At 39.7% G+C, this 72,089-nt stretch overlaps 1 protein-coding gene across 1 annotated transcript; it reads left to right on the forward strand.

Moving 5' to 3' along the window:
- Window positions 1-27,010: 27,010 nt before the first annotated feature.
- Window positions 27,011-28,992, forward strand: LOC111900699 (uncharacterized). The gene is made up of 2 exons (XM_023896580.2): window positions 27,011-27,270; window positions 28,216-28,992. Exons 1-2 carry the CDS (start codon window positions 27,109-27,111, stop codon window positions 28,789-28,791), a joined length of 738 nt encoding a protein of 245 aa, XP_023752348.1. The 5' UTR covers window positions 27,011-27,108; the 3' UTR covers window positions 28,792-28,992.
- Window positions 28,993-72,089: the final 43,097 nt, after the last annotated feature.

Raw genomic sequence — 72,089 nt, forward strand, 5'->3', positions numbered from 1 at the left:
ATCTGTCAGCCAGCAGCCAAGAATTTTATGTATGATTCAACAGTGCGAGGTGAGTCTCCTCACTATATCCATGCATTGAAAGCACCAATGCCAGCCCATTATGTGTTATGTGGTATACTAGTTATTTCTATGATATGTGTTATGTTAGTTGACTCTGTGTTGCTTGCATAGAAGTCCCTGGGGGGAGCCCGAGGCACTTGGATGTTAGATCAAGTGGGGGAGCCTATGGCATTCCACGTCAAGACCATGAGGAGAGCCCATGACAGCGGGTTAAGACCATTTAGAGGTTCCCATGGCACCCGGAGTAATACCATGGAGGGTTTCCATGGCATTCTTATATGTTTGAATGCATGGCTTGTGTGGTTTTATGTTTGGTATGTGATATTTTGGCGAACTCACTAAGCTTTGTGCTTACGGTTTTCAGTTTATCTTTCAAGTACTCCGGTTTTCAAATGGAAGGGCTCAGGAAGATTGTAGGGCACACACTGCATGTTTCTGTTTCTGTGAAATACTCTGATTTGTCAATGTTTTGTTAAATGTTAATTACTCTGGTTTTTACTGGGAAGTCATGTATTAATGGTTTATCAATCTAAAAAGAAAACTTTTTATGTCATGACTTTCGAGTCGTTATAGAAACTTGTAGATCTCTTTGATATATTTTTGGAATATAAAGAACATCGATAACGGAGCTAGTATGAAGAAGTTACGATATTTTGAAAATCAGGAAATCACGCAAGCACAAAGTGTGCCGCGTGCACTGATGACGTGACACCTTGAGAGGGCGCCACATGGAATGGTCAGGAGACACTAACTCCGAGATACTTGTCTATGACACATTTCACGTTCTAGAAGGGGACGAGGTGGGCGAACGACAACGTGACACATGGCAGAAGCCCAATGGACCCACCTAGGCCCTAGTATGTGGCGTGTATACCTAGAGTACGCGGTGCGCAAGGTTCTTCTTTCCTATAAATAGCCACCTGCATATATGCTTTCACTTCCACACCCCTAAGCACTTTCTCTCTCGAGCAATCTTACCTTTTAAGCCATTTTTCTCTCGTTTATAACCTGCGGTGAATCCCTTCGACACCCCTAAGTACTCATCCAGGTAATAGCCTTCGACTAGGATATCTCGAGTTAGTATTCTACTAGCTTAGATTCTGGTATTCTTCAAGAACCTCTGTAAGTTAATCTACACTTAGTTCATGTTAAGTGTAACTTGTAATTATATTCATAGTCGTTATTATGAATCTATAATTAAGGTTTATCAGTAATTCAAGTTGTTATACTTATTGATCTACTTTTGGGAGTGATGTCTTGGCTGGATTTAATGAGGTGTTTAAAATGGGATTTTCAAACAGTATACTATGTATACCAAACGGAACCTACCTCTGATATGATCCTACCTGGTTCTTCCTTATTTAGACCTTGAAGTAGACTTTGAGATTGTTGAGAAATCTGAACCCTTAGGCTAATAGTTCCATGAAGTATGAAATTAGACTAAGACTTAATGTTATGTACATCTAGGTCTTTTGGAAAAAGGTGTAAGGCGAAGTTCTGCCCAATTCACCAATCACTAGACACTTTGTCAAGTGAGTGCATAGTCCCTTTCATGAACATGATTTAATATAAGTATTAATGAAAAATATTAAATATCTACTGGAAGTCGTATGTGAATTATGTGCTTATTAGTTGGATTATATGTTAGGATATATATATATATATATATATATATATATATATATATATATATATATATATATATATATATATATAATTATTATACTATGTGCGAACTAGATATGATTCTATTTTATGTTAGGATTATATAGCTAATATCATGTAAATAAATTAAAAGTAACATCATTGAGAAGGTAAATGATTACTAATATCTAATACTCGGTAAGGAATATAAATACACAAAAGATAGGATAGTGTCGCCCAAGAATAGAGTTGGTATTAAAAAGTTGGTTTCAGGCACTGTAATCTAGTCCAAGGATAAACATAGACTTATGGAAGATACCTAGTTCAATTAAGTTGATATTAGGTAGTCTCATTAGGAGAATGCGTGTAACCTAGGAATGGAGAGTAAAGTCCTGTTTCATGACACTATTAGGTGTCAATGTATAGTAGCTCTGTACGGTTTAACGACCCAAAAATCAAGGGTAAAAATTTCATTTTTCCATACAGTCAAACACATATATCTTTTAAATCCAAGCTTTCCAAAAACATTGCTAATTAAAAACATTTATCAGAGTTCACCCCAAAATCAAATATTAAGGAAAACACGGGTGTGTGCGTTGCGATCAAGTTGGGCCCTTCCTTTCCAAACCAATGATACCTAAAACCATAAACAAATCTGTAAGCACGAAACTTAGTGAGTTCCCCAGAGAATACCCCACATAATCCACATAACCGCATAAACCATATCAATCACATAGGCCATATCAATCACTTAGGCCATTTCAATCACATAAGTCACATCAATCGCATAAGCCATGCATATAAACATATAAGGATGCCATGGAAACCCTCCAAGGTCTTATATTCATAATCACATAAATCATATCAACTACACAAGTCATGCATATTAACTTATAGGGATGCCATGGAAACCCTCCAAGGTCTTACACTGAGTGCCACTGGAACCCCCTCATAGTCTTAACTACCTACCATGGGAACCCCCAAATGGTCTTAACCAAATACCATGGGAACCCCCACATGGTCTTCACTAACTAACTTGGGAACCCACACATGGTCTTCACTGACTGCCATGGGAACCCTCACATGGTCTTAGTTAACCAAAGAATTATCATGCAAACTAAACATACAAGCATAATAAGATGCCATGGAAACCCTCAAGGTCTTACAGCGAGTGCCACTGGAACCCCCCACGTAGTCGCAACCAAATGCCATGGGAACCCTCACATGGTGTTAGACTGGAATGCCATGGGTACCCCTAATGGTTTGACATCTAATTGCCTCAGGAACCCCTTGGGGTCTTCCATGTAAGTATCACAGAGACTGCTAACATATCATATATCACATAATCAACTAGTATACCACATATCACATAACAGGCCATGGGAACCCCTATATGGTCTTCGCATAAATACATAACACATTGACAGCACATTCCCAAATATCCACTACATGCAAGAGTCACGAAGACAACTGGCATAATACATATAACTAATTGCCATGGGAACCCCCACATGGTCTTCACATAAATACACAATATATCGATAACATGTTTTCAATAATCACCACAACTAAATAAATGAGCCAGCGTTAGTGCCTTCAACCCATTGGTATGGTGAGGAGACTCACCTCACACTGCCGAAGTCCCACGGATAAAACTCTAGTTGTGGGTTGACAGATTCCTGAACTGTCAACATCAAAATGACACCCAATTAATAATTGGATTCCAATACATAACCATAAGTCCATGCTTGGGGTAAAATACCACCTTACCCCCAAACTAGCTTGATCTAAGGCCAATGCCCAAACTCAAACTTTGGAGGCCCAAAAGCCAAATAATAAATCAAGGCCCAACATACAGCCCAATTTTTCAAATTGGGACCTAACCTCATGTCTTACCTTAGGGCCCAACCATTTATTCTAATTCAAACATTTGGGATTTCGATGGTACAATATCTCATAATCATTAAGGCCCAATTATGGCTCATCTATGGCCTAATTTTGCAAATTGGGCCCAACCCCTCACATGGGCCTTACCCTAAATCCCAACCAAATATTCTTGTCCATATACTTGTTCTTGGATGGCCTATCAATAGCCCGATCACCAAAGCCCAACAGAAAGGTCCAACTCAAGGCCCAAACAAAATTAGGGTTTCCACATAAAATGACGATTAGGGTTAAGTGTTCCTACTTAACCCATTAAGGACTTAATTAATTAAGTCGATCAGTCTACTAGGTCCACCATACAATGTGGTCGGGATTAATTCATAATTCCAATCCAATGGTCAAAACATGCGGGTCCCGACAATTCCAAATTAACATATCCAAAATTAGAGTTTTCTAAACTATAATTAGGGTTTCCAACCCAATCACCTGCCAATTAGTTAAATAGTTAGGTTCTTAGGTCAATTAGGGCTTCATTAGGTCAATTAGGGTTAAATAAGTCAGGCACCACCCACTACCTCCTTAGGTAGTGGTGGTTAACTGCGACTTACGGTGGCGGCCACCACCTCGTGGTGGTGGTGGTTACGATTCTAGTCCAAAACATGTCCAAGCAACTCAATTAACAACCCAATCACACATAAATGCACACTGCCACCCAACATGGCGGCTAGTGGCGGAAGAAAGCAGCAACCACCACCTCACGGTGGTAGTGGTGGTGATTTCCTTGATTATTCCGTCCAAAACCATGATTATGCAACATAATGTCCAAAGTAAACACACATAATATAACACAGACACAACCATCCTTGTGGCGGTAGGCGGTGGTCGTTGGTGCTAGCCAGCACCTCACGGTGGTGGTAATGGCTTTTATTTGGTGTTCCGGCCACCCATCACTTACTCTCAACATACAAAACCGACAACAACATCATACACGTATACATATGCTAATACGAGGGAAACCACCCACCTGGTGGTGTGCAGCGGTCGAAGAGCACTGACAATACTGAGCAGCCGTATGGCGGCGACAATGCAACTGTGGAAGAAAGGTGGTGGCGGTGGTCCCGACTGAAGCGACGTCCTCATGTAGGTCTTCATCCTCATCCAAAGCAGGAACGACGACAACGGAGTGGCAGAAAAGGAGGACGAGGTGTATCTGGGAATGGCAGCACACCTCCCCGATGTCATCTTCAGTATCCTTGGTTTCGTTTTAGGTGGTTCTCCCGTCCGTTCACAACGTCATCGGCAGCAAGGGTTGCGATGGCATTTCAATGGCGAGGTAACAAGCGGCGGTGGCTAGAGGGGGCTTCACATGGTGGCGGTTGCAGAAGAATATGGTAGGGTTAGGGTTCGGGAACACAAAGGTGACGGGTTTTATGCCACATGTCCAGATTCAAACTTTTGGCCAGTTAACACTTTCAGCCCCTCATCCTCTTGTTCTTTTCAAATAAGCTCCATAAATTACCATTCAGCCCCTTAGCCTTCAAAGTCTATTCAATATAAGACCAATATTTTACCAAACACCCCCTGACTTCTAAAAGTCTTTACAAAATAAATCCTAGAATTACACTTTAACCCCCGAAAATCTAAATTATATCATTTGGCTCCTCGAAACTAACACCCCGCTAAATATTATTAATTTTTGCCTACAATAATATAAAATAATAATAATAAATCACATCTCGAGGGTTTAGAGTTTATTATTTATTTAATTTCAAACGGAATGTTACATACAGGATGCCCATAAATGGTGGGTCTCGATCAGGCAACTATTAGCGGTATGTATGGTCATCTCTCAGAGTAGGATGACAACACCTGACCATTCTAGGAGGTCTTGAGAATTACGTTGTTAGTGTAGGATCATAACGTACAAATCTAGATGAAAGATAATACCCTATTCTTCAAATTACTTTGAAGGCTTCGGTGCCTTAAGACTTACACCGGCCAAGGGAGCCCCTAGCTGTGTAGTCAAACCCTTACTTTAGACGGTTCATCGGAGAGATAATTCTCTCTGATAATCTTGGACTAGGATCTGTGAGGATCGGTAGAAACAAATATGTAGGAATTTAAGCCTATTTGGATTTAGTAAGGTAATGGATGGTTTTGCGGGTCTGATAATTAAGGAATATTATCATATCAATATTGTTGGATTGAAATCCCTATGTATCGCACCATGTTTCCCCAACTTGACCCACTCATTTTATATGCATCGTAGGTATCAAGACATAAGCTACTGGAACTTGATTAGAATGCTAAGTGATTTAGAGATAGCCTGCAATAGTATTCAGGACCATCATGTCTTTACGTTGTAACTTAAGTATATGTATTGATTATGAAATCCTTGGGGTTTTAACATTTTGGAAACAAACATTTGTAATCAAAATGATCTTTTGTACTAGGATTCAACAAATATAAATAAATGATTTTTAAAATGTAAAGAAAAGTTTTAATTTCTCCTGAAAATTAGAGGATGTCACACACATGTACCAGTAGTGACGTCATCACATGACCCCACTAAAGGTCCTTGAATGAGCATCGATTCTCCTTCTTAGTTCAAGTTCTCAAAAATGTAAGCAAAAACATTTCCCATGAAAATGAACTAGGTCGCAGTGGATTTGGGGTCGTTTACAAGGGCTAATTACATGATGGAATAAAAACTATAGTAAAAAGCATAGAAGCGGGAGCTATAAGAACCAAGGCGTTGAAGATACAGATGAAAGAGAGATGCTTTGGATGAAGATACAAATGAAAGAGAGAAAGAGAGATAAATTGTGTAACTAACCATATAGATGTAACAGAGAGAAATCTATGAGTTTTGTGAGGATTTGGGTTTGGAGATGTTGGATAGGAGCAGCTCTAGCTGAATATTTGATGTACTGTGAACGACACGCTTCAATCATTTATGATGATCCCTCTTAACAACCCCATGCTTATTTCCAAATGTCTCTTCTATTATGAATACCGTCTGGGCGTGAAACTTATCAAGTAGTCTTCGATCGATTAGGTATTAATAAATATTCGATTGATTGGTCCGAGTTTATCGACATTTATTCCTTCAGATGTGTCAATTGGGAAAATACGTCCATAGTGATTGATAGTTTATTTTATTTACTTCTTTTTGTAGTTTATTATTTAGTCCATTTTATTGTTATTTCATTGTATATTCTTTCTCATGCTTCATCTTGGATCGTTTCAGGCACTTGCATGAGGTGTTTTGCAGGCTTTTGGAGTCTCGATTCGGTTGCAGTTTAGCTTGGAGATGGGCTTTCTAGGCATTATTGGGCTTTCCAAATCCATCAAAGAAGAATTGGGCTTAAAATGATGAAGACTTGGATGAAGTGGGCTTATGAAGATGAGTCTTGGACTCTTATTATTGAGATTTCACTATCTATTTTTGAAGCTTGAAGATGATTGGTCAAATTTGAAGCATGTGAGATTTGAAAGGGACCCAGGGAATCTACAGTAGTGTGGTGGAGTAGTGGAGAAAAAAAAATCCAATAGTGTTTCAGCACCATTTGCCAGGGTGGGGGTTTTAGTCGTGCAAACTTGTGAGGGTACCCCCACAAATGTACACTTTGGGGTATTTTTGTAACACCCGATTCCCGGTATGTATTTAAATTTAATAAATTGTATGATTTTACCATGGGACTCACCGAGTTGGAGGCCCAACTCGTCAAGTAGACTAGACTCATGGACGCGGGTTTTAAGTAACCTACTCGACAAGTTGGAGAGCTTGGTTCGGCGAGTAGGACTGTCAAACACCTTATCTTATCCTAACCCAGCCTCCATGGTCCCTCCCAGTCTAGAAAATCCATAACTCAAAACCCTAATCAATTATTGAGTGTTCTTGAGCTTTTTGGTGTCATTTGTGTGTATTTGAAGTTTGAGAACAAGAAGGAAGCTTGAGAGATCAAGAGAAAGCAAGAAGATCCAGAGGTTTTGGCACATTTCCAGCTTATTTGAGGTATAAAGCTGAAACCTTGACCATCTATCTCTAAGATCTCTAGTTAGGGTTCATTTCTACATTTTCTAAGCCTTAGAAGTGCCATATTCGGGATTTTGTGGTTATAAAGGGGTATGACTTCAAATCTGGAACCATTGAGGGTACCTATAGCATAAATGTGCCAACTTTATTGCCATAAGAGCCCCATGCATCTTGTAGACTCCATTTTAGGGCCATTTGAGCTAAATACCCCATGCATGAACATCAAGTTTGTAACTTTACGTGTATTATGGACACTAGGAGGCTAGATCTATGTTATGGATGTGTTGAAACCGACTGGAATCAACTGTATGGACATGGACTTTGGAAGGAGCTGGCACGGTAGCAGCACATCACACATATATGATTTCGGCATTTTAAGATCCATGGGATTATACTTTTACATTATTATTATTCCACGACATGTTTTTGATATTTTACTTATGCGATTATGGGTTGATATGATATTGATAATGTTTTTCAATAAACAATTTTATAAGTTCCTTAATTAAAAATGAAATTTTTGGTTGTGAAATTTAGGATGTTACAAGTTGGTATTAGAGCCTTGGTTTGAGGGATTCGGGCGCACTCTCGGGTGTGTCTGAACTCAAACTAAGGACTTGGTAAAATATTTTCAAAAGTAAAATCATTTTTGTAAAAGGAGTTTGAAAATAAATTGAAAAGAGAAAAGAACTTTGAAAAGAACAAGGTGTGTGATGCATGCGATCGACCGAGCTCAAGTAAGTTTTCCCCAAGATACCCATACATTTTATGTTATGATATGATATGATTATAAGAACTGCAGGCTAGATTAGGGCTAAGGATCTAAGAAGGAAGCCTTAAATGCCTATTATATATGTATGAGAACTTCATGTTAGATTAGGGCTAAGGATCTAGGAAGATGCCTTACGAACGAGATGGAACCAGGGAACTTGTAGAGTGTGTGAGACCCCTCGAGATTATGTATGACCCTGATGATTATGTGTTTTGTTTCAGAATGCTAATGATTACGCATTACGAAGCAGGAGGATCGGGATCAGGATCCGGTTCAGGATCAGGATCTAAATTAGGTGTTGAGCCAATTGATGAGGGACTACGTGAGTTCATTGCTTCTGAGATCATGTAACACCCGTAGATTCGAGCCAGTCAATTTAGAGACAATGAGCGTCAAAAATGACTTTTTGATGGAAGATTATTTAGAAGGAGTAATCTTAACCAAGTTATAGTATATGTCACAAGGGTTCCATACATATAAAGAACGCCGAAATCCAAGTTATAACGAAGAGGTTATGGCCTGTCGAAGTTTCGCGATAAAACCGACACGACACAGTGTGACGTAAAAAGTAATTTTTTGATAAAATACTTTTTAGCCTTAGGTATCTAAATGAAAGTTGTAGTATACATTAAACCGAAAGCGTGCATAAAAATAACGCCCAAATCTGACTTCATATGAGGAAGTTACGATTTTTTTAAGATTTGGCATAACAGTGCACTGCCCGAAATTCGAATTTTAGATCGATCCATTTTATTCCAATGTTACCTAAATGAGAATTTAAGATCTCATTAATAGGAACTCAAAGATAAAAAGACAGACGAAAACAGAGTCAGTATGTAGAAGTTATGAATTTTACACGGTCGTTTAACAGTGTAATCTTCTCATACTGTTACATTTAAAATCGGTCGAGAATTAGCCGATAGAGTCAAAATGAAAGTAATAGATATTTTCTTTACCTACGCGTGGATATAAAGAATGTCAAAAACAGAGTTCTTATGCGAAAGTTATGAATTTTTAAAGATTGGTAGTTTCACCTGCGTCTGGCGCCACGTGTCAGCACCAGACTTCGCTTTGGAGCCTATACAAGGCTCACGATGTGAGCAGCCTTGTTCACGACATGAATCGGCCCAGAAAGCCTATAAATAAGGGCGTAAATCATCCCCAAAACTCACACCTTTCATACTCTTTCTCTCCCATTACCCCCAAACCCTCTTCCCCTTCCCTAGCAACTTCTTAGTGCTAGAGGCGAGTCCCGGAGCGCCGGAAGGCTCCGAGAAGAAGAGCTTTCGACTTGGAAGTTCTGCCCCTGTAGAGCCCGGCTCCTAGACAAACCCCCTCGTAGGTAAGATACGCCTATCATATTTTAAATATAGCTTATATTTAAATATAATATCGTTACTATGCACCTATGAATAAGATTTATTAGTGATTCAAAGTCGTTATACTGATTGATCACCTTTTGGGGATGATGTGAGGTGTTTAAAATGGGATTTCCAAAAAGTATACTTAGTATACCAAACGGACCCTACATTCGATATTGTAATGCCTCGATTCTCGAGTGTCAATTTATGGTTATAAATTCTCATGATTTCAAGGTCTACTCGACAAGTTGGTTGCCTGACTCGTCAAGTAGCAGCGGGTTGGTCCACGTGTTTAAGTGAGCTACTCGCCGAGTCCAAGTAGAGACTCGACGAGTAGGAGCTGGAGGGTGAAACCCTAAATTTCGGATTTTTGCACCCTATTTAAAGGATCATTGGTCTCCTCAGCCTCCCCTTACAGCCTCTTGATAGCCCATAAACCCTAATTTGTGTGAGTGTGCTCCATTTGTGTATTTTAAGCTTTGGTAGAGGATTCTTGGTGAGAAGAGCTTGGAGAGCAAGTGTCAAGAAGCAAGGAACATGTGGGATCTGGAATCTACCTCATTTGGCATCCTTTGGAAGGTATCAAGTCGTTATCTTGACCTCATTTCATTCTAGATCTCTTTTGGGTGAATTTTAGGGATTTTCTAGCATATTATGAAGCTATTCTTGAGTATGAGCTCAGATATGAAGTTGTAACTTCAGATCTGAACTCTCTTTGGTCTCTAAGTCCATAAAGCTTTTAGCTTTGGCAGTTATGAGCCTCTCCTTATGTGTAAAACTCCATTACAAGCTTGGTTATGTCATTATAAGACTTTAGAGCCTTGCATGCACGTAAAGTTTGCAACTTTATGTGATAAACATGCCTAAGGAAGCTGGATCTGCAATATGGAACCTTAGGATGGCTTAAAAAGCATCTGAATGCTAATGGATTGAAGGGACTCGGCGAGTTGCATGGTCAACTCGGCGAGTCTGATGAAGATTGTCGTGGACTCGGCGAGTCAGTTAGGGTTTTCCCGGTTTTTGGCACGCATGAAGTTGGCGAGTTGCAAGGGAACTCAATGATTTGGCCTAGGATTTTACGGTCACAAACATTAGGAACTCGACGAGTTACTCAAGTGACTTGGCGAGTTGAAGATTTATTCAAGGAACTCGACGAGTGGATAGTTGTACTCGACGAGTTGAGGTCAACATGGACTGTTGACCTTGACCATTGACTTGGGATTTGACCAAGGGTTCACTAGTTGTCTTCTGAGGGCATTTTGGAAAATTGGAAATTTACAGATATGGTTTTATGGTGAATATAAGTGGTGGAGTTGTGACAGTGATCCGAGAGTGGAGCTTATCACTTCAGCGCATCAGTTCTGAGGTGAGTTATCCTCAGTATATCAATAGGGTCTAAGGCACCAAGGCTGGCCCTTTATGGATTTGTATCCTGATTATGGCATGATATGTTTATTGATTACATCCTGGTAGTTCGTATGGTGATATGCTTATGCTTACGCTTAGTGACCTGGTTAGGTCGGTGTCTTGGTTATAGGATGATGCTATGTTAGTGAGTGGTTAGGTCTGTCTCTCGGTTTTTGGGATGTTGCTATGATTATCGGGCTGTTGGATCGATTTAACTCTTATATGATACGAGTTAGCATATGATATTTATGTGCACATGTTTGTTTGGATGGGGGTTGAGTTGAGGCGGTCCTGCTTCGTGCTATAGGCTAACATACCCAGCAAGCGGTCCGGATAGGCTGTAGGCTTTGTGAGGCAGTCCAATCATGTCGAAGGCTTGGGAGCGGTCCAGATAGGTTGTACACCCTGTGACGCGGTCCAGTCATGCCGAAGGCTTGGGGCAGTTTCGACGGAAATGCCCAGCCCTTCCACATCCGTAGCAAGTGTGGCTTGGTCCTGCATTGTTGCCGCCATTGTCGGTGTTGTTGTTGTTGCGGTTATTGTTGTTGTTGTTTCCCTGTTGTTGGTTCTGAGGAGGGTAGGTCCCGCAATACTTCGCCGTGTGCCCCTTCCGATTGCAACTGGTGCACTTCATCTCTCTGCATTCTCCATTGTGATGGAGACCGCACTTGTTGCACTTAGGAAGATTACCGGAATAAGGCCTAGGAGCACTTGGAGCAGCAGAGGCTGGAGCATGTGGTGTGGGTGGAACTTGAGTGGTTGCAGCATTAACTGCCACTGTTTGCTGCTTCTTGGATGATTTGGAGCCTTGACGTCCCTTCCTCGTATTGTTCTTTCCCTTTTTGTTGTCATTTTCCTTCTTACCTTCAGCTTCCACTGGCTTCTCACCGTTCTTGTTGTTATGGTCATACAGCTTCTTGGCACTGTCGAAAGTTTCGGGATTTGCAGCTATCACGTTTCCTTGGATTAGGGAGGTTAGTCCCCAAATGAATCGCTCGATCTTCTTTCCTTCTGAGGTGATCATGCCAGGGCATAGCAGAGACAATTCACTAAACCTTGAAATGTATGCATCTATATCAGCATTTCGGACGGTGAGATTCCACAGCAATTGTTCCATTTTCTGAATTTTGCCACGAGGGCAGTACTCGGCCATCAACATTTCTTTCATCTCTGCCCATGGCATGGAATTGGCTACGGGGAGTGTCATGGCTTCCACGTGTCCGTTCCACCAAGTGATCGCTTGGTCAACGAAAGTGCATGCGGCAAACTTCACCTTCATCTCCTCAGTTCATTCACATATCTCGAACACCGATTCCACCTTCTCGATCCATCATTTCAGGGTAATCATTCCTCCAATGTCGTTAAAGGTTCGTGGTTTGGCGTTGGAGAAATCTTTGTAGGAGCATGTTTTGGTAGGTCCTTGATTCATCTCGTTGTTTGAACTTCCAGCCCCTTGTCCATTGACTCCTCCATTGTTCCCCTGGTGAATTTGTGCCATCGCTGCGGTGACCACAACAGATACAGCTGCTTGGAATGCAGCCGATTCGACTTCGGGTGGGGTTGGCCCAGGGTTTCTGTGGGTGGGTCGTTGAGGCATCTTTCTGTCATGGAATGGAAAGATGTTGAGTGTTTGTGGTTTTTGTGAGGTTGTGATCCTATAAACTAGGTGTGTGGCACAAACTTAAGTAATTTCACAAATTAGCACACAATCATGGATATGTAACACATAACAGATTAAAACATCACAATAAACATATAAGATTTTTCATTACTATTATCTGCACTTTGATACATGAAAATTTTGCTCAAAAGAGCATACATAAGCGGTGCAAGTTCGGCAGCATAACGGCTCTATGAGTTGTAATCACTTAAACATAGAGTCGGGGTACATAGCATAGATCATAGTACTAGTACTAAGGACTGTTACGACTAACCCTAGTCATGGTGGGATGTGCTAGGGGGTGGTGCTGAGGAAGTGGATGCTCCCTGAAGACGAGCCACCTGTCGTTCTACATCCTGGATTCGGGACTCCCACCTTACCTGCCTCATGTGAACTCTCGGAGGACGTCTCACGTCTCCTGCTCTGCACGCTCAACCATAGTCCACATCTGGCATACCTGATCAGCGGTACTCTGAGCTAGGTTGCCTGTGTTCCGTAATCGTCTCACCATGACTGGAAGGGAACGATCGGCCGGTCCTCCATCCCTCAGGTCAAAGAACTCGCGTCACATGCCGAACGGGGGTCGCTGTCCATGCTGTCTGCTCCACCTCCAAAGATCGATACCCCAGGAAGGGTGTAGGACTAGTGGGGCCCACCCGTTAAGCAGACACTCTAATCGGATAAGGGGGGTTGATGACTTCGGACTTTGTGTCCGAATCACCCTCTTCGTTATCGCTGGGTTCCTCCTCGAGACCTCCTTCGGCTTCCTCCTCCTCCTGTTCCTCTACTGGCTCAGCAGGTCCGCCCTCGACTTCTGCTTCAGGTTCCCCGTCGGATTCCTCCTTGGGGTCTTCCTCGGGCTCTTCTTCAGGTTCTTCGTCCAACCATCCGTTATTCCCCTAGTTTGGGAAATAAGGATATCCGGGGTGGTGGAAACCAGCCATGCTGTCTGCGAGAGTGTGTAAATATGCTAACGTTATTCCTAAGACGCTACAATTATAGTATAGATTGAGCTGATGTTCTCTTCTTGGTGATAAAGGGGTATGTTTTTAGGTTCCCTAGCCATCACGATTTCCTAGGGACATGTGATAGTTGTACCTTGGAGGAAATGTAGTTGATCAGGCTACATCCACTCCTTGATTATGACTATGAACAGTCCTGGCTTAACCGAGATGCTAGCATTATCTTGTTTGGTTCGGTATTATGTTCTTTTTCCTAATTCACACAAGCAAAGATGTTTTATCGTTATGTTTTACTTGTTTTGTTCAGAGTTGTGTTAGTCCCACTTTTTGGTTTATAGTTGCATATCAATGTGTGGTTAGATATGCTAGTTCACTATAAACAAAGCTCTGATACCAACCTGTCACACCCCCGAACCAGACGGCGGAAACGTCCGAGGGCTCTTGTGACTTAAATTGAATACCATCACAATGAATATACATGAATCATAACATAAATCATCACCATGCATTAAATAATACAACTGATATTGTTTACATCCAGTACTTTGTTTTTAAACATTACAAATTCATAACACAATTGTCTGATAGATACCATAAGCAAAACACACTGACATTACTTGGTACTTATTCTTCGGTTTACCTGTTACCTGAGAATACAAGTTAATTTTGAAAAACGTCAACATATGAAATGTTGGTGAGTTCATAAGCAATGTTGTTATAAAATGATGTTGTGTAGTTTGTAAAACCCAGAAAATCCGATATTTTCTGAAAAGATCATTGTTTATAAAAAGTGTGGAGATCCGTAAATATATGTTTGTTGATTTTTAAAACATGTATAAATGTTGAACCTTAGTATTAATCACGCAAGTGAAAATGTTGAACTTCCTAGGAAAACCTGATGTTTTCCCAATACATAAAATACAATGAATTATCAATTTGTTATACCGTCACGACGAATGATTTTGATTTCTCACGTGGCGTTGGATTAATTAGGGTTTGTGAGTCGTTATAATCATGCATTAGAAATGACTAGTTTATAACTACATGTTTCGAACGATCCTTAAAGGTGTCGCCCGTTACTACTCACTTAATCGAACAACCATGATTACTTTTGATTAACGTCCTAAATCTGTTTACCTTGATTTCTCGTAAGCCTAACAAACGAGGAAAAAGGGGAGTACGAAGTCCCGTTATTTCCGTGAGTTATTTAGGCTGTCAGGAATGCGAAAGGCACGCTGGCCCAACTCGCATTTGATTTCTTGACCTCACTAGCAATACTAATGGGCCACTAGGGACCAATAGCACATCAGAGCCATTGAAAGTCCTTTTACATGAAATCGGGTCATAGGAGGCCCAATAGCACATAATCATATTCCCTTTGGGCCCAAAGATCATGTTAATGGGCTAGCAAGGCCCAACAAGCATGGTTTGAAACTTCCAAGCCCAAAGTTTGTAAGTTTGTTCATCGTAGTTATCGCGTATTTATTTAGATAGTTTGTTTTAACGCTTGTTGTTTTATATTGATTCGAGATCGAATCGCTTCGTTTGTAACGATATTTATTGTTGAAACTGTATTTGTTTTCCGTTTCGTCGGTAGTCGTGGATCTTGCATTTTGTATTAATGAATTAATTTGTTTAAAAGTGGAATTTGACATTTTCACTACCCTTCTTTTATAAAAATAACACTTTTGGTCCTTTTATATAAAAGAATTTCATTTATAGTCCTTAAAACATTTTCTTGACACTTTTGTATCATTTATTAGATGAAAACACAGTTTTAACCCAAAATTTATTTTGTTGAAAGCTTCAGCCCTTCCAGAATGGTGTTTCTCGGTTAGAACCCCATTTTCACAACTTTTACAGTTTTGGCCCAAAATCTAAAAACTTTACATTTTTTGTCCTTTTTGATAGCGAAAAGCATTTTTGACTCTTAAAATGATTTTGTTATGCTAATTACCCCCTGTTTTATAGAAAGTTTCATTTCAGCCCCTTCAATTTATCATTTTTCGCATTTTGAGGCTTATTGGGTCGAAAAGCCCAAAATTAGCCCATTAAGCTAAAAATTTACATTTTAAGTCCCTTGAAAATTCTAATATTCAGAAAAATGATTATAGAAACTGTTTTGACCCTTTTGACCTTCAAGAAACCATGACTTGTCGATTTGTATCCCAAGTTTTGTATTTTTGACAATTTAAGCCCAAAAATGGGTTTTATGTTAGAATATGTTCATCATAACCTTATAAGCTATTATTCTTGACTTGTTTAGTGTAAAATATCTTAGATTATGTTTGTTTCCTTTCTGATGTCATAAATCTCGGGTTTACACCTTTTTTTGGTAACATATTCATCACAAAGACACATGAAATCACACACATACATGCATAAAATCACACATAACATACACATACACATAGATCTACACATTTTCTTGTATTCTCCCCCATAAAACTCATAAAAACCTAAAAGAAAGGGGTATGAAGCTCACCTTGAGTTGTAGTTTTGTTTTTGAAGAAGATTGGGAGAAGTTTGGTGCTATTTTCGGCCCTAGCAAGTTCCTTGGATGGATCTCGAACTTAGTGGGTTCTAGGATTCAAGATCATGAATTTGAATGGATTAAGAGATGATTTTTGATAAAACAAAGAGTCTAGGTCATAGATCCAAGCATGAACTTACCTTAGATGATGATTTTGTGGAAGAATCTCTTTGAAAGCCTCTTAGATCTCGAAAATATGGAGAGGAGTGGAGAGAGTTTCCTTGAGAGAATTTTGAGTGAAGTGTGTGTGTGTTTGTTTGGGTTCAGCCAAGAGCAAAAGAGAGAGGAAGAGAAGAGATCTTTGATGGGATAGTTGCATGAAAACATGGGATGAATGCATGGAAGACCCATATGTAAAAATGAGGTGGCATGCAAAAGTCAACTCTCCTCCATTTGAGTAGTTGGGCCGAGAAAAGGAGAAGGAAAAAAAAGATTTGGGCTCTTAATGCTTAAGCCCATATTATAATCCATTTAGGTGAATTTTTGGCCCAAATAAATCTAGGAATGATTTTTATGGACCATTAGGGCTAATTAGGTTAGTTATGGCCTAATAAGGTCCATTAAAGTATTTTATTTCATTCTAGGCCCAATATGGCCCAAAATATTAAAATAAATAGAAGTGGGTCCAATTAGAGCCCATTTAAGAGTTCTAAGCCCAAAGTAGTCAAATTGGAAGCTTATTGGTCCATTGGGCCCAATAAGGAAATCCTAGTCCAAATAGGACTTAAATAAGGATTTCTAGGGTTTTCCAATTCTTTGTTGACTATTTGAACGTTTGTATGAAGTGTTTGATTGAAGTTTTGTTGTTATTGAATAAGCATCCTACATGCTTTCACATTGTTGGTTCACATTTGTTATCATTGTTCAATGTTTACAAGGCATCAAAATTCCTAGTTGTGACAGTGTGGGGACAGTTGTTGGAGATGATTGGGTCTTTCAAGACCGCCATGGTTGAGTATTTTGTCGAGCGCCATGCAACCATTGCCGAGACAGCTGCCACATCAGCTTCCGCGGCTGTAGTGACGACAATGAGATGAGCTGGTGAAGCTTTCCGATACCGAGACTTGTTACATATTCTGATAAGCAGAGGGCTGCAGTTATTTGGGATCACGAATATGATATGTACTCGTTATATTTCCGCAGGTTGAGAGGGAGAGGCTAGCACGTGAGTTTCCAGATTTGAGGCTCGGGGGTTTGCTCGAGGCCGGAATGTGAGTCGCGGGAAATCTAGAAAAGAGTGATGATTATGTTCAGCTGGGGTTTTAGCAGCTAGAAATGGAGTGGTTAATTCAAGGATTGGCTTTCGTTTTATAGGGCAAGGATTGTGCCCTTTCAGTTTTCGAGCTCGAAGGAGTAAGCAGGCTTGTGACCCTATGATCAGGTTGTATTTCAGCTCGGGGTCAGTTGGTTGCAGGGATTAGCGACATTATTTCAGCACCGGTGGGCGCAGGTGGGTCGAGGTGTCATAAGTATTTTATGAGGTTTGGTTTACCTCGGATCTATTGTATCATGTGGTAAGGATTGATGATGCGACCTATTGCAATGTTGGGATTGCAGACTATGTCTTGGGAATATTTTGTAGCCCGGTTTAGGGCAGTGGTTGCTTCAGCTACTGCAGTTCAGTTGTGAACGTTTGAGCGGTAAGCTTGTTTGGAACACCTTTGGAAAAAGGTGTATTATGTGGGGGGTCTGCCGATAGGGTCCTATAGAAGGTTTATTCAGTATTTTCAGGATTTAGTGGTTTTGCAACCGTTAGTGATTGACGAACTAAAGCGTTAGGGGAAGTAGCTCGTCGCCGAGGTATTAGTTGCAGCATCTATCTTGTGGTCTTCAGGACTTGAGTGTGAGGTCATTCAAGCATTAGTGACTGTCGGTTTCACTGCGATTCAGGAAGTGTTCATCTGGTTCTTAGAAGTGTATGATCAATTGGGATTGACTAGTAATGGAGCACTAGTGGGAAAGAGTTGGTTGTCATCGGATCGATCATTAGGAAGTGAGAAGGATTGGGAATCCTCCAATTTTCATGAATTATGAAGGCTTAGTCGAATCTAAGTGGGGGAGGGTTATCCCGGGATGCGAAAGTGGGAAAGGTTTTTGAAACGGGGATAAGTTTCACAACCTGACATAGAGAATGGAGGCCCTAGTGGCTGCTTGGTTTGAGGGTTGTGTTGATTGGGGGTTTGGCAAAACTTCCCAGCATAAGAAACACGTCTTCTTGGTGCTTGATAGTAGAAGTTGGGGAACCAGGTTGGATTTTTAGTTAGGAATTGAGTTCAGTTCGAGTATTCGGTCGAGGGTGTGCTCGACTCTGAGGGTTTTTCGATTGATAGATTGAGGGTTTTGTTAGCTGCCAGGGCTCGACAGTGCATTCAACACGGATGTGCGGGTTATTCAACGTATATGGTAGACACGTGGGTCAGTGGGCAGACCACGAATTTCCGATAGGGTGGACAATCGACATGAGGCCTAAGGTTAGGCCGGGGTTAGAGTCCACAGAATGGATCAGGAGTTCGGAACCCCAAGTGGGTGAGAACTGTCTACATGGGAAGGATCAGATGACGGGTGGTCCAGGAGATGCTCAACAGTTTAGAGCGGTCCGGATAGACTAAAGGTTGGTGGGGCATACCAGTCAGGCTGAAGGCTTGAAGAATGGTCCAGACAGGCTGAAGGCCCAGGGAGGGCGGTCCAGACATGTTGAAGGTTCTAAAAGTGGTCCAGATAGACTGAAGGCCTGGTGAGGCGCTCCAGTCATGTTGAAGACTTTGTATGTGTTTGTAGATCTATATGCGAGTATTGGGTATGCTGCTATGCTATATCAATCAATAGGTCTGTCCCCGGGTATTGAACATGTTGTTGGAGTAGGCTGAAGACTCCGGTGTATTTTTGGTTTGATCGGAAGTCGTTATTAGAGAAAGATGGTTGACTTAAGGTTTCATCACTTGAATAATTGTAAACATATCATTAGAATCCAAAGTGAAATACTTGTCATAAATCTTTAATTTGGATATAGTAATCCAAGAAGCTTGATATCACATAGAGTTTCTTAGTTATTAAAGTAGCTAGAGGAGGTCATAACATATTTCCTTAGTTAAAGTCACAATTTCCATTAAGCATGTAATTTGTGAAAATTAATTAGCATTAAGAACCAAAAAATCACCAAATCCAAGAGGAGTCAAAAGCTTCCACTGCCATGTTGGGAAAATGTTTGTATGATTGTGCGAAGTGAAAACTAACACAAGTAACAAGAAGATGTTAAAATATAAAACATCCTCATAAAGATTCAAGAACAAGTTCATGGAGTTCTTCAACATTCAACCAAACATTCAAGTGATTTCACTAAAGTCAACCAAGATTAGTTTAGCCTAGCATGACTAAAATCAAGAAAACAAAATAAGAGTTAAGAGTACTAAATATGTAGCAAGAATCAAGAGCAAAATGATAATGGTCTTCAATTGTTCTTGGTGTTCTTGAGGCTTCAAAATGCAGAGAAAAAGCTCTAAATTTTGGATGTGAAGAAGTATGCAAAAGATACACACCAACCTTCCCAATATAACACAAAAAATGAATTCTTGGAAATGCCCCTGCAGGCCTGTGCGCGGCCTACTTGCTGCTGTGAGGGTGGGCTGCACAAGTGGTGCCTAATGTGGGCTATTTTGATATTTGGGCTTTCATAGCTTTAGCTCATTGACCAAGATCGCTTCCCATCAACTAGTAGCCCATAAATCTATAAGTTTATTTCAATTTAAATCCAATTTTTCTTCTCCAAACCATCCAAAGCTCGAGTACTCGCCCGATCATTTTAATCCCGAATACATAAATGTTCCACCATTTTCTTTTAAGCACAAGCCCATCTTCTTCAATGCTCCATGGTTGCTAGCCCACTCCATGCACCATCTCCACTAGCCATCAAGCCCACAATTCTTGTTATCCTCTATGTCTACTTGCTTCCCAAAGGTCCTGAACATTCCCGGTCTGCTACCATTTTTGAAATTTGCAATTATTCTCACAAAACTAGAAAGTACCCGAAATAGTCATAAAATAACAAAAATGAAAATATGTATGAAGATTAGCTAAATTATGAATGAAATATGCTAAAATAAACTATAAAAAGAAGTAGATAAAATGAAACTATCAGTGGACTTGACATCCTACTAGTGACTAGGATGCATATCTTATATTGAGAGAGAGAGAGAGAGAGAGAGAGAGAGAGAGAGAGATCCCTTTTTATTTGAGAGAGAGATGGGTCCATCTTTATTTGTTTTAACATTTATATTTAAATAATTTTTTTTAATAAAATGGAAAAAAATAAATTAAAAATGCATATTAGTCTTTTAAGTTTAACATGCATCAATTCCATAATTAAACTAGCTGAAAATAACCATCAATTTAAAAAAATTAAGATTTAGACCAAAATCCAAAAAAATACATATCACATGGACAAATTTTATAAATTTGTAAAAAAAAAATAGCCATAGAAAATTTGAATTTAGCATTTCTTCAGTTTTACATTATGATAATTAAATGTTTCTTGTGGTTCTTTTTAACCCAACAATGTTTGGTATCTTAAGTGTTAAGTTTCTTTGTGAACGTAGGAAAGCATAATTACTTAGAACATCTCTTTCTTTTATAGAAAAGTGTTTCCCATGCTACTTATGTATTTCATGCATTAATTTCTCTACTTTCGTTTCAAAATATAAAGTAATTGTACCTAAAATAAATAAGAGACAGAGAAAGGAAAGTAGGTTTGTAGGTGGCTTTATCACTATCTTCTTAATTCAATAAATTCCGTTGAGAGTATAAAATGAGAACATAGTGTCGGCCTTTTCGATTAAAAAAGTTCGTAAAAACTATATATGCGATAATGTAGCTTGACGGTTGCTAGTTTTTGGAAAGAATCACTAAAAGCGAGCAATATAGGTGTGCATGGGGCGGTTTGGTTTGGTTTGGTTATTGGTCAAAATTGAACCATAACCATTATGATTGGTTAATGCATTTTGGTAATCATTGGGTATGGTTAATATTGGTTATGGTTAATGGTTTTGTCGGTTCACGGTTTTGGTTAATGGTTAATATTGGTTAACCATAATGTTTAAAATAATATACATGACGAAAGTATATTGACATAAAAAATGAAAACGGAATACAAAAAAGTTCTCGAGGCCAATGTTTGTAACCTAGCTTATAGTAATAGAATAAAATGTGTATTGGGATTAATGGTGTGAGAAACATCCATTTAGAATTATAAGTGTGAAGATTAAACTAATTATAAATAATGTTTACAAATTGTAGAATTAACCGATTAGGAATTACAACATTAATGAATAATCTAACTATCGGCATGATTGAAATATTGTGTGTGTCTGCATAATCAACTGTTTATGGTTTGATTGTTCGTTCGTCTTCTGATAAGTGGAGATTAATGAATTATATTTTGGAATCTTAATGGGTCTTAAATAAGTTTTACTATATTATTTTATATATAATCTATAATTTTTATATATTAAAATATAAAGTTAGCAGTTCGGTTAATAATGGTTCGGTTAACCTATAAACCATAACCGAATCGTTAGTTATCGGTTATCAAAAATTAGAAACCGAACCAACGGTTTTTAAAATGGTTCGTTTATATCGGTTAATTTGTTTTTGGTTCGGTTTTTTGGTTATTATTCTCACCCCTAGCGAGCAAGGTTTAATGAAACTATTTAGAAAATTAGTGTTTAGTCGTTTAAATAGAAGTTGTCATTATGGATGAACCTAGGTTGAATTTTGTGATATATATGCTGTCCGAAATTACACAATCAACAAACAATCTAGATTTTCATACCACCTTACCTTGTTTGTCTGTGTGCACCTACTCCAACAATTGAGTAGGTAAGTTGGCTATTTATGCTTTGTAATCTCTTTTTTATTCTAACATGTTGTTAGTTTAATAAAATCCTTTATGTTTTTAAAGCAAAGATCAAGTAAATGAGTAATCATGATAACCATGTTTAAAACGGAGTTAATAAAACCACGTTGAAGGTGGATTCTCTTCCACAAAACACTTAAGTTGTCTTTTAAAGCACTCGTGATTTGTTTATCTTTGATTCCATGCCACTGTACGAGTAGTAAAAACATATTTCGTATTGTTATCTTCAAATTTAGAATTCTCTTTTAAACCAACGACAAACTTTTCAAGTCGACTAATGAATTCGTTTGGATTTTTGAGCATAGGTGAAGATGAAAGAAGTTAAATAAGAAAGGTATATTGATACGTAACTACCAATGTAACAACCAACCATTATCATTTCAACAAATGGATGAGTTGATAAAATGAAATAACGATTTAAATATATAATTTCTGTTCATTAATAAGCATTTAAATAAATTTTGATTGATAGCAACAAACTAATTAGCCTCTAATGGCCATAAAATTTATTCCAATTTAAACAAGTGGTTATGATTTTTCTATTAGCTTAGATAGTAATTAATAAGAATATTTTACCACCAATAGATATCTAAAATGTATTTTAATAAATATTTTACGTTATTAAAAATTAAAAATAATACTTTTATTACATTTTAATTACAAAAATTAATTTGTCATTTGTTGAATGTATTTGCAGGATGAATTGTATTTGTAGGATGCCACTTTCTCATCGTGGTGGTGGTTGATGAAGGCCACTTTTGGGTACGCTTATATTGAATTTTTTACAAAAAACAAAAGTTTTCGTTTATTGAAAGACTTTAATAAAAGCTAAAAAAAAAGATACACGTTTTGCTGTTTAAACTACGAAACGACGAAATCGCAAAACTCAAGAACATAGCAATTGTGTTTTTGAAGATTTTTTTTCTCAAATTGGTAAATAAACTTATTATAGATCTTAAAACCGAATAATTCATAATTATGTATATAAAAGATTCTTACATTTTGATTTTTGTTAAATATAAACTTTTTTATTTAAAAAAACATCATTTTTTAATTTTATTTTTGTTTTTGCCAAGGTTAACAGTAATCTTTCCATTGAAATTGAAGACATTTTTTTTCCTAAAAAATCAAACATTTGGCAATCTTTTTTCTTTTTGATTCATAATGTCTATGTTTTTTTTTTTTGTTGTTGGCACTTATGGTGTTCTTGATGAGGAGGATAGAGGTTTGATTGTACATGAGTTTGCTAATAAAGAAACTAAAAGTTTTGTATCTACTAACTTAGGATGGAATATCATAAATAGTTTTGTGTATGCTAATTTGATGATTCAAGATTCTGTTTGTGAGTTATTGGTGAAATGCGCTTATAGTTTGATTTCTATATCACGCATTGCATATTAATTTGTACACTGTTTTTTATTGATGTTTAGATATTATCATGTCATAACTATACTCTTGTCTTTTGCAATGTTTCCCTGGATGTTTGAAGCTTGGTGTTTAATGAGTTTTTTTTTTTAAAAAAAAAAGAATAGTTATGTCGATCCTTTTAGTTAAACGTATTGGTTTCTTTTTGTTTAACATTAATATTTACAATATTGTCTAACACTCTAACCCACTATTTTAAAATGTGCGTAGGTTGGTAGCATTTACTTAGTGACCGTGAAGATTGAGAATCATACGTATATTTAGAAGACCTTCATATGATTATTCTTGAAATAGAAACTAACATTTAACGATTACATTATTTCTTGATTTAAATATTATAATCATCATACAAACTTTTTAATTACATTTGTTTGTTAAGACAATTATAAGTTTGAGATTTTTTTTTCCGCAAATTGTTTACTCAGCTGATACCTAAAATCATTTTATAAGTATTTCTACGATTCTAGTTCAAACTACTCCTACAATGAGTGCTTCATAAAATTAAATCAAAACTAACTTTTTGAATATGGACAACATTGGCAGCAACGGTTACCAAATCAAGAGCTTCTACATAACCATTATGAATATGGACAACATTAAATGAAACATGAACCAGAAACTTTCAAACCCTTCTCCAATTTAAGGAACTTCTTCTACAACCAAACAAAACCTTTGCTTTCCATTGAAAATAAAACCTGAAACCAGTATACATAATAGATTGCATAACCATATAAGGTTTTAATTTTATGTGTGATTTTTGAGGGATTGGTTGAATTTGATTTAAATTTATAATCTTGGTATATGGTTCTTAATGATAGAAGACAGATGAGATGGCAATGATGAAAATGATTGGGGAAGATAAGGGAAATACGTTATTATGTTGATTTAACGACCTAAAGCCATACGAAGTGCTTAACGTGTGAAAGATGGACACATCATCACCAACACCACTCCACCAACATCATAAAATGGTATTCACAAGTGACTTGAAAGAATATAGAGGTAGAGAGAGATATATGCAAGTTGGCAAGTTTCTCACTATCTCACATCGGTGGGGGAAGAAACATTTTGTCGGTTTATAATGTTTCTCTTTTGATAGACCTTCAAAGTTTTTGAGTGGATCAAGAGATGGGTCAAGTCCACACACACGCCTAGCCTAACGGATGATGTTAGTGCGCGAAATGCCACAATTTAGGTGCATTTGGCGTTTACATGACACTTAAGTCGTTGGGAGATTTCACTTTTGGCGATGCTCAGCCGGGTCAGGTCGGATCGGGTTTGCCTGACCAGGTCGGAGATTTGAGCAATATTGACATCATGAGGAGGCAAAACCTTTTAGAATCCTTTGAAAAGATAGGATAAACTTTAGGTTTGAATTCTGATAAGAGAGATAATCATATCTAATTCAAAATTCAAACTACCACATGTCAGTCTGAAAGAGGCTAAAAATAGGCACCAGGTCCGAGTTTTTGGGGCCTCTTGGGTTTCGTTTCACTATAAATAGGACCTCTCAGGTCCAATTTACGACATACGAAATTCGCAGCACTTTATTCTCTTTTAAATAATCGTAACTTTCTTCCTTTCTGAGCATTCATTTTTCATTTATTGTTTTCCATAGATGTTGGAAAAGCGATAAATCTACATTAAATCCTAAAGTTTTACTATGTTGCTTATATCTTTAGAAGCGATGTAAAAAAACCTTAAAGGATACGAGACAAATTTGTGTAGGTTTCTACAAGTAATATCACCTATCAATAAGTTGGTTTAATTTATTGTTTCATATTTAAATCTTTCGAACAACAAAATAATTTGTTTCTTACAATTAAATATGATCGTGAATGATATTTTTGAATTCTGAACAAAACTCGGTAACAATATTATTAATAATAATAGAATTTATTGTTAACAACTTCTCAACGTTTAATCATCAATATTAACCGTTGTTTGTTTGCTTATATGAAAACGTTTTGGATATTTAGTCATAAATATTATCTATCCACTCATTTGTTTAACATTACTAAATAATTCGTTATTAGTTTATAATATTAATTATCAAATTGTTTAAATATCAAAAATGAATTTCAACAATGTTTACTACCGACTTGAGTTGCCACATCATCCTATGAAAGGTCTTACATGACCGCTAGCCTAAGTGTTAAACGTTCAAATTAAAAAGATTATAATAGACCAAAGGACTTCTAGCCCAGCGGTATCCGGTGTTGTCTTTTCTCCTTGAGGTTAAGGGTTCGAGTCTTACTGTGGACACAAGTGGAATAATTTAGGAATAGTTTTAGTATATATATATATATATATATATATATATATATATATATATATATATATATATATATATATATATATATATATATTTGCGTTCCAAAAAAACAGAAAAGATTATAATAGAATTAATCCTTATATATTAAATGACGGGGAGGAAAGTGAAGTTTAGTGGGTTGTTAGTTGTTACCCGCATTTTCTTGGTTTTTACTTTTTTTTTTACATTGGTTAATTAGTATTAAAAAAAAAATTATTCTTTTCTCATACTCCAAGTTGTTTCGCCAATACTTCCATCGAGATTTGAGTTGGTTTCCTCTTTCCATTATAACATGTGCCCACGATAAGTTTTCATTCTATTTTATTAGTAAAATACGAAACTTAACTAGCTAGAAAATATTATTTAGTTTTTTTTAAATGACATATCATCTCATAGTTAAAGTGTATGATTCAAACTTGGATAATTCCATTTAAAATATATTATACTATAAGTGATCAAAATAGGCCACTTTGGAGTTAAAAAATTTATTATGTTATTACTATAAAATACATATAAATTGGTTGAACATAATCACATGATAGATGCTTTTTGTTGATTTTAACATGAAGGTCTCGTATTTTCATCACTATCAAAGACGTAATAATATTTCTCGTGACTGAGTAATTAAGATATGATAAAATTATTACTATATATTTATAGGGATAATGCGACCGAGATATGTATAGCAAATAATCGTTTCTATATTTAATTAAATACAAGGCATGTGTCTAAGTCCTAAGATTTTATCGAAAAATCGTTATGTTATTTAATTTAATTGGCATTATATGTCTATTCTAAAAAACGAATGTAAAAACTCTTAAATAATGATTTATTTTGAAGACTAGACAACTTTCATTTGCCAACTTTTTGGGAGATTTTAAGAGTTTTTTTTATATATATATTTTTAAACTTTTATATAAAAGTTTTAAGATAGTGCTAATAGTGAATTACCGAAATAGCCCTTAATGCTTATGCATCAGAAATAGACCCTGAAACTTTATGTCACGGGGCGGGGACCAATCCTATATATATCAACCGCCGTCCGCACACCTCCACATTCATCTTTCGTCTGTGTAAACTCTAAAACTCCAAAATATCTTCTTAATTTTGCCAGTAATTCATATTGAAATCGATCAAAAATGGAGGAAAATGTCCTCGATTTTGTGTTAGTGCCACTAGGATTGTTCCTCATGGCGGCGTATCACGTCTGGCTCCTTTATCAGATTCGTCGCCACCCTGCAACCACCGTCATCGGCATGAACGTTATCAATCGTCGATTCTGGGTGAGCGCTATGATGGAGGTATGTGTATCTATATATAGCTATTATCCATCATACTATGATTATATTTGCATGCAATTAATGAGATCGATCTATCATCTATACACACACACACACATGAATCACATCTCAAATCCTTCGTTTCTGCCGATTAATTAGTAATATGGAGGAGATATAAAATTGGGGGAATCAGATGATTATTTCCAGAAACACTTAGATGCGTGTATATGCATTGGTATGAATGTATGATGTGTTTACATGATGCATGTATTGTATGACGCGTGTGGTAATTAACTGTTTATTGACTTATACATGCATGATGCACCATAAATTACATTTACATATGTTTGATGATGAGAGGTTTTAAACTTCAGTATCCAAATTCCAACCCCATCGTCGATTTTTATTTTTTAAGAAAAAAAAATGTTTTGTTATCATTTTTTCCCTCAACATTTTTGTTATGGCAAATTGAACTCTAAAAATACGGTGTAAGATTATAAATTAATAATGAAAATGAAGGTAATGGAAGTTTCAAAGTGAAATAGAAATCAAAACATTTCTTTCTAATCAATTAAACCACGTTTTCTAAAACAAATTAAATAGACGATCTCTTTATTTAATATTCACTGTAACTAACCTTTTGAATTAAAAAAAAGAAAAGTTAATCACCAAAATTTTGAAAAATGGAAATATCATGTTACACATTTAATACATTTTCAATTATTATCACAAAATAAACATTTTTCTTAGAAAATGTCGCAACCTTACATTTCATTACGAAAGAAAAAATGGTTTTATGATAACTGTTGAAAAGTTTGTAATTTTACAATTAATGACCATCGATTAATTTACATAACAAACATTCTACTTTCTTTAATTTGATATTGTGTTTTTTTTATAATTAACTCTATTAAATAAATACGATTCCCTACTTTTTAATAAAAATGGTTAAACTTTGGTGGACAGGACACGCAAAAGACTGGAGTTCTAGCAGTACAAACATTGAGAAACAACATCATGGCATCCACTCTGTTGGCTTCTACAGCCATCATGCTCAGTTCTCTAATCGCCGTCCTTATGACCGGAGGAGTTACCGGACGTGGCTCCTCCGCCGCCGGAAGCATCAACGACCACCACTTCATCGGTATAACCTTCAATCAGGGCACCAAGTTCATGTCAACGATCAAGTTCTTCAGCATACTCGTCTGCTTCTTGGTATCCTTCTTGATGAACGTTCAATCGATCAGGTACTTCAGCCATGCCAGTATGCTAATCAATGTTCCTTACAGAAAGATCACGAGTTTCACCAACCACCGTCTCACGGCAGAGTACGTCGGATCCACGGTGAATTTGGGTAGTTACTTTTGGTCTCTTGGTCTTCGTGCTTTCTACTTCTCGTTCCCATTGTTCTTGTGGCTATTTGGTGCTATAGCCATGTTCGTTTGTTGTATTTTCATGGTGTTCATGTTGTATTTTCTGGATATAACCTTCGAGGTTGGGTGGAAAGCTGATGCGATGTCGACAGATGAAGAAACTGGTTAAGGAATAAGAATAATTAATGCAATGTTCTTGGATTCAATCGAAGTTGAATCTTGTCAAGATGTTAGTTAGTTGTTAGTCAAGTATGTGTTAGTTATTAGAACGTTAATCTGTTAGACTTTATTGTTGACTATCTTTCGATGTATATTTATTGATAAGGGTCTGTAACCATTAGTTCATAATAAATGAAAACACATTTTGACATTTCTCTCTCTTTACTTCCTCAATCGTTTCATGGTATCAGAGATGAGATCTCTGTTTCTCCTTTCTTTCTTCCTTAAATTGATTGAAAGCTCAATCGATTTCTTTCTTTAGTTAGGTCAAACAAAATCCCCAATTTCTAGGTTTGAATCGTTGTGATTTTTTTTTTTGAAATGGCGACAAATATCACACAATTTCCTGTCTCAAACATCACGAATTTTGTTTCTACTCAATTGGATGGAGAGAATTATCTAGTGTGGCGACATCAATTTAAAACTATACTTCAAACCATTGATCTGGAGAAATACATCGATTCAGCTACTTCTCCACCTACATCTACTTCACCAGATTTCATCACATGGAAAAAGATGGATGGATACGTTCAAGCATGTATTAACGCCACTCTTCATGTCTCTGTTGCTCCCATTGCGATTGGAATTAAAACCGCAGCAGAAATTTGGAAATTACTTGAAACTTCATACTTACAGCAGGCTTTTGCAAAGAAATCTCAATTGAGAAGTGAGTTACAGAGTATATCTCAAGGTGAACTTTCTATCAACTCATATTGTGATAAAATAAAAGTTCTTCATGAGCAACTCAAATCAGTAGGCGATTTAGTATATGAATCAGATCTTGTTCTTCATTGTCTCCATGGTCTTAATGTTGCATTTGATAATTTTGTTATGATGATTGAAAACAATGATACACCACCTTGTTTTGCCACATTACGATCAAAACTACTCATACATGAACAAAGAATAGCTAGACAATCCAAAATAACTTTTGATTCTCCTAATGCCATGAATGCACTAGTTCAAGTCAACTTCAGTCACCTAGTGCTATGAATGTCACGGTTTCAAATCAACCTCCTCATGTTGAAAAATCAACTGTGATATGTCAAATTTGTCATAAAATTGGACATGATGCAAGTGTATGCTTTCATTATCGTGGGTTTCCACAAAATCGAGGAGGAAGAAGAGGTGGAAGAAATAATGTTCGTGGAAGAGGAAGGTCTAACAGAGGAAATTATGGAAACTTTAATGGAGGAAGTAGAGGTGGTTTTAATGGTACTTTTTATAGAAATATGGCTGGATTCACCAATTATGGAGATGCTCCACTGAATCACAGTAGTGATGAAAGGTGGAATTGGGGAGAGAATGCTAATGTTGATATTCCATCATCACAACAACATCCACCTTATGATCCAAATCAACCTGGTTTTAATCCACATCCTTATAATCAGCACACAAACAACTCTGTTCAGCATGGTAATGTTACTGGTTACTCAGCATTTGGACCTGACCATTTTTCAACATGGGCTTCAACAAATCAATATTGGCCTGGTTATGTTCCACAATTGGGAAATTTCAAACGGTTGAGTCATGGATACCAGATTCAGAAGCAACTGCTCATATGACTCCCAATGCCAATCTTGTTCATGGAGCTGTTCCTTACAAGGGTTCTGGAAAAGTAATCATTGGAAATGGTAAATCTCTAACTATTTCTCATGTTGTTCATGCTTTTTTAAACTTAACTAAATGCACATTAAAACTATCTCGAGTTTTTCTTGTGCCATTGTTGACCAAAAATCTTCTGTCAATTGTTGATCTTGTATAAGATAATCCTTGTCTTGTTGAGTTCTCATATCTTGGTTTTTCTATCAAGAATTGGGCAGGTCAGATACTCCACCACATTCCGCATAGCAGCAGTAATCTTTACTCCTTTGTTGCTTACAGTGCTTTGGACGGTTCTTCAAATAGACTCTAGCACTTTAGACTTGGACATCCATCTTCATATGTTTTTTCAAAACTTTCTTTTTTGAATAAGTTCAATGATAATAAACCATGTAATGATTGTAGTATTGCCAAGCAAACTTGGTTGTCTTTTTCTTCAAGATTATCATATAGCAAAGTACCTTTAGAGGTTATACATTCAAATATTTGGGGTCCAACACCTACTGTATCTCGTTCTGGTTATCGTTACTTTATCTCTTTCATTGATGGGTATAGTAGGTTTACATGGCTTTATCCTTTGTCTCATCGTTCCAATGCTTTTTCATTATTTCGCCATTTCAAGAATCATGTAGAAAATCTTTTTCTACAAATATTAAATATTTTCAGTGTGATGGGGCTCTTGAACTTACATAAGGACAAATGGCACAATTTATGAGTGAATCTGAAATCACTTACAAAATTTCATGTCCTCACACCCCACAACAGAACGGTATAGCTAAAAGAAAGAACAAACATTTTTCTGAAGTTGCACGTGCTTTGTTATTTCATGCAAATTTGTCAAAGAAATTCTGGTTTGATGCTTATGCTACTGCTGCTTATCTTGTCAATCGAATTCCATCACAAGTTCTTGATCATACTTCACCATATGAGACATTGTATCGATCCAAACCAGATTATACATTACTTCGCGTATTTGGTTGTCTTTGTTACCCATTTCTTGGAGATATTTGTGATGATAGACTTTCGCCAAAGTCAATCCCATGTATTTTTGTTGGATATGCTCCAAATCACAAAGGATACCTTTGTTATGATCCACATTCACTAAAATCATATACCTCTCGCCATGTTACATTTCATGAATCCACTTTTTCTATTCCATCACCCATGTTTTCAAAAACAATACCCACTACATTGTCAGTAATAATTCCATCTATGCCGTTCTCTCATTTGTCTCAACCTCCATCTTCATTATCCAATTCAAATCCAAGTATTTTATCTTCCAATACAACCTCTTTAATTACATCCAATGACAACTAGAACTCATGACAACACTCGACGAGTTACACCTCGTAGTGATCAATTTGTTTATGAATCTCAAGTTTGTCCAACTATTGAACCATCAACTTTTCATCAAGCTCAAAAGTGGTAAGTCTGGTGGGATGCCATGAAAGTTGAAATTAAAGCTCTTAATGCTAATCGTACATGGGTGCTAGTTCCAAGACCTTTGAATAAAAATATAGTGGATTGTAAATGGGTGTACAAGATGAAGCATAATCCAGATGGTTCCGTTAGTAGATACAAAGCTCGGCTTGTTGCCAAAGGATTTTCTCAAACCGAAGGTGTGGATTATACAGAGACTTTCAGTCCAGTCATTAAACCTTCAACAATTCGACTTGTACTTTCTATAGCATTTTCACGGGGTTGGACAATAAGACAAGTTGATGTAAACAATGCCTTTTTACATGGTGAGCTCACAGAAATTGTATACATGGATCAACCTTCTGGTTTTGTTGACCCAACACTTCCGAATCATGTGTGTCTTCTCAAGAAGTCGTTGTACGATTTGAAACAAGCTCCAAGAGCGTGGTTTGCAAAGTTATCCACATTCTTGATTTCTCTTGGTTTTGTTCAATGTCTATCTGGTACATCTCTTTTTGTTAGTCATACTTCCAATCATCTTACATATGTGCTTATATATGTTGATGACATAATTGTCACTGGAAGCTCATCTGATCATGTTAGTACATTGATACAACTACTGAATTCTCAGTTTGCCTTAAAATACATGGTTCCACTCAGTTATTTTCTTGGAATTCAAGCGACTTTTAGTGATGATTGTCTTATTCTTTCACAACAACGTTATATTCTTGACTTGTTACAAAGAACTGACATGAGTCACTGTAAACCTCTTCATTCTCCTGTTTGTTCTGTCTCAATTTTCTGGAACACCTTTGGATGATGTCTTTACTTATAGAAGTATTGTTGGTGCTTTACAATATGTTGTGATCACTCGTCCAGAAATTGCATATGTTGTGAGCAAGGTATCTCAGTTTCTTCAACAACCCACAGATAAACATTGTACTGCGGTCAAAGGAATATTAAGATATCTTCAAGGCACTATTAATCATGGTCTTGTAATACGAAAAACATTATCCATGTCATTACATGCTTACATCTGAGCAGATTGGGCTAGGTGCCCGGATGATAGGAGGTCCGCGAGTGGTTTTTGTGTTTTTCTTGGTTCCAATCTTATCAGTTGGAGCTCAAAGAGACAACATACAGTGGCTAGATCCAGTACAGAGGCCGAGTATCGAGCTCTTGCTCATACAGTTGCAGAAATTTGATATCTTATGTATTTAATTCAAGAATTAAACTTGTCTGTTTCTTCTTCGCCTATACTTTGGTGTGATAATCTTGGAGCCACATATCTCGCTGCTAATCCCGTTTTTCATCAAAGATCAAAACATATCGAGATAGATATCAATTTTGTTCGGGATATGGTGTTGTCTCAGAGTTTACGAATATGTTATGTTCCTACTGTTTCACAAATTGCAGACATTCTAACAAAGGGACTATCTGCTTCAAGATTCAAACATCTTCCATCCAAGCTTCACATCCTACCTGTTGTTTCTCTTGAGGGGGGATGTCAAGATGTTAGTTAGTTTTTAGTCAAGTATGTGTTAGTTACAGATTATGTTAAAGAGTTAATATGTTGACTTTATTGTTGACTATATTTCTATGTATATATATATATATATATATATATATATATCTATATATATATATATATATATATATATATATATATATATATATATATATTTATTGGCTAGGGTCTGTAACCATTAGTTCATAATAATGAAAACACATTTTGACATTTCTCTCTCTCTCTCTCTCTCTCTCTCTCTCTCTCTCTCTTTTTTACTTCCTCAATCGTTTCAATCTCACATTGTGGAAGCTTATGTCTTTCTTCTGAAAACATACATAACGATGAATGAATAAACACAATTTACTTGCATCTATCTCATATCTCGTTTTTGCTTGATCCAAGATATTTTTAAAAAGATTCATGAGCGATTCAACATTAAATGATAAAACTGAACCTTTTAATGTTGAATGATTTTAATATCTTAATATATAATTAAGAGAATATAGTGTTTCTTAACCGTTCAAATGTTGTATTAAACATGGTGAATGATGATCAATTGAGATGTGACATCTAAATATTTCATTCAAACGGCCACTTAATAGAGAAAAAGAAAAGCAACCCGAACTACATGATAAAAACTTATATATAATAATTGTTATCATAAAGTGTTTATACTCGGCTAGATAATACACACAAGAGTATGTACATGCTAATAGTGTTGTTCTAGCCTTTTTTCATAATGTGAATTTTTGTTTATATAATGTATAAAATGTAAAACTCTATCTTCATAATGGGCTTTTGACATAAAAGTCCTTAAGTTTATCAGGTTTTGTTGGTTTTGTCTCTGTGACACAATTTCATATCATAACGACATGACCAAAACTTATAATAATCGTTCATAGTCAAATAATATATCGAAAATGGTACTTGTATCTCTTCTTGTTTTTGCTTGATCCAAGATCTAAAGAATGGATGGGTAATTTGAAATTAAATGAGTAGTCTACTTGATGATTTCAGGTTAGTTTTTATTTATTAAAAATTTATTATAAGACCAAATGAGTTAAGCCAAAAGTAAACTTAACCTTAGGTATCAAGACATTAAGCCCTCATTAGTTTGTCTTTTTTTCATTGACTATCATCTCCCATTAAATTGACCAATATTGTTGAAATTGATATATCTTGTGAGATTTGTTTTTTGGAAATTATATGGTAAATTGGTCATTTTTTAAGATTATGTGGTTTATTCCAATTAGAAAACACATATCTTATATTCAATCTTATTTATACAAGACTCTATGGAAAGAGAGAAAAAATCGTCATTCCAAGTGTTTTGTGTAGGAATATATACAATGGGTTCTCAACTACCCATTATGGCTTTTCGCTTTCCAAGGATATGGGAGAGGAAATCCCTTTGGACGATACATTAAGACACTGAAGTACGTCACAAATCTTCTCCTAACCAAATACCAACTGAAATCCTCAAAACTGATCAACTCCTGAACATCCAATATGGAAAGACGATTGTCTTACCGGATAGGTCACCATGTAGTTGGTTTGTGTGATAATATATAATACATGTTAATGCACTAAACAAAATATAATACTTAAATTATACAATGCCATTTTCATAAAATCTTGTACAGTTATCGATAACCAAATGATAAAATTTTAAAATAACCGTGAATCTAGAAATGCAACATTTAGTATGTAAAATGTCACACAACATATAAAGATGTAATTTATGTATAAATCTTAGTTTTATAAAACTAATCATGGAACTAATGTTGATATAGATGAGGAAGTGTGTAACACCTAGAATCAGAAAGACTAAGAAAAGAAAGTAAAAGCTCTAAGTCAAGGAGTCAACTCGTCGAGTCCAGGGAAGAAGTCGACGAGTCGGAGCGGGATCTGGGTTATAGAATAAGTGACCGACTCGTCGAGCAAGAGAGTGGACTCGGCGAGTCTGGTCTGGATGAGAAAATCCCTAATCTTTGGGTTTGCTCCTTATTTAAAGGACCTTATGTCCTCTCCTCAGCCCCCCCCCCCCCCCTTGACGGCCAGAAGCTCCTATAGACGATTCCAAACCCTAATTTGAGTGAGAGAAGGAGGGAAGTGAGCTTGAGGATTTTGCAAGAGGAAGATTTGGAGGATATGACCACTAAGGAGCTGGAGGATTCAACTCTTTGGTTCAGAGCATCAGTTTGAAGGTAACAATCTGTCACTTTGCCTTTGTTGCTTCTAGATCTTTTCTTGGATGATGTTTTGGGGCCACTTTGGCATGTTAAGGAGCCATTTCGAACTAGAAGTTCAGATTTGAGGTTGCTACTTCAGATCTAGGTTTGTCTTGGCCCAGAGACCCATAAAGTATCAGCCCTTGGTGTGTTGGTGAAGCATGTTTGTCTCAAACCTAGCCCTAAAGTGTTTTAAGCCTATGGCTCCTTAGTTTCACGTAAAGTTTGCAACTTTACGTGAAGGGTGGGCTTTAGAAGGGTGGATCTACAGTTTGGAGCCCTTGCATGGCTCGAAAAGCCACTGAATGGATTAAGATCTGAAGCGACTCGGCCAGTCACATGGGTGGACTCGGCGAGTTGCATGTAGATGGGCAGGGACTCGATAAGTTGGAAGAACAACTCGGCGAGTCTGTTGAAGATTGCCGTGGACTCAACGAGTATGTTCTTGGACTCGACGAGTCGGGTCGCAGAACCCCCAACCTCTTTTGGTTAAGACTTAGATCAGTGAGTTGAGTGGTGACTCAGTGAGTTGGCCAGGATGGGACTCAAAGATCGTTGGACTCGACGAGTCTTGGGGTGACTTGGCGAGTTGAGTCATATTATGAGAGTTTATGTGTCCAAGGACTCGGCGAGTAAAGTCAACTGGAAAGTTGAGTTTGACCAGGACTTTGACTTTGACCAGAGTTGATTTAGTTTGACTTCTAGAAGTTCAGTTTCGGACTAAGTGTTATATTGATATTAGTAACTCGGGGAGCTAGTGGAGCAGCGGTTCAGAGAATTGTCGGCAGCAGCCAGAAGGTTATCAGCAAAGTTCAGCAGTGCATGTGAGTTTCCCTTTTGTGTGAATGGGTCTACGGCCACAATGCCGGCCCATGTCGTTATGAGTAGGAAGACCCGGGGGTTAGCCCTAGGCACTGTTTGCTAGTATGATATTTAGGACCAAGGTCCAATGTCAGGCGGGTGCCCAAGGAATCGTTTGCATGATAGAGTATACTTGTTGTCTGTGTGACGCATGTATATGCCTGGTAGGGAGGTGAGTATGGGCGAGGTCCCGTATCTCACCAATAGCAGAGTATGGACGGTGCTCCATATCTCATTAGCAGCAGAGAATGGGCGAGGCCCGAGATAGGTATGGAGTGAGTGTGGGTGGGGGCCCGTATCTCACTTACAGCAGGAGCTTGGACGGGGTTCCATGACTCACTAGTAACAGGATAGGGGCGAGGCGCAAGACAAGCGAGGCCTTAGGACAGGAATACAGTAGGGTATGTTTAGTCAAGTGTTATATGCTATTTTGTATTACGTGGTTAGCGGTTGGGGCCCAAAGATAGGCGGGGCCTAAGAGAAACAGATATGTATCCGAGCGGGGCTCGAATCCAGGCGGGGCCATTGTAGCAGGCAAGGCCCAAAGTAGTGGGCATGGCCCAGTATCTGCAGTATGTGTTTATGCAGGGTATGTGGTAGGTTGGATAACTCACTAAGCTTCTTGCTTATGGTTTTCAGTTTTGGTCTCAGGTACTTCCGGTAGCGGAGGGAAGAGCTCAGGGTGATCGCATGGCACACACCATTGATTAGTCAGCCTAGGATGTTTTACTCTGATAATGAGAATATGTTTTGAATTAATACTCTGAATTTATGTTATGACTTTTATAAATATGGTTTTAGTAATGTTTTAAAGAAAATTTTTAGTCGAGATTTTTGGGTTGTTACAACGTGATTCAAATTTTATGTCCATAACCAAAAAGTTGTAAAACAATAAAAGATCTATTTTGTCCTAATTAAAAGTTGATAATAAGATCTCATTCGTGAAAAATCATTCTTTATAGTGTTACATAAAACATTGTCATTGAGAATAAATAGTAGAATACTTTGTATTTTAAAATTAGTTTTACAATTGTAATGCGGATGCTGCTGCAGTCAAGTTTGGTCCTTCTACGATAATCCTGAAAAATTTTAATAACAACGGGTAAGAAAAAACACTTACATCATTCACTCATTATATTAATCATATACCTCCAAATAGGTTCACATAACATAATAATTCTAATATATATTGGATACACTAAGGAGGATTCCTCATACATTTGCGTCATGATCGAGGGAAGACTAAATCACACTTCGCGTCATGATCGTCATAATGAAGACTAGTCACACATCGCATCATGATCTTCCTCCACCTAACCGATTCTGCGAAGGATATCATCAGTCAATCTATCCATTTCACATATACCTATACTTGAAGATTGATCACACTAGCGTCATCATAATTTTCCCCCCTAACTGATTCAACAAAAGATATCATAAATAGTTCATCCATATAACCTATTCCACTACATCAAAGAGGGTATACTTAGAAAATATTACACATAAATAGACAAAACTTACATAATAAATGAATTATTGTAACTCAACTGAACAATACTTGAACATCTAAATACGGTTCACTGGCGAGTAGACACGCCGAGCACATATTAACCTATAATACTATTTCCGATTAATAACCATGGAATCTAGTAACTAATAACTAGATGCTTCATTAATCCTATTTATACGTTTATAACAATGACAATGGGAATACTCTATATCTAGTTATACCTAAGCAAAATTATAACTTACTTGATTGTCGAATGACTCGGAGAACGAAGAGCCTAACTTCGACGTTAAATCCTTTTTCTTGTTGGTTCCTTCCAACATTTCAACGTTTTGCTACAATACTCAAGAACGAAAAATCAAATCACGGGGGAAAGAGTGAGATTTTTTAGAGAGACAGGGATGAGAAATGAAGAGCCTTGAGGTTGTATTTATAGGGACCTAAAAATGCAATCGTGCCGCGTCCGAGAAGGAGACAGGTGCCATCCATGAGACGTGTTGAATATTTTTCATGTGTCTCACTTTGTGAAACGTTACCTGCCACCCCTCTTGTCGGTGCACCGTGTAGAAGAGTTATACGCCTTGAAACACCGTCTAGATGCACAAGAGCTTGCTTCCAGCTCAATAAAGCTCGGGTCTCTGGGCTCACAAGGCCACTCATGGTCCAGATCGAAGGTTCCAACCTCAATCCATACACTAATCACTCTATGACACAAGATAAACGGAAGAAAGCCCTAAAAGTTCCCTAAAAAAGATCCCATAAGGAAATGATCAAGCTAGCATCTTTTTACCTCCAACTGAAGCAAAACATTGAAGAATCTTTGGATCCAAAAGCCTTCTCTTGATCCAAGCCAAGATGCTCTCCATATCCCCTCTCAAAGTTGCACAAGAACACCCAAATTAGCCTCTTTCTCTCACAATGGATCGAACTGATCTTGGGTTTCCCACAGGGCTCTTTGGAGATAAGGGAGGCATAAATGAGGGCTTAAGGCCCTTTAAATAGGACACAAACCCAGAAAAATTAGGGTTTCTCTACCCAGCACCTACTTGGCGAGTCGTCTTTCTGACTCATCGAGTCCATTCATTAAAGCAACGCAGACAACTCGACTCTACTCGACGTGTTGGACTCTTAACTCACCGAGTCACTCCACAATTCTTCAAAAACTTAAACATACATTAATGTACCTGAAAGTCTGGATGTTACACCTAGTCTCTGATACCACTGAAGGGTTTTGAGCATTCTAACATTCCTAAGGTGTACATGCAACCCTAGAAACCTTGGATCTATGTTTTACTAAGATACATGCAAATTTGATTTTCCAAGGTTCTTAACCTAACTAGCATGGCATAGGGAACTTGAAACATAAAAGCTAGTAAAAGAGCTTAGCTTTCTTGTTGCTTGGATTCCTTAATAACTTTGTGAGCCTAGCACGCCAAATGTGATGCCTCAAGTGTTTCACACAACACCACAACTCTTGGAATAACATTGAGAGAAGTACACTGTAACATCCCAAATACACAGGCCAAAAATTTCATTTTTAAATACGTTATTAGAAAACCAACAGTGTAATAAAACATCTGTAATATCATGTCATGTCAAAACCAAAGTAGAAATAATCAAAACATGTTATCATAAAACAATATTAGAGTGTAATCCCAAAGATCTCATGTGTGGAAAACCACAGTGTGATGCACTACGATCGAGCCAGCTCCTTTCCTTAAAAAAAACGAGTACCTGAAACCAAAACTGTAAACCATAAGCACGAAGCTTAGTGAGTTTCCCCATCATACCACATACCATACAATCATATAATGAACAGCTAGGAGATACGGGCCTCGCCCACACTCATGGAGATACGAGCCACGCCCACACTCCGCTAGCTAGGAGATACGGGCCTCGCCCACACTCCGCTATCTAGGAGATACGGGCCTCGCCCACACTCCACTATCTCTAAGATACGGGCCTCGCCCACACTAAACTACTAAACCATAACATACAAGTATATACAATCATATAATGAACAGCTAGGAGATACGGGCCTTGCCTACACTCATGGAGATACGGGCCTCACCCACACTCCGCTAGCTAGGAGATACGCGCCTTGCCCACACTCAGCTACTAAACCATAACATACAGGTATCACACAGACAACGAGTATAAACAATTCTATCATACAATCATATATCATAATCAAACTCAACTATGAGATATGGGCTCTGCCCACACTCCAATAGTAACGTATCATCTATACGGGCCGGACTTGGTGCCTTAGACCCATTCCTATTGGAAGGAAACTCACCTCACACTGCTGAAGTCCCGCAGACCCAATCCCACACTGCTGAAGTCCTGCAGACTTGACCCCAGCTGCTAGATGACAGATTCCCGATCTGTCAACATCAAAATAACACCCAATTAATAATTGGGTTCCACTACATAACTATGATCGCATACTTTGAATAATTACTACATTACCCTAAGCTTGGCTTACCCAAGCCCAAGGTCCAATCCATAGGCCAAAAGTCAACTAGGGATCAAGGCCCACATATGGCCCAATTTTCTAAATTGGGCCCAAACCTCTACATAGGCTTCCCTTAAGGCCCAATTGACCAGTCCAGTCCAACATGTCCCATTCTAAGGGCCCAATATCATACAACTCTCGAGGCCTAAACTATGGCTCATCTATGGCCCAATTTTCCAAATTGGGCCCAATCCTTCATTAGGGCCTTACCCTATAGCCCAACTAAATATTCTAGTCTATAATCATTCTTGGATGGCCCATTATTGGCCCAATTACCAATTACCCAATTGAAAAGCCCAACTCAAGGCCCATGTGACATTAGGGTTTCACATAAAATGACAATTAGGGTTAAGTGTTTTTCACTTAACCCATTAAGGGCTTAACCCACTAAGGACTTAATTCATTAAGTCCATTATTGCTTAGATTAATTTCTGCCAATGATTATTATTTAATATTTCACTTATTAAATAATTTCTTGTGTGTGTCCGGATAATTTGTCAAATATTAGTATTTTCTCAATTAGCCCATTAAGAACTTAGTCCATTAAGTCCTTTATTCTACTAGATAAATGGTATGGAATAGTTTGGGCTTAATTCACAATCCAATCCCAATGGCCCAAAAGTGGGTCCAAATAGGTCCAAGGCCCAAATACTCATAATTAGGGTTTTCCACCCAAACATGGCCCAATAGGCCCAAAACCGATCTCTAAGCCCATTAGGGTTTGCTAGTGGGGCACCACCCACTACCACCTCGGGTAGTGGTGGTCAATGGCGGCTCATGGCGGCGGCCACCACCTTACGGTGGTGGTTTGAGTTTCTTTTTCATTATTCCAAATTCAAATTACATTTTACAAAGCTAACTCAATCAACCACACACACACAAACACTAAACTAATCACGCACACATATAGGCACACTGTGGTGGCCGGCGGTGGCTCGTGGCGGCTGAAAGTGTAAAATAGGGTTGAAAGTGTAAAATAGGGACTTAGATTGAAAGGAATAAGAGAAGGAGGGGCTGGAGATGTAATTATCGGAGAGTTGCAATAAAGACCGGGTATATATGCATTATGATGAATCATTTGTGACCTAACCCTCACAAAGAGAGTGCAGCCGCCATCATCGGTTCATCAGCCGCCTCCACCTTATTTCCCCCACCTAGTGTCGCCGCTCCCTTCGTAGAGTCACCACCGCCGCTACTCTCCCTTCGATGACAACCAGCGCTGCAAGGAAGCCTCCGAGGACGGTGCACCTGTCGCATCTGTTCCATCACCTTGTTGAAGACGTCGCCGCCATGCGACCTCACTGTGACGATAGTAACCTCCAACCACCGCCTGGCGTCTTGAGGGTGCTGTGCGGGTTGCGTCCTAGGTCATCACCAATGTATAATAGCATTGTTCGGGGCTCATGAAGTAGGTTCGTTCATGGGGGATGGAATCTGCCAAGTTAGAGTGGTGAAGAACCACCATGGTGGCTGTCGTCGTTAGCACCGCCGCTGAAGCTGCTGTTGTTGCTAGTGTTGCAGTTTTCGTCCTCACCTTCCACCTCATCTTCAGTCTCTTCGTCAACCACAACCTGCCAACATTCCTGCCGCCTCCGACCACCGTAGGTGGGAGTTTTGGACCCATTTCTCGAGCATAGAAGAGTATTTTGCTTAGTGTATGTTCCTGCCGCCTCCGACCACCGATTATATATTTTTAACACCCTAAACTTTCAATTATTTATTTTGGGCTACTATTCATTCATTAATTAATTTATTTATTTAATAAATAAACAGGTGTTACAACTCTCTCCCACTTAAATTAGATTTCGTCCTCGAAATCATTTCTTACCATTCCTTACGCGCCCAACTACTCAAGTATCATGACCACAATCCTGGGCACACCCTAGCTTTCCCAGGGCAACCAAAACTATCCCTCACAGGGTTGTAGAACCCTAAGATAAGCGAATTTCTTGCATTACGATCACATTACTCACTCAGAAATCTATAGTTTCACGATGATCTTACCCTCTAACAGACCGCCCATACTGAATCATTACTGCTGAATCCAATCCACTTGTCTCTCAGATTCCTACTCATCTTCTGATAACTCAAGGCTACCACTAGAAGAACAAAATTACAGTCCCCCTTTATCCCTGAAATTCACTTATACGCAGCCAAAACTCATATAATTCTGTTGTAAGTGACTTAGCTTATCCCAAGATATCTGTGACTCTAACCATACATGAAATCCCCAAATATTGTTACTGCTTGAGACACTGACTGTCTGAAGCATTGAAATTTCTAAAACACTGAACTGCCTGAAACATGAAACCGCCTGAAATACTGAACTGTTTGAAATATTGAACTGTTTGAAACACGAAACTGCCTGAAATACTGAACTGTCTGAAATACCGGGCTCCAACCCGACTACGGAGCCAAAGGATTCCCTACATAGTCGCCTCACACGACTTTTGAATGAATCCTCCTCTGGAACTAGTTGCTACTAGCTATCTTGTCACTGTGGCCCTAACGGCCTTCTGATCTAACTGATTGGTTCCATGCGTCGAATCCCGACGTCACCAAACCCAAGGCTAAAAGTGATTGCTACATGGCCATTGGTAGCCTTATGTCAAACATGACCTTAAGTAGTCCATTGCTTCCTTGCTCTCATCTTTGTAGTGGCGCTCTACAACGCACTCACGCTATCTACCAACCTAGTGAATGCTACGGCTACACCCGCAGACTTACAACACTCTATCACTGTCTGGCTGCTAGTGAGTGCTACGGCTACACCCGCAGACTTACAACACTCTATCACTATCTGGCTGCAAGTGAACGCTACGGCTACACTCGCAGACTTACAACACTCTAACACTATCTAGCTACTAGTGAATGCTACAGCTACACTCACAGATTTACAACACTCTATCACTATCTGGCTGCTAGTGAATGCTACGGCTACACCCCCAGACTTACAACACTTTGACACATTCTCATTCGCTGGTTACTGATCCGAACACATCCAACGTCAAGCATACACACGACCTAGCATCCAAAACTAAACCCATGTCCTGGTTGGAATCCCCAAACTGATTCCCTAAGGCTTTCTAGCCACATTCTGAGAACGCTATCTCATCATTGGCAAGTTTTTCTGAACTTCCATCTCACACTATCCTCAAATCATACAGCCACTTGGGCTTTCTTCCTTCCTGACAAGGACGCGGAACTTATCCCATCTTCATAACCGCTCTTGCTTCGGAATCCTTGGGTGATTCTCCCCCACTTTGATTCAGCTAATGCCTTACAACACCCAAAACTGGAAAAATTCTCAATTCTTCCTACCCTCCCATGACAAATCTGCTAGAACTCACGCTTATCCTTGTTAGGGTTTCAACACCAGCTAATCCAAAAGATCACACAACTTCTAAAAAAATCCGAATAAATTTCCGGTAATAACCCGCTAAACCTAGGAAGCTCCGAATCTCTATTGGAGACCGCAGAATCTCCCACTGCATCACGACCTCTATATTGACCGGATTGACTAGAATATCCTTCTGATTGACAAGGTACCCAAGAAATTGCACCCCGCGCAACCAGAATTCACAATTGAAGAACCTTGCGAAAGTTCTCTCCTTCCTCAAAGTCTCTAGCACCTCCCTCAGGTGCTTCTTGTGCTGCTCCTTAGTCTTGGAATAAACCAAGATGACGCCGTACTTTCTCAATCCCGAATCTGGGGAATTGCTCTATCACTATTCACTAATGCTTTTCGGCATGCAATTGGCATACGACATCTCTTGAAAATATAATTCAGACACAAACGGAGGATAACCTAGAGTCACACTTACTCAACCGCTGGAACGAAAGGCTCTATCGTGCAGTTTCCCGCATGTGTTGTACTGAATCTAACCTCGATGATCTCTCAAAAGCTGATCCAAAATCTAGGGTCTCCTCCCGAGACACCTCAATATAAGCAACTGATCTGATTCCCTCTTACCAACGTGCTCCAAGTCCATATCTCGTTCTCAAGCTCTAGAAGTCATATCATTTAGGGTCTTGCACCCCGAGATACTCACGATCTCCCTGCTATCATTCTACAGTATGTTTTGATAACTTACCTTCTTCATTTCCTCATCTGCTGCATACTGCGGTACCATATAAGCTCTTTCTCGAGACTCAGAAGTGATCTCTGCCACAGTCTCAGTTGTCTGGTGGAGATCTAACAACTCTTGCGCCAGCTGCTGCGCCTCAATCTCCTGGGCACACTCTGCCCAGAATCTGGTCTAAAAGTCATCCCATGACATAGCATCAATTGCTCCATCACTGAACTCACTATCAACCTCTTCCTATCAATCTCGTGCTCTATCCATCAAGAGACATGAAGTAGGTCAGATCTTTTTTCTTTTCGAGACAACGTCTGGTACTAAAAGTGTTGGTGATATCTGCCAACCATCTGCTGCTAACAATGGGTCCTTAACCCCCATGGCAATCTGGACCCTCACAAACTCTGAATTCCCGAAATATAAAAGTACGGGTCTCTATCATGACTGCTATCTCAGTGCATAATGCACTCGGCCTTTCATCACAAATCTCTATAATGTCCTCCTTGATCACATTAAGGATCACAGGAGTCTGGTCAATGACACTGCGCATAACTCTCAGATGGAATGAACTCCCTCATCTGATCATCAATCTGCCAGAATCTAGAGTCCGAGCCTGATCCCTCGTCGAGACCAGTACTACCATCTGGTCTACCCCGTTGCGTCACTATACTCGGAAATATACCATCACAATCACCATAATACTCATCATACTCGAGGGATCTCACACACTACAAGTTCCCTGGTCTTATCTCGACCTTCCTTGATTCGAGTACAGATCCTCTTCTTTCAGTAGTATGGGCCCCTACTACCTTCCACATCTATCCATACTTTCCTCAAGAACTGCCTCGACTCCACCAAGTCCCTTCTACTACTACTACTACTGATCTCATGCTAATCTCATCCTAGGCTTGCCCTAGGGAAATCTCTGACTCTACCCAAACCAGTCCTCAGCTGCTGAAGGCCTCCTTGTAATGCCAATTAGCCATCACCTGAATACCATTACATGTGATGACGCTCAGATAATCCTTTGAGTAAAAGACTCATCTCTACAACGGTTAGACTCAGACGAGAGTTGCGTAATAGGGCCAAATCCAGCACACTGAGATTATTCAACCCTGATCACATGTGACGTGACGTATTCACCTAATGGCTAACTCCCATCACTCAGAGCCCCACAAAGCACAAACCAAGCAGCATTCAGACACCGGAACTACTCAAGCAAATCTATCCTCATAACAAGAAACTGTACTAGCATATAATGCTAAGCTCATACTATCAATCATAACCTAAACAGGCTACCCTACTACTGTCTTCTCAATACTAGCATGCAATTCTCATAAAGCTGGAACACATATACCATGCACGTGAGGCATCCTCCTAGATCCTTAGTCCTATTCTAGCATGCTATTCTACTGAAACTAAAACTGATAATCATAACATGAACTTGTACGGGTAATTTGGGAGTACTAACTTGAGCTCGGCTGATTGCACGCATCACACACTTTGCTTTTCTTAAAGTTCTTTTCTCTTTTCAGACTCTTTTCAAACTCCTTTTTATAAAATGGTTTTACTTTTGAAAATTTTCATACCAAGCCCTTAGTTTGAGTTCAGACACACCTGAGTGTCTATCGTAATCCCTCAAACCAAGGCTCTGATACCAACTTGTAACATCCCAAAAGCACAGGCCAAAAATTTCATTTTTAAATACGTTATTAGAAAACCAACAGTGTAATAAAACATCTGTAATATCATGTCATGTCAAAAACAAAGTAGAAATAATCAAAACATGTTATCATAAAACAATATTAGAGTGTAATCCCAAAGATCTCATGTGCGGAAAACCATAGTGTGATGCACTGCGACCGAGCCGACTCCTTTCCTTAAAAAAACGAGTACCTGAAACCAAAACTGTAAACCGTAAGCACGAAGCTTAGTGAGTTTCCCCATCATAACACATACCATACAATCATATAATGAACATCTAGGAGATACGGGCCTCGCCCACACTCATAGAGATACGGGCCTCGCCCACACTCCGCTAGCTAGGAGATATGGGCCTCGCCCACACTCATGGAGATACGGGCCTCGCCCACACTCCGCGAGCTAGGAGATACGGGCCTCACCCATACTCCACTATCTCTGAGATACGAGCCTCGCCCATACTCAACTACTAAACCATAACATACAAGTATATACAATCATATAATGAACAACTAGGAGATACGGGCCTCGCCCACACTCATGGAGATACGGGCCTCGCCCATACTCTGCTAGCTAGGAGATACGGGCCTTGCCCACACTCAGCTACTAAACCATAACATACAGGTATCACACAGACAATGAGTATAAAAAATTCTATCATACAATCATATATCATAATCAAACTCAACTATGAGATACGAGCTCTGCCTACACTCCAATACTAACGTATCATCTATACGGGCCGGCCTTGGTGCCTTAGACCCGTTCCTACTGGAAGGAAACTCACCTCACACTGCTGAAGTCCCGCAGACCCAATCCCACACTGCTGAAGTCCCGCAGACTTGACTCCAGCTGCTAGATGACAGATTCCCGATCTGTCAACATCAAAATAACACCCAATTAATAATTGGGTTCCACTACATAATTATGCTCGCATACTTTGAATAATTACTACACTTCCCCAAGCTTGGCTTACCCAAGCCCAAGGTCCAATCCATAGGCCCAAAGTCAACTAGGGATCAAAGCGCACATATGGCCCAATTTTCTAAATTGGGCCCAAACCTCAACATGGGCTTCCCTTAAGGCCCAATTGTCCAGTCCAGTCCAACATGTCCCATTCTAAGGGCCCAATATCATACAACTCTCGAGGCCTAAACTATGGCTCATCTATGGCCCAATTTTCCAAATTGGGCCCAATCCTTCATTAGGGCCTTACCCTAAAGCCCAACTCAATATTCTAGTCCATAATAATTCTTGGATGGCCCATTATTGGCCTAATTACCAATTACCCAATTGAAAAGCCCAACTCAAGGCCTATGTAACATTAGGGTTTCACGTAAAATGACAATTAGGGTTAAGTGTTTCTCACTTAACCCATTTAGAGCTTAACCTACTAAGGACTTAATTCACTAAGTCCATTATTGCGTAGATTAATTTCTGCCAATGATTATTATTTAATATTTCACTTATTAAATAATTTCTCGTGTGTGTCCTGATAATTTCTCAAATATTAGTATTTTCTCAATTAGCCCATTAAGGACTTATTCCATTAAGTCCTTTATTCTACTAGATAAATGGCATGGAATAGTTTGTGCTTAATTCACAATCCAATCCCAATGGCCCAAAAGTGGGTCCAAATAGGTACAAGGCCCAAATACTCATAATTAGGGTTTTCCACCCAAACATGGCCCAATAGGCCCAAAACCGATCTCTAAGCCCCTTAGGGTTTGCTAGTGGGGCACCACCCACTACCACCTCGGGTAGTGGTGGTCAATGGCGGCTTATGGCGGCGGCCACCACCTTACAGTGGTGGTTTGAGTTTCTTTTTCATTATTCCAAATTCAAATTACATTTTACAAAGCTAACTTAATCAACCACACACACACAAACACTAAACTAATCACGCACACACACAGCCACACTGTGGTGGCCAGCGGTGGCTCGTAGTGGTGACCCTTCTTCTCACTTTTTCGACAAAGCATGGTACACACACAACATACACTAAGCAAAATACTCTTTTATGCTCGAGAAATGGGTCCAAAACTCCCACCTACGGTGGTCGGAGGCGGAAGGGACGTTGGCAAGTTGTGGTTGACGAAGAGACTGAAGATGAGGTGGAAGGTGACGACGAAAACTGCAACACTAGCGACAACAGCAGCTTCAGCGGCGGTGCTAACGACGACAGCCACCATGGCCAGCCACCATGGAGGCTCTTCACCACTCTAACTTGGCAGATTCCATCCCCCCATGAAGGAACCTACTTCGCGAGCCCCGAACAATGTTATGATACATCGGTGATGACCTAGGACGCAACCCACACAACACCCTCAAGACGCCAGACGGCGGTTGGAGGTTACTATCGTCACAGTGAGGTCGCATGGTGGCGACGTCTTCAACAAGGTGATGGAACAGATGCGACAGGTGCACTGGCCTCGGAGGCTTCCTTGCAACGCTGGTCGTCACCGGAAGGAGAGTAGCGGCGGTGGTGACTCTACGAAGGGAGCAACGACACTAGGTGGGGGAAATAAGGTGGAGGCGGCTGATGAGCCGATGATTGCGGCTGCACTCTCTTTGTTAGGGTTAGGTCACAAATGATTCATCATAATGCATATATACCTGGTCCTTATTGCAACTCTCCCATAATTACATCTCCAGCCCCTCCTTCTCTTATTCCTTTCAATCTAAGTCCCTATTTTACACTTTCAACCCCATCCTCTAAACTTCTTTACAAATAAACTCCAGAATTCACTCATTAGCCCCTTGACCTCTAAAATCTTTATAATAATACGGCGATTATATATTTTTAACACACTAAACTTTCAATTATTTATTTTGGGCTACTATTCGTTCGTTAATTTATTTATTTATTTAATAAATAAACGGGTGTTACATACACACACACACACTCCAAATCGGCTAGCGCTCTTGTTCTTCACTTAGTGCTGATTTTGGTAGCCCATGGGGTCATTTTATAGTTGTGTCAAAAGTAGGGTTACACCTTGTAAACCCTAATTGACATGGCTTTTCATTTCCTCCATGATCCATGGGTTTTAACCTCCATGGAGCACCCTATGGGTTTTAGCCCAATTCAATAAACCATCGATCGTTAGCCCACTATATAAGAATGGATGGTTTACACAATCAACCCCATATATTTAATTAGTCTCTTTCTGATAACCAAATTAATTCTTCATCAATACTAATTAAATAATATTATTAATATATTAGAACTTATAATATATTAATAAACCATAAGTGTCCTTTTCTCATTTTGTCTATCCAAGTGTCATGATGTCATGCAACCCAAATGGACCATGCCAACTGAGTCAAGTACATACCAGAAATAGTTATGGACTTAGACACCTTATCCAACAATTGAGCCACTCGAACTACTTCACATTGATCTTTGTGGCCCATCTGCAATCGAAAGTATTGGCGGTAACAAATATATTCTCGTTATTGTAGATGATTTTTCTCGTTTCACTTGGGTGTTCTTTCTTAAATAGAAATATGAAGCAACTACTAAGCTCAAGGACTTTATCAAGCTGATTGAGTTACAAGTGCGAAAGGTGGTTCGCAATGTTCGAAGCGACAATGGTTTAGAATTTAAGAACCAAGCGTTCGATGCATTTCTCACTGATAAGGGAGTATCTCATAATTTTTCTTCTCCCTATACTCCACAGTAAAAAGGGGTCATTAAAAGACGAAACCATTCGTTGTGTGAAGCATCCAGGACCATGCTTTCATTCGCATCACTGCCTCTTTACTTCTAGGTTGATGATGTTGCCACCGCTTGTTTTACTGAAAACAGACCACTTCTTAATAAAAGATTCGTTGTCACTCCCTATGAAATCATCAATAAACGAAAACCTAAGGTCAAGTTCTTCCATGTTTTCGGTTCCAGGTGTATCATTTTCAATTCCAAGGAACAACGGAATAAGTTTGATGTGAAGGCTGATGAAGGCATTTTTCTGGGATATTCGCTAACATCGAAAGCATATAGGGTTCTAAACAAACGATCCAAAAAGATTGAAGAAACCTATTATGTCATGTTCGATGACAATTACTTAAAGGAGACCCAAGCGAATGATAGTCACACTAAAGAGATCTTTCCTCAATCGAACCAAGTGACCATTTCATCGGCCAATCTCTATGAAGAGTTCATGCTTCTATTTTACGAACCTGAGAAGGACATCACATCTGAAGCAAAGGCAGCTGATAATAAGGTAGAAAAATTAGAGAAGATCATTGATGACATTGCGAAAGACATGCACAATCAGCCATCAGTTGCGAATAAGCCTCAAAACACGTACACTACACTCGAGGGGGAGAATTCTAACTCCACTGCAAGTCCTCAGGAGGAGCTTTTTACTCTACAAAAATCGAATGATCCATTCCAGGGGGAGGGTTCATAATTACCATCAAGATCACCTCTCCAAGGGGAGGATTCACGTCCAGTTGTAACATCTGAAAGTCCAGTCGAGTGGGAATAAGCGATTCCAGTCTTTGAAACGATCTCATCATTCGAGGGGGAGAATATAGATGCGAATGATGATATAGATGTTCAATCAGAATTCGAAGACATGAATGTTGAAATGGATCCATCTTGTGATCCAAATTACCTTCCACTAACGAAATAGACCAAAGATCATCCAAAAACACAAGTGATCGGTGAATCATCTACAGGAGTTCTTACAAGATCTCAACTAAAAGCGAACAGACTACTTTATTCTCTCAAATGGAATACTGCATGTTTAATTAGTTTGTCTTAGAGATAGAACCTAAATCTATCAATACTGCTCTTGATCACTCTGATTGGGTACATGCAATGCAAGATGAGCTCAATGAGTTCAAAAGAAATAAGGTTTGGAGATTGATTCCCACTCCAAAGGATGCATCTGTGGTTGGTCTGAAATGGGTGTTTCGCAACAAAACGGACAAAGAAGGCAATGTTATAAGGAACAAAGTGAGACTCGTGGTTAAGGGATATTGTCAGGAAGAAGGCATCGACTACGAAGAAACCTTCGCACCTATTGCAAGGTTGGAATATGTTCGCATCTTCTTGGCATATGCGGCGCACAAGAATTTCGAAGAATTTCAAATGGATGTTAAGCGTGCTTTCTTACATGGAGAATTAGAAGAGAACATATACGTGGAACAACCACCAGGTTTTGTGAATGAGAAGTATCCCGATCACTGTTATATATTGGACAAGGCAGTCTATGGTCTGAAGTAAGCTACAAGAGCCTCGTATGAAACTCTCACTCACTTCCTTAAAAATTCCAAATTTAAACAAGTTTTGCTTGACCCAACCTTCTTTCGCAAGTAAGAGGGTGACCACTTAATGATCGTCCAAATTTATGTTGATGACATCATCTTTGGCTCTACGAATCCTAGCTTAACAGCTAAATTCAGAAAGTTGATGGAAACTAAATTTGAGATGAGCTCTATGGGTCCGATTAAATTTTTCCTTAGTTTGAATATAAGACATGGACTAGAAGGCATTTTCATAAATCAAGAAGCATACACGAAGACCTTACTGTCTAAGTTCGGCATGATGAGAGACTCGAAAGTGAAGGTTCCAATGGCATTCGGAATGAAACTAACACCATCTCTGAAAAAATCAGCTGTTGATATGACTCTTTTATCGCCAAATGATAGGATCTCTAATGTATCTAACATCTAGTAGACCAGATATTATGTTTTCCGTTTGTTATTGTGCTAGGTTTCAAGCTAATCCATGCAAACCTCATATGGTTCAGTAAAGAATATCTTTATATATCAGAAACGAACCTCTTCACTCGGTATATGGTATCCTGTGAAATCAGGTTTCTTCGTACAAGTGTTTTCAGATGCTGATCTTGGAGGATGCGGGTTAGATAGAAAAAGTACAACTGGAGGATGTCAATTTCTTGATGACAAACTTGTCAGTTGGCAATCCAAAAAGCAATATGCGTCTCGTTGTCAATAGTTGAAGTTGAGTATATTGCTGCTGCATCTTGTACTTCTCAAGTCATATGGATTCAGAGTTAATTAGATACTATGGACTGAACATGAAGCGAATCCCACTCTATTGTGATTCCGAAAGCGCAATTTGCATATGTCAGAACCCAGTGCAACACTCAAAGATGAAACACATAGCACAAAGGTATCATTTCATCAAGGATCATGTAGAAGACGGTAACATTGAGATTCACTTCGTTCGACCCTCAGACCAGTTGACTGACATATTCACGTAAGCCTTAACGGAAGCATCCTTTAAATGAATACTCCAAGGCCTAGGAATGATGGTGTAACGACCCAAAAATCCTGACCAAAAATTTCGTTTTTAATTTAATAAATAAACCACAAGAGTCAACCATTCATTGAAAACATATCACATAAGAGTATCATGTCTAAAACATTATTTTATTTTATGAGAGTAAACATCCCAGGCAAAAACTCCTTTGGTGTTTGTGCCATGCGATCACCCCGAGCTCTTCCCTCCGCTATTGGAAGTAGTTGAAACCAAAACTGAAAACTATAAGCACGAAGCTTAGTGAGTTCCCCAACCTACCACATACCACATACATCCATAGACTGGGCCCCCGCCCGCTGCGTCGGGACTTGCCCGGCATCGGGCCCCGCTCGGCATCAGGCCCCGCCTGGCATCGAGCCCCGCTTGGTACACATATTTGTTTCTCTTAGGCCCTGCCTGTCTCTGGGCCTCACCCACTGAATACATACAACATATAAAATAACACACAACAAGCGGCTATCACACTCTACAATACTCCTGATCTAAGGCATCGCCTAACTAAGGCCTCGCCCCTAGCCTACTACTAATGAGTCATGGAACCCCGTCCACGTTCCTACTGTTAGTGAGATATGGCCCCCCGCCCACACTCATCTCTCTCCTATCTTGGGCCTCGCCCACATTCACCTCTCTCCTATCTCGGGCATCGCTCCTGCTTTACTACTAAGGAAATATGGAACCCCATCCATACTCAACTAATGGTGAGATACGGTACCTCGCCCACACTCACCTCCCTACCAGGCACATACAAGTATCACACAGAAAACAAGTATAAACTATCATGCAAAAATTCCTCGGGCGCCCGCCCGGCATCAGACCTTGATCCGGAATCACATTCTAGCATACAGTGCCTAGGGCTAACCCCCGGGTTTTCCTACTCATAGACTACATGGCCGACATTTTGGCCGTAGACCGATTCACACAGTGAGGAAACCCACCTCGCACTACTGAAACCCTGCTGGTACACTTCTGACTGCTATCTGACAATCCCCGCACTGCTGCTCCTCTAGCTCCCCGAACTATCAATACCACAATAATACTTAGCCCAATATAATAATCCTTCATATGGTAGAATGACCATTCTACCCCTCCTATTCCAACTTGATACATATACAAAGTCCAACACTAGGTAAGTTTCCCAAGCCCACTAGTGACCCACTAATGGCCCAATTTGCTATATTGGGCCCAATCCCTTAATGGGCCTTACCTTAAGCCTAATTATATATTCCTTGGCCCATATAACTGACTCCAGATGGCCCACTATGGCCCAAAGGCCCAAAATCCAAAACACAGCCCACACCGAGGCCCAATATGCACAAAGCCCAACTATGTTGAGTACACTGGGCGTACTCCAATGTACGCTAAGTGTACTCGCCTGCTAGTGAGTACATTGGGCGTACCTGCACATACACTAAGTGTAATCCTCCTGTTAAGACACTTTTTCATTAAGTTCTTGATACTCCACTCTAGAGGCTACCAACTCAGATCCAGGTCCTTACTGATGTCTTAAACCATAAGGTCACTAACTTGGTGACTTGCAATCCACCAAACAAGCCCAAACTCAAAAGGTGACAACATGCTTTCATTCCAAGGGCTAGGTCTCTTGCATGGACACAAATGAGTCCTAAAGGTTGAAACTTCACTGCTTATGGGACTCATATGACACTAAGGGTGGCATCCCTGGACCTAGAAGGCGAATTGTGACATAAAGGTCAAATCTTGGAACCAAAAGACCCAAAACTTCCATTAACATAGATCTAAGCACAATTAAGGAAAATTTCAGACTTGATACCTCACAATGGTTTGAAATGGAACCAAAATATCATATCTACAGCTTCCCTTTCGATCCACCAACTTGCTAATCTCTTCTCTTGTTTTGAAATGGCTTTACAACACCCAAATACTCACTTAATGGCCACCAAAGCTTCAAAAACACTCATGGAGGGTTAGGGTTTTGTGGAGACTGCCTAAGGATGAGATGGAGGCTATCAACCTGGGTGTTATGTCGTTTATATAGTGGCTTGGTCCTAAAATTAGGGTGTCTGGATATTGGGCGTAGTTCTTGTACGCTAGGCGTACGCCTTAAGCACCCGTGATCCTTTTACCCTTACACGTTGGGCGTACCCCAGCCTTACGTTGGGCGTACACGCACGTTTACAACCCTGCATGCATGGTTCCTCTAGTCATTTATTTCCATTAGGGGCCATTTCCGTCAATAACTTCAAAGTGCTATAACTCCTTCATTCTGAGCCCGTTTCCGACAAAATTTATATCCACAAGAAAGTGGCGAGAAACCCTACGCTTCTAGTAACACACCTCGGCCCAAAACTTATCGAATGAAACTCCGAACCCTTGAAGGACCTAAACGCCCCTAGCCTTTGCCTTTTAAATCCATAAATGAATACTTTCAGAACAGGGTGTTACAACTCTCGTTACAACTCTCCCCCACTTAAACTAGACTTCGTCCTCGAAGTCTGCCACGAACAACTATCCTGCAATCTGCTTACAACATTCCTGTCCTATGCACACATCACCTGTCGGGTCCGATCCCTGAAGAACCTCTTCCCTTGACCTCCCGAAAATATTCCAAAAAGATAAGAACCTCGAAAGCACTTCTAATCACCAACAATCCTGAGAGCACGACTCTTACCCTACCGACAATCCCCTTTTGGTGCTCCCTGCCCGAAGGTCCTGCTATCTGCTGTCCGCTTTCCGGACGAACCGAGACTACCCTGGTCCCAACTAATCTGCTGTAATCTAGGTTACCGAATTCCCACCGGTTACTGCACCTAAGCTGAAAAACTCAGTCGCTCCCAGCGATTTCTAAAGGAAACTGCTCTATTTAACTTGCCATACTGGCTCTACATGTCCTGGGATCCTCGATCCCCTATTTTGACCCTAAGGTCATTATTAGGTCCTACCTTACCACTACTAACATACGGGCCTCGCCCATGAGTCCCACCCAATCCATACTACTGAGCGACCACGCCTTTGGGTCTCACCCATCTAGAACTACGCGGTCTAAAACCTTCCTGAAACTCAACGACTACCCTTTATCGATCTCCGACATATTAACTAGGAGACACGGGCCTTGCCCAAACTCGGCTAATTAGGAGATACGGGCCTACGCCCACACTCCTCTAACTGGCTATTAACGAATTTTGCCGCTATCCCTCAGTCCTACCGCACTCTCCATGCTGACTCTACCACTAACTACAATCCGAAAGCATCTCATGTCGGTCGTTCGCATGATCTACATCCCGACTTACTCGAGTCCTGCGGTCGATCCACCAACCTGGTTTCTCTAACCAGCCTTCAGCTATCAAAATATACAAACTCATTATTGGGAGGTTGCTCAAACTCCCAATCCATGCACTCCCTTATCTACGTAGCCCCCCTCGGACTGCTCTCCCTTTTTCTTCTCGAAGGTCACTAGCTCCTCCAGGTTTTGCATGCTACTACTCCTGAATACTTAGAAGGTTCTCCCCTACTTTGGTTCAACTAGATCTCTAGTGGTTCCGGCTTGGAAAGGATTCCCAATGCTTTTCTCCATCCCAAGGTCGATCTGTTGCCAGCCACGCTTACCATCACTAGAGCTCCAAAACTAAACAATACCCAACCCAAACCACTCATGCATATTAACAAGACACTCCCTGAGTCCCACTCTCACCCGCTACGTCGACTACATCCTGGAAACCAGCCCAAGAAGGAAAGGTGGGGGTATTGTTATGAACTACTGCCCAAAAACCCATGGTATGCAAATGGCATATGATTCGAACACAAACAGAAGTAGAATTCTAACATACATTTGCAAACATAGATGCAGTACCATACCAATATGATCATAAATAAAACTGACAGGAAAGCAAAAGATACATACCTGCCACGTCCGGTGTTGCTCGAGCCTCCACCATAGACAATTGAAAAGACCTGCTCCCCACTGCAGGCGCCTCCGCTCGGCCCTGACGGCCGTCGGTGATCCTCATCGTCGCAGGGGCAGGTGTCATCACCTGTCCTGCTGGAAACAAACTCGGACACTGGGCCTTCTTGTGGCCCCTCTGATTCCAATGAAAACATATAAGGTCTGATCCCTGAGTGGTGGCAGCAGTATAATCCCTGCTGAAATGACCAGTCCGGCCGCACTTGAAGCAACCAGAATCACCCCCACTACCACTCCTGCATGCACCCTCGTGCGTCCTGCCACACTTTCCACTATGACTACGGCCCTGATAATCCCTCAATCTCACATCCGGCCCCTTGGGTCTCTTGCCTGTACCTGCGGCTACCTGCACCTCCCCCGGCTTCCTCTTTCTGATGTGCTCCAAATCGATCTCCCTTTCCCTGGCTCGGGCAATCATATCCTCCAGCGTCTTACAGTTGAACCTACTCACAAACTCCCTGATGTCACTCCTCATCATCTTGTGATATCGGGCCTTCTTCATTTCCTCGTCTGCGACATACTGCGGAACCAGAATTGCCCTCTCCCTGAACTTGGCGGTGATTTCCACCAGCAAACTGCTTCACCTCAAAAACTGGTGAAACTCGGCCCTGAACCTAGCCGAGAAATCAGCCCATGTCATCGCGTCTAATGCGGCATCATCTCCAATAGTATGTACAACCTCCTCCCACCAGTCCCGTGCTCGGTCCTTCAGAAGACAGGAGGCCAGTCGGACCTTGTCCCCCTCGGGATACCGGCTCGTACGGAAAGCGTTGGCAACATCGGCCAACCACCTGCTGCTAGCAATGGGGTCCCTGGCCCCATGGTAATCTGGAGTTCCACAAGCTCGGAACTCTTTGAATGTCAGTGTACGTGCCCCTACTAAAGCCATCATCTCAGTGCGGAAAGCCCTCAACTTCTCATCCAGAAGCTCTAAAATACCCTTCTTGACCGACCCGAAGATCACATGAGTCTGGTCTAGAATACTGCGCGTAACCTCAGCTGAAATCAACCCCCTCATCTGCTCCTCGAGCTGCTCGGCTCCTGATCCTGAGCCTGATCCCTCCCCGGCACCTAATCCGCCCACTGGTCTCTCGTGCAATGTCACCATGTTGAAAACATAACATAACAATCATCAGAATACGCATCACTATCGATGGATCACACACGCTACAAGTTCCCTAGTTTTATCTCAGCCCTTCTTGAATCGAGTACAGATCCTCTGCTTTCAGTAGTATGGGCCCCTACTACTATCCACATCTATCTGTACTTTCCTCAAGGATGGCTTGGACTCCACCAAGTCCCTTTCTACTAGTACTGCTCCCAGCACTACTCTTATCCTAGGCTTGCCCTAGGGAAACCTCCAACCCGCATGCAGTCCTCAGCTACTAAACGTATCTTTATAATGCCAATAAGCTACTACCTTAATACCATCACATGTGACGAGGCTCAGATAATCCATTGAGTAAAGGACTCGTCCCTACAACGGTTAGACTCAGACAAGAGCTGTGCAATAGGGCCAAATCCAACACTCTGAGATTATTCAACCCTGGTCACATGTGACTTGATGCATCCACCTAATGGCTAACTCCCATCACTCAGAATCCCACAAAGCACAAAGCAAGTAGCATTTAGACAAAAAGAAAAAAACAAACCACACATACATCCCGCAAGCAGGTAACACCTATCGCTAACCTCATCCTAGGCATACCCTAGGGAAATCTCCGACCCACAAACTATCATAGAACATTTAGCCCATATACCACAGCCCATGCTGTCCACATCCACCCTCGCTGCCGGCTGCCTTATGCATGCAAATTATACACAGAACATGATCAAATAGACTGTCGAATAATAGACTCTACCCTAAGTCATAGAAAATAAGGTCAAATCAGCTATTCTAAGGCTATAAGATCCTAACCGTATATAATTTTCAAGTCTGAACGAGCAATTCTGCAAAGATGCGCAGGAGATGTCAATTCGCTTCTCTCCAATCTCCTTGAAGCACATGACTCCATTCTGACCATTAGTGTTCGCAAACACTTGGCAGATAAGCTCCTTCCCAATCTAGCTCTCCTTAACAAAATTGAAGGTGTTTATAAGGGACCTGTCCCTCCGAAACAAGGGGAGAAGCAGAGAAAGTCCAAACTACAAAGGCAAGGGAAACACCAAAGCAAAACGAACCGAAGGTTAATGTAGCTTCGGGTTTAAAAGGGAAAGAACCGATGGTTGATGTTGACGAAGAAGAAGAAAATGAAGCAGATCAACTGAAGCGAAAGCGACACGATGAAGAGCTGAACGAAAATGCTCAAATTGCAAAAGAAGCAAAAGAAAGAGAACGAAAAGAGAAAGAGGCTCACAACACTTTGGAGAGCAGAAAAACTCTCTTTCTATGGTGGACGTTGGAGCGAATGTTGCATGAGGCAGTGGAATTCCCTAGTGCTCACTAGTTGGAGCCAATAATTTCTTTTTACCTGGAAAACACGAAGGATTCCCAGTTCGACATGCCAATAACAAGAAAATCCTTCGTCTTCCACTGCTTCGACTCAATTACAACAGTTCCCTCTCCTGATGTGAAAGTCGATATAGCCTTAATTGACTTTTATCTCGCTTTTTCCAAACCTCAATATCTGACGTGGAGTGCTCAGAAGTTAACAACCGTCTAGGTCACAGGGCCAATCGCTAAAGGAAGCTTTGTAAATGTGAAGTTCAAGGCAACAAGAGGCTTAGAAAATGTTGTGCACGAATCAATCTTGTTGATCTGCCCAATCTTAATCCTCATAAGTGGATTCTGTTGCTCAATCTCCTGCTGACTGAAGAGCATATGACTCCATTCTGACCATTAGTGTTCGCAAACACTTAGTAGATAAGCTCCATACCAATCTTGCTCTCCTTAACAAAATCGAAGGTGTTTATGAGGCACTTGTCCTTCTGAAACAAGGGGAGAAGCATAGAAAGTACAAACTACAAAGGCAAGGGAAACACCAAAGCAAAACGAACCGAAGGTTAATGTAGCTTCGGGTTCAAAAGGGAAAGAACCGATGGTTGATGTTGATGAAAAAGAAGAAAATGAAGCAGATCAACTGAAGCGAAAGCGACACGATGAAGAGCTGAACGAAAATGCTCAAATTGCAAAAGAAGCAGAAGAAAGAGAACAAAAAGAGAAAGAGGCTCACAACACTTTGGAGAGCAGAAAAACTCTCTTTCCATTGTGGACATTGGAGAGAATGTTGCATGAGGCAGTGGAATTCCCTAGTGCTCACTAGTTGGAGCCAATAATTTCTTTTTACCTGGAAAACATGAAGGATTCCCAGTTCGACATGCCAATAACAAGAAAAGCCATCGTCTTCCACTGCTTTGATTCAATTACAACAGTTCCCTCTCCTGATGCGAAAGTCGATATAGCCTTAATTGACTTTTATCTCGCTTTTTTCAAACCTCAATATCTGACGTGGAGTGCTCAGAAGTTAACAACAGTCAAGGTCACAGGGCCAATCGCTAAAGGAAGCTTTGTGAATGTGAAGTTCAAGGCAACAAGAGGCTCATAAAATGTTATGCACGAATTCAATCTTGTTGATCTGCCAAATCTTAATCCTCATGATTGGATTCTGCTGCTCAATCTCCTGCTGACTGAAGAGCAAAAATACGAACCCATTTTGGCTCACCTAAAGCGAATGTTGGTTTCGTACATGTATGAAGTAGCGAAGCTGGATATCGAAATCACCTCTGCTCTGAAACAAAAGCCCACTGTCAATCCAATTGCACGAGCAAGCGACATCAATAAAATGCATATGGGAAATATTGATACATACCACTGGACAGTGATGTTTCAGCGTGGGACTGGTGCTCCTGGAGCTTTCCAAAAATCCCTCTTCACTTTGCCCGACAAGCACTTGTTCTCCACGTCCTGTTTAGAACACATTTTGGAGATCATTAACAAGTGTAGCCTAAATGATGCTGCTGCAAAGAAGAAGAACTACAATGATATGATTCGGTGGTATATCGCATTTCGCAGTACTCTACTCATTGTGATACCCAAACTCTTCAAGACAATTAAGAAGACTCAGCTGTAAAGCATCTCTCACCTCAATTGATGCTAACGGGGAGATTGTTGGGTATTAGATGTTGCGTCATTGGGCTTATTGTTTTTAGTCCATTATGTACACGGTTTTGGGCCTGTCCAGTCATCTTATTTATTAGGTTTTATGTATTTATAGTACATGCATGCATCGTAGGATGTGAAGCTTGCATGATTAAGCACATTTTGATTCATTGTCATTTTCTTATTTGCTTTCTGTTTTTGAATCTTATCGATCTTTAAGGATTTTATCCTAACAGAATTTATGAGCAAGCAAACCAGGAACCTATCAAAAGACCAATAGGTGTTAAGAACAATTAGGTTAAAGAATACTACAGACCCACAACGGTTAAGAACAATTAGATTAAGATTATCGCCTATAATACATCATTCAAATAATAGAATACTAAGATCAAAATTTTAGGAATAGATGATGCATCCTCCATTCTTTAGAAAAGTATGAATAACTTGATGACAGTAGAAATCTACCCCCATAAGTAATCCCAAAGGTAGAAAAACATGTGAAACCTAGTGTAAGTATAAGCATCGCCTACTCGAAAATGATAGGAATTTGAGGAATGAAGAAGCACATAAAAATATAGAACCCCAAGGACTTGAACACTCACTAGGATTAAGAAGGCCTTAACCACTTATGACAGGACACACCATTTTGGGGGAAGACACACTGTAGCCCTAGAGGAACTCCCACTCCATGAATCCATACTTATACCACCATACAAAGAGAATAGAAAACTAAAACCGAAAGTCTATGGCACAAAGGTCCATACAACTAGGAAACATAGAGATCTGACCCTCATAACCTAGTGTAAGTATAAGCATCGCCTACTCGACAATGATAGGAATTTGAGGAATGAAGAAGCACAAGAAAAGATAGAACCCTAAGGACTTGAACACTCACTATGATTAAGAAGGACCTAACCACTTATGATAGGACACGCCATTTTAGGGGAAGACACATTATAGCCCTAAAGGAACTCATGCTCCATGAATCCATACCTATACCACCATACAAAGAGAATAGAAAACTAAAACCAAAAGCCTACGGCACAAAGGGCCATACAACTAGGAAACATAGATATCTGACCCTCATAATAACCACTACGAATGCAGGAAACTACCCATAGACTTAGTCAGGAAGTGTATTCGATTATTTTTTAAGACAAAGCAAACTATAAAATTCACAAAAACCGTTGGGTTAAGTACATCCGCAACATTTTAAATACATCCCATCATTTAGTTAGAAGTAGAACCCTAAGCAGACTCTACAAAAGCCAACTAATACAGGTCAAGTATCCAAACGTAAGATGACCTAATAAGAAGGATCACCACATCTAGCACGAAATGATTTAGACAATAGACATGAAACCACAAGTCAAAGTAAACACATAAGAACTCCTAAAAGAAAAGAAGCAACCAGATCACGAAATGAAAAGTAGAGGCTCAAGAGAACCTTATGTTGGATTAGGTGTCTATGCCTATAACTATAATTGGTAGATATACTTGAATTGATTAGTAGCCCAGTCCTTTTGGGTTGCCTTCAAACCTGTCAATTGAATAGGATGGCTGCTAGAGAGAGAAGAGTGATTTATTAACTTATTACCTGGTTAATAAATTAATTAGCCATTATAGGTGTTACACTTGTGATACTAAGTTCTCAAGCATCAAGATCTACAAGGGAATCATTGTTATTACAATATAACAATTAAGGTATGTAACCAAACCCTAGTTTCATATCAATTTCAAAAATTTTAGACACTACCTAGGGTTTCTCCTTTTGTGTTCAAGTTTGCATGTTCAATTAGAGAAAACCTAGATCCAAAGCACTAGGGTTGCATGTATGCATAGGATTGTATGTTTTGCTTAAAACCCATCAGTGGTATCAGAGCCTAGGTTTAGTTTTCTATTGAATATGATGCAATTGTGAATTGTTCAAAGGAGAAGGGAACATAATCGTCATTCAGTTCATCGAACTCGTCGAGTTGGTTTAGGAACTCAACAAGTTGGCATGCAACTCGATGTGTTTGTTTCCTAACTCGACAATTTTCCCTACCAGATCCTATATTTTCAGTTTTGATAATTGTCTCATGGATTGATTAGGATGATTACCTTAAATTCGTTTTAATTGTTTAATATTGGATATTTTAATTAGTAATTATTATCTTTATCATGAATTCATGATTGGGTTAAAATTTTTGATAAAGATAAAATTAATTTGTTAATTTAGTTATTAAAAAATTTTAACCTAGTACTTTTGAAAAGTTTTAAAAATACATCATTTGTTTTAAAATTTAAAATTTAAATTAAATAGTTTACTTTTGAAAATTTTAAATTTATAACCCTAATATTTTAAATGTTTAAAATACATCCTTATATAATGTAAAATTAAAAGTTAATATTTATATATAAGAAAAATCAGTCTTACCGTTAATAGGCCTCATTTACGAAGCTGGCCTATAAGGGGAGTTTAAGGAAGTGGCCAATAAAATGACCGCCATTGGGTATCCACTCTTACCCACCGCTCTCCTGACTAGTGGATGGTCGTTAGCCGAACGGATTTGATAGGACATTAAATTCTCATTAATTAGTATAATGAATTATAAAGTAAGTAAATCATTTTCTGAAAATCTCACTCTTAGTTACTTTAGGAAAAATGTGAATTTGATCCTAACCCATGAAATTGCACATTACACCTTATTTGTCGTTAGTGTAGCGTGTGTAGTTAACCGACACACTAATATGGGACTAATATTGTTGGCAATGGGTGTCTTGTAAATTATCATTGATTAGTGGAGCGTGTGTGGTTAACCGACACATTAATTAGATGGTAAATGACATCGAGAGTACAAAGCTAATTTAGATGGTTATTCACATCTCGTTTGTGATCCTCGGCATCCTAATCACAAAGTGAGAGCATAATCGAGATTAAACATGCCATTGAATAGTTCAATGAATCTCAAAAGATCTAGAATTTTCATAAGATTGAAATTGGTAAATGCCTTACCTACCTAAAATAGATTCGAATTTGATAACGACATCCATTTCCAGGATTCGAATCGAAAATATGAATCCTATCCTTAATTTAAATTTTTTGGATTAATAATTAAGGATTAAAATCAACTAAATGGAATTATGTTTTCTCCCTTTATATATGTCGAGTCAAGACAATAATTGTTCTCCTCGTTCTTCTGGAAATGTTTTTCCCTTATCTAAAGAAGATCTTCCACATGTTGATCAAGGTGAAAGAATGTTCCCTCCTTTAAGCATTGATGGGACTGGAAATCAGACTTCTCTAACTCTTCCTCCACCTCCTCCAGTAATTCTCCCCGTGCCACGTTTTCTTCAAGCTGAAAAATACAAAGCCACTCAAGCCTTATTAGTGAGGTTGAAGAAGAGGAAGCTTGAAGGAGGAGCAAGAATGTGTGGAAGGAGAGTACATCCAGAAGTTGTGGTTCATTTCTGATTCAACTAAGGTATAAAGCTTCAACCTTGTCCATGGCATGCTTAGATCTAGTTTTAGGATGCTTTCTTTCATGTTTTGGGCGAAGTATATTGGTTGTTGGAATTTAGACGTCCCTTTTTGGGTAAACCCTTCAGATCTAGGGTCAGGAGGGGACTTCATGGCATAAAGGTGCCAACTTTATGGCAATGGAAGTCTCATGCAACCTTTGGACCATCATTTCGGCTTTCTATGCCCCATTAGGTCATGTATACGATCAATATGGGAACGTTACGTGAGGTCGTGACCAATTTGTCCCTGGAATCCAGATCTATGATCTCATGGTCTATCTTGAAGTATTGATGGCATTTAGGGTTGGATCTAAGTCCTTTTGGGGTTAGGGTTTGAGTTTTATGCATTGGGGAGAGGTCCTTAATGGGTAAAGTTGGAAAATTTACCCTTGTAGGCATATTTCCAGCTTGGATCCAGAGGATACGATCTTGGTTTGAAGAATAGGGACTTACTGCATCAAGAAGGTTGACAGACTGAAGAACTCAACGAGATGTTCTGGAAGTGTCCCGACTTCGTTAGAATAAGAGGAACTCGAAGAGTTCTAGGGAAAACTCAACGAGTTGGATTGTGATATCACGATTATGTGATTTATGGAAACTCGACGAGTTAAAGAGTAACTCGGCGAGTTGATTCAACTTGGAAAGTGGACTTTGACTTTGACCTGGGTGTTGACTTTGACTTTGAATTTGACCAAAGATGTCCCTTAAGGGGTTATGAGTATGAAAGGACACTTAAAGGAAATATTTTATGTTTAGTAGTTTGAGTTGGATTGATATTCGGAGTCGAGGATTTTTCAGCTACTTTCTAGTATTCGAGGTGAGTTACCTTCCCGGTAGCAGTGGGTCGAAGGCACCAAGGTCAGCCCACTAGTAGGAGCTTGTAGTTAGATGATTGTTTTTGTGATAATTGTCTGGTATGATACTATCTGTAATGATTTATGTGCTAGTATGCTATGATATTATGTGGTAGTGGTAGGGGTGAAATAGACCCCATATCCGGTTGATAAGACCGAAGGGGTAGGTCGGGCACCAGATATTCCTGACAGTATGTTTATGTATGATTATGTATGTTATTATGTGGTAGTGTTAGGGGAGAAATAGACCCCGTAACCGGTTGAAAAAGACCGAAAGGGTAGGCCAGCATCCAGATATGCTAGGCAGTTACCGGTTAAAAGAGACAGAAGGGGTAGGCCAGCACCCTGATATGCTTGGTAGTACCGGTTGAAAGAGACCGAAGGGGTAGGCCAGCACACGGATATGCTAGGCAGTATGTTTATTGTATGGTATGTGGTATGATAGGGGGAACTCACTAAGCTTCGTGCTTACGGTTTGCAGTTTTGGTTTTAGGTACTTCTTCTTCGAAAGGAAAGGAGCCGGCATGATTGCAGCACATCACACCATGATTTTCAGCATTGCTAGATCTTTGGGAGTTGTATTCTGATATTATCTTTTATGACTTGATTCAATGTTCCACATACTAATTTCTTTATGACATGAGATGGTACTATTAATGTTTTCAGGCTACTAGTTTTTTTAAGTACTTAATTAAAAATGGAATTTTTGGTCTTAAATTTTGGGATGTTACAAGTTGGTATCAGAGCCCTGGTTTTAGGGATTCGGACACACTCTCGGGAGTGTCTTGACTCAAATCTAGGGTTTGAAGGATTTTTACAAGAAAAATAGCTTTTCTAAAAATGAAGTTAAGGGTTTTGATAAAGAACAAGGGGTGTGATGCGTGCAATCAGCCAGGCTCAAGTAAGTTTTCACTAACATACCCATACATGTTATATTATGATATGAAGTGTGAATATGTGAACTGCATGCTAGATTAGGGCTAAGGATCTAGGAAGGATGCCTTGTATGCCTACAGTATGTGCTTATTGAACTGAATGCTAGATTAGGGCTAAGGATATAGGAGGATATCTTGTATGCCTACTAAATGTACTTATTGAACTGCATGCTAGTACTGAATGGTCAACGATATGATGGCTTGTTTAGGATATGCCTGGTTTTGGTTGCACAATGCTCGAATGCCGCTTGCTTTGTGATTTTAGGATTTCTAGTTATCTTTAATTAACTAGTAAATAAATACGTTAAGTTACATATTACAAGGACTAAATAATTTCAGAAGGTTAGGTCTAGCCCTATTTTGTAGCTCTTGTCTGAGTCCAACCGTTGTAGGGTAGGACCTCTGATTCGAAGAATTATCTGGTCTTAGTAATATGTAATGGTATTCGTGAGCTAGTTGGGAGAGATAGCAGGGTCTTCTTATGCAGCTGATGGCAGAGAGTGGGTCGGAGATTACCCTAGGGTAAGCCTACGACGAGATTAGTGTGGAGAGAAGTAATAGTGAAAGGGACTTGGTAAAGTCAAGAAAATCCTTGAGGAAAGTACAGATAGATGTGGAAGGTTATATGGACCCGTACTACTGAAAGCAGAGGATCCATACTCGAGTCAAGGAGAACTAAGATTAAACTAGGGAACTTGTAGAGTGTGTGAGATCTCTCGATATTATGTATGAATCTGACGCTTGTGCGGTTTGTTTCACAATGGTGATAACACGTCATGGAGCAGGGGGCTCAGGATCTGTGTCTGGTTCGAGTACGGGTTCTGAGCTAGTTGATGATGGATTCCGCGAGTTCATTGCATCCGAGATTACGAGAGGCATTCTTGAGTCGACCCTGATGATTTTTGAGTCGATCAAGGAGGGTATCATTGAGCTGATGGAGGATTACCTTAGGGCATTCAGGAGTGATATGTCTCCTGGCCAGTCTGGGACTCATACGCTCTCCTTTAAGGATTTTAGGGGATAGAGAGCACCAAACTTCTGCGGGGTGAAAGACCTCATCGTGGCAAGATGATGGATTGTAGACATTGAGTCTGCACAGTTGACGAGCTTCCACCCTGATGGGTAGAAGGTCAGGTTTGCTGCTGGTTCTTTGAGGGAGCAAGCTAGAGACTGGTGGGAGGCAGTCGGTGATACTTTGGGAGCCCGCTATGACTTAGTTGGACTTTATGACCAGATTCTAAGTATAGTTTGCACCAACGGTGGAGGTTTAGCAGCTAGCCCGGGAGTTTTTGGATATAAGACAAATTACAGAGACAGTAGCAGAGATTACCGCCAAGTTCAGGGAGTGGGCCTTGTTGGTGCATCCGTACGCAGGAGATGAGGAGATGAAGAAAACCCGGTACCATGATATGCTGAGAGCTAACATTCGGAAATATTTCAGCTACTCGGCATGCTGACCTTCAATGATATGATAGCTAGGGCACGAGAGAAGGAGATTGATATAGAGAACATCAGGATGAGGAAGGCGGAGACTGGGCACACGAATGGGATTTCGGTGAAGAAACCCAAAGGATTCGACTCGAGGTCGAAGGGCCAGTAGGGTCGGAGCCGCTGTAGGAAATGCAGCAAGACGCATGAGGGAGTTTGAAGATTAGGGAGATCGGGCTGCTATAAGTGATGAAAGTTGGGGCAGTTTAGCAGGGATTGTATTGCCCGTAACCCCACCATTCAGACATTAGGCATGCTTTGTTTTCACTGCAATCAGTGAGGCCATAAAAAGGCCAACTGCCCGAGATTGGTATAAGGAGCGCCAATGGCGGCGGCAGCTCCAGCGACCCTGCATATCACAGATAGCCGCCAGGGCAAGACAAATGCAATTGTGGTGAGGAGCCGAGCCTTCCACCGCCGAAGAGGCGCATGTCACACCGGATGTGGTGACAAGTATGTTTTCATCTCTCTAACATTTATTATATGTCAGTTTTGATACTATATTCTATGTGTTTTGTTTAGGATCATTCCATGTGAACGTCATCCCAGTACTGGTATTATTTGACTCTAGGGCTACCCGATCATTCGTATCTCTTACACTTGGCAAGAGGTTTGTTGAGTCTTGAGACACGTTGGATTGTCCTTTAGAGGTCAAGATTGTGAACGACCGATCCGTCCGGGAATCAGAGATTTATAGTGATTGTGTTTTGAGGATGTGTGGTGAGCGCTATATCATGGATTTGGTTCCCATTCCTTTATGTTGGAACAAGGTCATCAAATGCATGGAATGGTTGATCCCTAATGGGGTAGTGATCGAATGCGGGCAGTAGTTGGTTCGGGTTAGGACTCCCCCTGGTGATTCAAGGTGAGAGACCGCAGCATGGACCGGTCATGTGTTCAACAGCGAGAGCCAGACGCTACCTTCATCAGGGATGTATAGGTTTTTCTGCCTACATTATGGATACTCGGGAGGAGGGTAAGGCGACCGTGAGCGATGTGCCAGTTGTACGGGAGTATCCAGATGTGTTCCTAGAGGATTTACCTGGGATACCTCCGGAGAGACAGGTGGAGTTCAGGATTGACCTAGTTTCGGGTGCGGCTCCGATAGCCAAGGCACCATATCGGTTCGCTCCTCCCGAGATGCAGGAGTTGTCTACACAGCTACATGAGCTATTAGAAAAGGGATTTATCAAGTCAAGCAATTCGCCATGGGGAGCCCCGATCCTGTTCGAGAAGAAGAAGGACGGGTCACATCAGATGTGTATTGATTACTAGGAGTTGAATAAGGTAACGGTGAAGAACCGTTACCCACTCCCGAGGATTGACGATCTCTTCAACCAACTTTAGGGAGCGTCTTGGTTTTCCAAGATTGATCTGCGATGAAGCTACCATCAGATGAGAATCAGAGATGGGGATGTACAGAAGACAGCCTTTCGGAATCGATATGGTCATTACGAGTTCATACTGATGCCATTTGGGCTCACCAATACTCCCGCCGCGTTCATGGATCTCATGAACCGCATACGCAGATCGATGTTGGATCGGTCTGTGATAGTATTTATTGATGACATGTTGGTTTACTCCAAGGCACAGGAACAACACGATGAGCACTTGAGGGAGGTGCTGGAGATATTGAGAAGGGAGCGATTTTTCACAAAGTTCTCCAAGTGCGAGTTTTGGTTGCACGATGTGCAGTTTCTGGGGCACCTCGTCTACCAGAACGGCATACTGGTCGATCCGGCCAAGGTAGAGGCTATGATGAGATGGGAGGTTTTGAGGTCTCCATCCGAGATTCGGAGTTTTCTTGGTCTGGCGGGTTATTATCGGAGATTCATCCAGGATTTCACCAAGATTGTTGCTCCACTGACTCGATTGACCAAGAAATCGGTGACATTTCATTGGGGGCTTGAGCAGTAGGCAACGTTCGAGACTTAGAGGCAGATGTTGTGCGAGGCGCCGATCTTAGCCCTGCAAGAGGGCGTTGAGGATTTCATAGTGTATTGTGACGCTTCTATCTCTGGTTTGGGTGTAGTGTTGATGTAGAGAGGGCACGTCATCACTTACGCCTTGAGGCAGTTGAAGCCTCACGAGGCGAATTGTGACAGCCCCATTTTCACGGCCAGAAAAGACCGATTTTGTTTATGCTTTATAAAAATCAGAGTATCTCTTTTAATAAAAATGTTGCAGAATTTGTTCCCAGAAAAACACATTTCCAAAGAAACGTATTTTATTAATTTTAAAACATTTGGGATGTCATCGTCAATACAGAAACATAAACATAAACAGAACTTACATTCATTTACACTAGTGATCTATATCTCCTTAATCTCTTAGTGTAAGGTAACTCCACATCGTCACCTGTGATATAAATAAATTGAGTGGGTCAGATTGAGAAACCTGGTGAGTACATATGGTTTTCAACCCACAATAATATAATTATTATGTTTAAACAATCAAACAATCGACCCAATTACCCATCCCCATTATTTTCCTTACTCTTAAGGGTCTACCCTAAGAGTCATCTATCCTGCATCCGTTCATTTCGAAGTCCCTTTCTTCTAGGATTTATAAGACATGCACTAATTCCATAGCTGCCAATGCACTAAATCCATAGTTGCTAAAGTTCATTCATCAGGTACTAAATCCATAGCTACGAGTGTAAGTACTAACTCTATAGCTAACAACGTTTACCTAACAGGCACTAAGTCCATAGCTGTCAGGTACTAAGTCCATAGCTATCATCACCTAACAGGTACTAAGTCCATAGCCACCCGTGTTTACCTAATAGGTACTAAGTCCATAGCTACCAGTGTTTGTCCAATAGGCACTAAGTCCATAGTTGTTGATGTTATTTATTAGGCACTAAGTCTATAGCTGCCTATATTCACTTATATCATCTTTCATCTCTCATCATTCATCTACCCATGTTCTACCTAACATATTCGTTGATATAAAATACATATACAGTTTAAATTATTTAAAACATGTATAAAATCGTTCATCCAGCATAGATAGCAAGTATACAGGTTATATGCACACATAGCACGTAATTTATATAAAATACTTCATATCTATGTGTAAGATGAAAGTAACTATGCACTCACTTGAAAAGGTGGTGACTCGGCACTCGGACAACAATTCGTTACTGTTAAAACAATTTCCCTCGGACAAAACCTAGTATCATTATCACTAGAGTTTAGTCTAATGTTCACCGAGACTAATTAATAGTCTAGTAATTATTATTATTATATAAGCGTTAAACAACACTATATAACTCATAATAATAGCCCAAATTATTATTATAAGGCCCTAATAACATTTCTATAATTAAATAAAAGCTATATTAAAAATAGCGTCGGCGTAGCTCACTTACACCGGGTTTTATAGAAAACCGGGCTTCGCTTCGAGCAGTGTTTCCGAACCGAAACACCCTTTTTCTCGGGACTTCCTTCAGGAGCTAGGGGGTTTATCTAGGGTTTAGGGAGGCATAGGGAGATAGAGAGAGAAATAAATTAGAGAGAGAAATAGAATTGGACTAATTTCCTCGGCAGCCTTCGCAGCCCTTTTTTAGGCGCTAACCTCGGACGCACGTTAGGCGTAGTCCTTGGCTTACGCGGGGCGTAACTTCGAATACGGTATAGGTGGCGAGTCTTCGGTGGGGCTACGTGGCCATCTCACAGACCGCACAAGATCAAGTACGCCAGGCGTCTCCATCTAAAGCGAGGCCGTGGGCCGCAAGCGACGGCTGTGATTGAGCCACATCATCAAGTTCGCATCAGTCTCACAATTTTCCTTCCCAGCTTCTAAAATTCATAACTTTCGCATACGAGCTCCATTTTCAACGTTCTTTATATCCACGCGTAGGCGGGAATGTACTCTACAACTTTCCTTTAGACTCCGTTGGCTAATTTTGAATCTATTTTAAAAGTTTTATTTTTAACAGGTCGGGACACGATTAGTTCGTTAAAAATTTATAACTTCTTCATCTGACGTCCATTTTCGTCTATCTTATTATCATTACGCTACTATTAACGAGATGTTCGATTCTCATTTAGGTTGTGTCGGCTAAAAACCGCGCGATCAAATATTCGAACTTCGGGTTGTACACTGCTAAGCCGAAACTTTGAAAAATTATAACTTCCTCATACGAAGTCAGATTTGGGCATTCTTTTTATGGACGCTCTCGGTTCAACGAATTCTATAACTTTCATTTAGATCACTAATGCTAAAAATCGCTCTATCATAAATTCACTATTTACGCTTCCCGGTATTGTGTCGGTTCCGTCGCGAAACTTCGACGGGTCATAACTTCTTCGTTATAACTCGGATTTCGACATTCTTTATATGCACAGAACCCTTGTAACATATGCTACCAATTGGTTAAGATTAATCCTTCAGAATAATCTTCCATCAAAAACTCATTTTTGATGCTCATTGTCTCTAAATTGACTAGCCTAGATCTACGGGCGTTACAATTATCTCCCGGTTAGGATGATTACGTCCCGAAATCATCAAGGAAACAGGTCAGATGTTACATCAAACTTGGTTCTCCGAACCACGTAACATACTCTTCGTAGTCAGACTCAATTTGATACGACCACTAGGGTCAGAATAACAATCATCCTCTTAGTCATTACTGAAACGATGGTAATGACATACTCGAATAAAACGAAGTCAATTACTAGCTTCTTGTTAACCTTGTGAC

Source organism: Lactuca sativa, chromosome 5, assembly GCF_002870075.4.
Source record: "Lactuca sativa cultivar Salinas chromosome 5, Lsat_Salinas_v11, whole genome shotgun sequence".
NCBI classification, from domain to species: Eukaryota; Viridiplantae; Streptophyta; class Magnoliopsida; order Asterales; family Asteraceae; genus Lactuca; species Lactuca sativa.

What these genes read in the sequence shown, in the direction of transcription:
- LOC111900699 (XM_023896580.2), top strand. Translation starts at nt 27,109, where the DNA reads ATGGAGGAAAATGTCCTCGATTTTGTGTTAGTGCCACTAGGATTGTTC. An exon ending in GGGTGAGCGCTATGATGGAG is followed by an intron (nt 27,271 to 28,215) that starts GTATGTGTATCT and finishes TTTGGTGGACAG; the next exon opens with GACACGCAAAAGACTGGAGT.